The sequence below is a fragment of the Liolophura sinensis genome, chromosome 1, assembly GCF_032854445.1.
Source record: "Liolophura sinensis isolate JHLJ2023 chromosome 1, CUHK_Ljap_v2, whole genome shotgun sequence".
NCBI classification, from domain to species: domain Eukaryota; kingdom Metazoa; phylum Mollusca; class Polyplacophora; order Chitonida; family Chitonidae; genus Liolophura; species Liolophura sinensis.
Genome location: NC_088295.1, coordinates 735,773 through 807,861, shown reverse-complemented (window position 1 = coordinate 807,861; position 72,089 = coordinate 735,773). Strand labels below are relative to the sequence as shown.

General features: G+C 41.7%; 2 protein-coding genes across 4 annotated transcripts; one reads left to right on the top strand and one right to left on the bottom strand.

Moving 5' to 3' along the window:
- Positions 1-12,152: 12,152 nt before the first annotated feature.
- LOC135467631 (cytochrome P450 4V2-like) lies at positions 12,153-43,499 on the bottom strand. Of its 2 annotated transcripts, XM_064745415.1 has the most exons (12): positions 43,328-43,499; positions 41,731-41,843; positions 41,152-41,237; positions 37,398-37,588; positions 37,129-37,198; positions 36,521-36,647; positions 34,428-34,646; positions 22,184-22,286; positions 21,523-21,590; positions 21,120-21,186; positions 17,786-17,965; positions 12,153-16,368 (listed from the first exon to the last, which is right to left on the bottom strand). In XM_064745415.1, exons 1-12 carry the CDS (start codon positions 43,497-43,499, stop codon positions 16,205-16,207), a joined length of 1,560 nt encoding a protein of 519 aa, XP_064601485.1. In that variant the 3' UTR covers positions 12,153-16,204. The 2 variants fall into 2 exon arrangements, with proteins under 2 accessions (XP_064601485.1, XP_064601494.1); XM_064745424.1 differs by lacking the exons at positions 41,152-41,237; positions 41,731-41,843; positions 43,328-43,499 and adding an exon at positions 39,949-39,968.
- A 64-nt stretch (positions 43,500-43,563) lies between these two features.
- On the top strand, positions 43,564-60,579 carry LOC135470449 (inositol polyphosphate multikinase-like). 2 transcript variants are annotated; one of them, XM_064749406.1, is made up of 6 exons: positions 43,564-43,663; positions 52,867-53,129; positions 55,319-55,501; positions 56,322-56,494; positions 57,111-57,195; positions 57,414-60,579. In XM_064749406.1, exons 2-6 carry the CDS (start codon positions 52,910-52,912, stop codon positions 57,791-57,793), a joined length of 1,041 nt encoding a protein of 346 aa, XP_064605476.1. In that variant the 5' UTR covers positions 43,564-43,663; positions 52,867-52,909; the 3' UTR covers positions 57,794-60,579. The 2 variants fall into 2 exon arrangements, with proteins under 2 accessions (XP_064605476.1, XP_064605484.1); XM_064749414.1 differs by having other exon boundaries at positions 43,576-43,876.
- The last annotated feature ends 11,510 nt before the right edge of the window (positions 60,580-72,089 follow it).

Sequence of the window (72,089 nt, the reverse complement as noted above, 5' to 3'; positions counted from 1 at the left end):
TGTTAATTATCAACTATAGATACCTACAAGTTATAATATTATGAACTTAATAAGCATATGTACGTTATTATGGAAGAATTGGTATTCTTGTTTCTGTATCAAAGGTATAACAAACCCTTCGGGGTTTTATTCCCACCAGTTTATTTCTTTTTTTACAAACCATGTTGTAACGCAATGCATTATGAAATAATTGTTGGTTATATATACTAGTTTTAAATCGCATGTATGAGCTGTACAATTCGATAATAACAAGGAATGGTGGAGAAGAATATGAGCGATACAAAAGTAACAACATTAGAATAGTGGAGAAGAATATGAGCGATACAAATGTAACAAAATGGAATTGTGGAGCAGAATATGAGCGATACAAAGGTAACAATATGGAAATGTGGAGTATAATAAGAGCGATACAAATGTAACAAAATGGAATTGTGGAGCAGAATGTGTGTGACAAAAAAGTAACAACATGGAATTGTGGAGCAGAATGTGTGTGACAAAAAAGTAACAACATGGAATTGTGGAGCAGAATATGTGTGACACAAGGGTAATGACATTTAATTGTGGAGCAGAATATGAGCGACACAAAGGGGTATTGACATGGAATTATGGAGCAGAATATGTCTGACAAAAAAGTAATGATATGGAATTGTAGAGAAGAATATGAGCGACACAAAGGCTAATGACATGGAATTGTGGTGTAGAATATGTGTGACACAAAGGCTAATGACATGGAATTGTGGTGTAGAATATGTGTGACACAAAGGATAATGACATGGAATTGTTAAGCAGAATATGAGCGATATAAAGGTAACAGCATGGAATTGTGGAGCAGAATATGAGCGACACAAGGGTAACAACATGGAATTGTGGAGCAGAATATGTGTGACACAAAGGGTAATGACATTTAATTGTGGAGCAGAATATGAGCGACACAAAGGCTAATGACATAGAAAGGTGGAGCAAAATATGTGCGACACAAAGGCTAATGACATGGAATTGTGGAGCAGAATATGTGTGACACAAAGGCTAATGACATGGAATTGTTAAGCAGAATATGAGCGATATAAAGGTAACAGCATGGAATTGTGGAGCAGAATATGAGCGACACAAGGGTAACAACATGGAATTGTGGAGCAGAATATGTGTGACACAAAGGGTAATGACATTTAATTGTGGAGCAGAATATGAGCGATACAAAAGTAACAACATGGAATTGTGGAGCAGAATATGTGTGACACAAAGGGTAATAACATTTAATTGTGGAGTGGAATATTAGGGACACCAAGGGTAATGACATGGAAACATGAAACAGAATATGTGCGTCACAAGGGGTAATGACATAGAATTGTGGAGCAGAATATGTGCGACACCAAGTGGTAATGACATGGAATTGTGGAGCAGAATATGTGTGACACAAAGGCTAATGACATGGAATTGCGGAGCAAAATATGAGCGGCACAACGGGGTAATGACATAGAAATGTGGAACGGAATATATGTGACACAAGGGTGATGACATGGAATTGTGGAGCAGAAGATGAGCGACACAACGGGGTAATGACATAGAAATGTGGAACGGAATATATGTGACACAAGGGTGATGACATGGAATTGTGGAGCAGAAGATGAGCGACACAACGGGGTAATGACATAGAAATGTGGAACGGAATATATGTGACACAAGGGTGATGACATGGAATTGTGGAGCAGAAGATGAGCGACACAATGTATTTAGTGTCATAAATACATTACAAGTCTTAACAGTTATCCATATGGGCGAGAATTGGAAATTTTCACTAATCAATATGAAAGACACTGCGATATGCACAGTCACACAGCTAGAGAACAAACAACACTGTGCGAAATGCACAGGCACACTGCTATAGAACAAAATACAGTGTGCAACATGCACAAAATTCAAACAGCTAGAGGACAAACTACAGAGTGCGATATGCACAAAATTCAAAGAGCTAGAGGACGAACTACAGTGTGCAATATGCACAAAATCAAACAGACAGAAAGCAAACGACACTGTGTAATATGCACAAAGTCACTCAGCTAGAGGACAAACAACAGTGTGCGATATGCACAAAGTCACACAGCTAGAGGACAAACAACTATGTGCAATATGCACAAAGTCACTCAGCTAGAAGACAAACAAAACTGTGTGATATGCACAAAGTCACACAGATAGAGGACAAACAACACTGTGCAATATGCACAAAGTCACACAGCTAGAGGGCAAGCAACACTGTGCGAAATGGACAGTCAGACAACTAGAGGACAAACCACACTGTGTGGTATGCACAAACTTCAAACAGCTAGAGGAAAAACTACAGTGTGCAATATGCACAAAGCCAAACAGCTAAAAAAAAACAAACAACACTGGGTAATATGCACAACGTCAAACAGCTAGAGGACAAACAACAGTGTGCAATATGCACACTCACACAGCTAGAGGGCAAACTACACCGTGAGATATTCACAAAGTCACACAGCTAAAGGACAAACAACACTGTGCCACATGCACAAAGTCACACAGCTAGAGGACAAACAATACTGTGCTATGCACAGTCAGACAGCTAGAGGATAAACTACACTGTGAGGTATGCACAAAGTCACAGAGCTAGAGTAGAAACTACACTGAGCAATATGCACAAAGTTAGGCATCTAAAGGACAAAATACACTGCGCTATACGCACAAAGTCATACAGCTAAAGGACAAACTCCGTTGTGCTATATGCACAAAGTCAGACAATCAGAGGACAAACAACACTGTGCCATATGCACAAAGTCACACAGCTAGAGGATTTACTACAGTGTGCGATATGCACAAGGTCACACTGTTAGAGGACAAACAACAGTTTGCAATGTGCACAAAGTCAAACATCTGAAGGACAAACAACACTGTGCCATATGCACAAAGTCACACAGCTAGAGGATTTACTACAGTGTGCGATATGCACAAGGTCACACTGTTAGAGGACAAACAACAGTTTGCAATGTGCACAAAGTCAAACATCTGAAGGACAAACAACACTGTGCCATATGCACAAAGTCACACAGCTAGAGGACAAACAACACTGCGCGATACACAGTCACACAGCTAGAGGACAAACTATGCACAAAGTTACACAGCTAGAGGAGATACTACACTGTGCGATATGCACAGATTCTAATACCTAGAGGTGAACCTATACTGTGTAATATGCACAAAGTTAGGCAGCTAGAGAACAAATTACAGTGTGTGATACGCATAAAGTCAGGCAGCTAGGAGACAAACCACATTGTGCGATATGCACAAAGTCTCACAGCTAGGGGACAAACAACACTGTGCAGTATGCACAAAGTCTCACAGCCAGAGGACAAACTACTGTGTGCGATATGCACAAAGTTACACTGCTATAGGACAAACTTCCCTGTGCGATATGCAAAAATCTCGGTGCGATGTGCACAATTTAAAACAGCTGGAAAAGAAACAACACTGTGTTATATGCACAAAGTCACACAGATAGAGGACAAACTACACTGTGCCATATGCACAAAGTCACACAGCAAGAGGACAAACAACACTGTGCGATATGGACAAATTCAAACAACTAAAGGACAAACTACACTGTGCGATATGCACAAGGTCACACAGCTAGAGGACAAACTACACTGTGTGATATGCACAATGTCACACGGCTAGAGGACAAACAACACTGTGCACAAAGTCACACAGCTAGAGGACAAACAACACTGTGTGATATGGACAAATTCAAACAGATAGAGGACAAACAACACTGTGGGATATGCACATAGTCACACAGCTAGAGGACAAACTACACTCTGCGACATGCACAAAGTCGCACAGTCAAAGGACAAACTACACTCTGCGATATGCACAAAGTCAGACAGCTAGAGGACAAACTACAGTGTGCGATATGAACAAATTCAAAGAGTTAGAGGACAAACAACAATGTGTAATATGCACAAAGTCACACAGCTAGGGGACAAACAGTACTGTGCAATACACAGTCACACACCTAGAGGACAAACTACGCTGTGCAATATGCACAAAGTCAGTCAGGTAAACGACAAGCTACACTGTGCGATACCCACAAAGTCAGACAGCTACAGGCCAAACAACACTGTGGGATATGCACAGTGAGACAGCTAAAGGACAAACTACTGTGTACGATATGCACATAGTCACACAGCTAGAGGACAAATTACATTGTGTGATATGCACAGTCAGACAGCTAGAGGACAAACTACAGTGTGGGATATGCACATAGTCACACAGCTAGAGGACAAACTACACTATGCGATATGCACAATGTCACACAGCTAGAGGACAAACAACACTATGCGATATGCACAATGTCACACTGCTAGAAGACAAACAACACTATGCGATATGCACAAAGTCAGACAGCTAATGGACAAACTACACTGTGCGATATGCACAAAGTCACACAGCTAGAGGACAAACAACACTGTGTGATATGGACAAATTCAAACAGCTAGAGAACAAACAACACTGTGCGCCATGCACAAAGTCAGACAGGTAGAGGACAAACTACACTGTGTGTTATAGACGAATTCAAAGAGCTAGAAAACAAACAACACTGTGGGATATGCATAAAGTCACACAGCTAGAGGACAAACTACAGTGTGCGATATGCACAAAGTTACACAGCTAGAGGACAAACAACACTGTGCGATACACAGTCAGACAGCTAGAGGACAAACTACACCGTGAGATATTCACAAAGTCACACAGCTAGAATACAAACTACACCGTGAGATATTCACAAAGTCACACAGCTAGAATACAAACTACACCGTGAGATATTCACAAAGTCACACAGCTAGAGGACAAACTACACCGTGAGATATTCACAAAGTCACACAGCTAGAGGACAAACTACACTGTGAGGTATGCACAAAGTCAGACAGGTAGAGGACAAACTACACCGTGAGATATTTACAAAGTCAGACAGCTAGAGGACAAACTACACCGTGAGATATTCACAAAGTCACACAGCTAGAGGACAAACTACACTGTGAGGTATGCACAAAGTCAGACAGGTAGAGGACAAACTACACCGTGAGATATTTTCAAAGTCAGACAGGTAGAGGACAAACTACACCGTGAGATATTCACAAAGTCACACAGCTAGAATACAAACTACACCGTGAGATATTCACAAAGTCACACAGCTAGAGGACAAACTACACTGTGAGGTATGCACAAAGTCAGACAGGTAGAGGACACACTACACCGTGAGATATTTACAAAGTCAGACAGCTAGAGGACAAACTACACCGTGAGATATTCACAAAGTCACACAGCTAGAATACAAACTACACCGTGAGACATCAGAGTAGGGACAAGTGTGAGGGTTCCTTAAAGCATTAAGATCAGTTTTTGACTTGACTAACAGCAAACTTTAACTGTCTGTTCTGACTTGGCATGCGCAGAGAATACGGACAGCCCGGAGAGTGAAGAAGGGAGCCTGGGGCTGGTCGATTGACACACACTGCCCTGAACTGAGGCTGATGTTAGTTACCCATCAAACGTGTCACACTGCCGCCTTGTGAAGCCTGATTACTTTCATTTGCACCGGTCAGAATTCCAGCGGATCTAATTAGAAAATTGTCTTGTTGACTCTACCTGTGAAACAATATTAACTTGCCCGATGAGATTCTTCCTGGTTGATGGGGGACACAGGAACATGAATGGCAGGAGGGAGATTTGGGGAATGATGAGAATAAGGGACACAGGACCAGGCTGAGGACAGTTTATGGGGCTGGGAGTGATGGGTATATGATTCGTTGGATTAACTCAGCCATATCCTCCCGCCATGACGCCAGGTCTTGGGATAACATGCATAAGGGATGGATCATAAATTGAACAATCTGCTGTCTCAAAGGACAAAGTTATACAATACAGTAAAATCTCCATGTCCACAATACATATGACAGAAGACAATCCACTGTATCGGGATTTCGTTTTATCTCTATCACTAACATGTGAAACGTTTTAAAAAAACTTTTTAAAGGCGTTTGATAATTTTGAGTAAACGACAAGTGGATGTCCATCGAGGTAGTGTTGAAGCTGGCCAATCTTTGAACTAGCTAACAGACAGCAGGTCATTCTATGGGAATTCAGGGAGACGGAGGAAAAGTCGGATGATCGAGGAGAAAAAGAGAGCGGGAAGAGGGGGACAGGAAGTTCAGAGAGCTGGAGGGGGCTCATTGTCACGGATCTAACAAGAGGGTGATAAACCTGCTGTGCTAGCGGACCACAACGTAACCCATTCACTGTTACATCTTTAATGTGACTGGAGCGTTGCAGGAAAATAACGGTAGACATTCCATCACGTTTGCCGAGGCAAGTACTGGCAAAGAACGCCACTTTATACACACGATTATCTCACTGTATGAATGAGAACTGAGGCATTGGTACACTATCATGTGGTATAATGGTACACTATCCTGTGCTAGATTGGTACACTATCATATAGTATACTGGTACACAATCCAGTGGTAGAGTGGTACACTGTCATGTGGTAGATTTGTACAGTGTGATGTGGCAGATTGGTACACTATAGTGTGGTAGATTTGTAAAGTGTCATATAGTAGATTGGCACACTATAATGTAGTAGATTTGTACAGTGTCATGTGGTAGATTGGCACACTATAATGTGGTAGATTTGTACTGTGTCATGTGGTAGATTGGCACACTATAATGTAGTAGATTTGCACAGTGTCATATGGTAGATTGGCACTCTATGATGTGGTAGATTTGTTCAGTGTCATGTGGTAGATTGGCACACCATAATGTGGTAGATTTGTACAGTGTCATGTGGTAGATTGGCACACTATAATGTAGTAGATTTGTACACTGTCATGTGGTAGATTGGCACACTATAATGGGGTAAATTGGTGAAGTGTTATGTGGTAAATTGGTACATTTTAATGGGGTAGATTGGTGAAGTGTCATGTGGTAGATTGGTACACTACCACGTGGTAGATTGATATACTATCATGTGGCACATTGGTACACTATCATGTGGTATATTGGTTCACTATCATGTGGTATATTGGTACACTATCACGTGGTAGATTGGTACACTATAATGTGGTATATTGGTACACTATCAGGTGGTATATTGGTTCACTATCATGTGGTAGATTGTTACACTGTCGTGTGGTATATTGGTACAACATGTATAAAACAGCTATATATATACCAAATTTAAATTATGGGGATTTGTATAGGTATGTGGTACACAATCTGAATAAAATTTAAAGTGTGAGGGTTGGTATGACATCATGTGGTAGACAACCAAATGTAAAATGTGTTGATTTGTCAGGCATTATGTAGTGAACAGCCAAGTATAAATAGTGGGGATTGTCAAGGCATCATGTGGTAGACAACCGAATATAAATTGTGGAGATCGGTAAAGTATTTTGTGGTGGACAACCAAATATAAAGAGTGGTGATCGGTGAGGCATGATGCGGTAGACAGCCAAATGTAAGTTGTGGGGATTGGCAAGGGATCATGTGGTAGACAACCAAATGTAACTTGTGGGGATTGTCAAGGCATCATGTGGTAGAAAACCAAATGTAAATTGTGGGGATTGGCAAGGCATCATGTGGTAGACAACCAAATGTAAATTGTGGGGATTGTCAAGGGATCATGTGGTAAACAACCAAATATAAATTGTGGAGATTGTAAAGGCATCATGGGGTAGTCAACCAAATGTAAGTTGTGGGGATCGGTAAAGTATTTTGTGGTGGACAACCAAATATAAATTGTGGGGATCGGTGAGGCCTGCGGTAGACAACCAAATATAAACTGAGTTGATTGGTAAGGCATCATGTGGTAAACAACCAAATATAACTTGTGGAGATTGTCAAGGCAACATGTGATAGACAACCAAATGTAAATTGTGTGGGTCGGTAAAGTATTTTGTGGTGGACAACCAAATATAAATTGTGGGGATCGGCAAGGCATCATGTGGTAAACAACCAAATATAAATTGTGGAGATTGGTAAGGCATCATGTGGTAAACAACCAAATATAAATTGTGGGGATCGGTTAAGTATTTTGTGGTGGACAACCAAATATAAATTGTGGGGATCGGTGAGGCCTGCGGTAGACAACCAAATATAAACTGAGTTGATTGGTAAGGCATCATGTGGTAAACAACCAAATATAACTTGTGGAGATTGTCAAGGCAACATGTGATAGACAACCAAATATAAATTGTGTGGGTCGGTAAAGTATTTTGTGGTGGACAACCAAATATAAATTGTGGGGATCGGCAAGGCATCATGTGGTAAACAACCAAATATAAATTGTGGAGATTGGTAAGGCATCATGTGGTAAACAACCAAATATAAATTGTGGGGATCGGTAAAGTATTTTGTGGTGGACAACCAAATATAAATTGTGGGGAACGGCAAGGCATCATGTGGTAGACACCCAATATAAATTGTTTGATTGGTAAGGCATCATGTGGTTGACAGCCAAATATAACTTGTGGGGATTGTCAAGGCATCATGTGGTAGACAACCAAATATAAATTGTGGGGATTGTCAGGCATCATTTTGTAGACAACCAAATGTATATTGTGGGGATTGGCAGGGCATCATGTGGTAGACAACCAAATATAAATTGTGGGGATTGTCAGGCATCATGTTGTAGACAACCAAATGTATATTGTGGGGATTGGCAGGGCATCATGTGGTAGACAACCAAATATAAATTGTGGGGATTGTCAGGCATCATGTTGTAGACAACCAAATGTATATTGTGGGGATTGGCAGGGCATCATGTGGTAGACAACCAAATATAAATTGTGGGGATTGTCAGGCATCATTTTGTAGACAACCAAATGTATATTGTGGGGATTGGCAGGGCATCATGTGGTAGACAACCAAATATAAATTGTGGGGATTGTCAGGCATCATGTTGTAGACAACCAAATGTATATTGTGGGGATTGGCAGGGCATCATGTGGTAGACAACCAAATATAAATTGTGGGGATTGTCAAGGCATCATGTGGTAGACAAGCAAATGTAAATTGTGGAGATTGGTAAGGCATCATGTGGTAGACAACCAAATGTAAATTGTGGAGATTGGTAAGGGATCATGTGGTAGACAACCAAATGTAAATTGTGGAGATTGGTAAGGCATCATGTGGTAGACAACCAAATGTAAATTGTGGGGACTGGCAAGGCATCATGTGGTAGAAAACCAAATGTAAATTGTGGGGATTGGCAAGGGATCATGTGGTAAACAACCAAATATAAATTGTGGGGATTGTCAAGGCATCATGTTGTAGACAACCAAATGTAAATTGTGGGGATTGTCAAGGCATCATGTTGTAGACAACCAAATGTAAATTGTGGAGATTGGTAAGGCATCATGTGGTAGACACCCAATATAAATTGTTTGATTGGTAAGGCATCATGTTGTAGACAACCAAATGTATATTGTGGGGATTGGCAGGGCATCATGTGGTAAACAACCAAATATAAATTGTGGGGATTGGCAAGGCACCATGTGGTAGACAACCAAATGCAAATTGTGGGGATTGGCAAGGCACCATGTGGTAGACAACCAAATGTAAATTGTGGGGATTGCTAAAGCATCATGTGGTAGACAACCAAATGTAAATTGTGGGGATTGTCAAGGCATCATGTGATGGACAACCAAATAAAGATTGTGGTGACTGGTAAGGCACATCGTATGATAGAGAGCCAAATATAAATTGTGGGGATTGATAAGGCATCATGTGATAAACAATCGGTTATAAATTGTTTTGGATTTGTACGGTATCGTTTGACAGACAACCAAATATAAATCTGGAGGGCTTGCCTAGCATCATGTGGTATAGAAACAAATATGTAAACAGAGGAATGTGCAGCAAGCGGAGGCAACGAAATAGAAATCCTTGGGATTGGTACGGCACCGTGTGCTATTGGGCCACCAACTTTAAATTATTGGTATAATCATGGCATAGTCCTGAGTGGGAAATGAATGAATGAATGTTTAGCTTAACGCCAATCATGAGTGGTGAGTGGTGATGTTCTGTCATACACATCGATGTTCCGTCATACACATCTATGCGTGGTGTTCCATCATAAACATGCAAGCGTGGTGTTAAACTATGCGCATTTATGCGTGATGTTCTGTTATACACACCTATGCGTGGTGTTCAATCATACACATCTATGCGTGATGTTCTGTTATACACACCTATGCGTGGTGTTCAGTCATACACATCTATGCGTGATGTTCTGTTATACACACCTATGCGTGGTGTTCAATCATACACATCTATGCGTGATGTTCTGTTATACACACCTATGCGTGGTGTTCAATCATACACATCTATGCGTGATGTTCTGTTATACACACCTATGCGTGGTGTTCAATCATACACATCTATGCGTGATGTTCTGTTATACACACCTATGCGTGGTGTTCAGTCATACACATCTATGCGTGATGTTCTGTTATACACACCTATGCGTGGTGTTCAATCATACACATCTATGCGTGATGTTCTGTTATACACACCTATGCGTGGTGTTCAGTCATACACATCTATGCGTGATGTTCTGTTATACACACCTATGCGTGATGTTCAGTCATACACATCTATGCGTGATGTTCCGTTATACACACCTATGCGTGGTGTTCCATCATACACATCAGCCTATAGTAGATTGTGTTGCGTTACAAGGTTATGTTGTATATTGTTTATTCTTGGCATTGTGAACACGATTTGTGGATAAACTGGTAATGTTTGTGATACAGTGCTCAGTCCGACTCAGGTCTCAGTTGTCGTCACTGCGCAGGAATGCGTACACCTCATCGCTGTGTGTATGATTCAAACGCGTTCTGCACATCAGTAATGCTTCCTGGGTATGGAAACCTTAGACAGGTGGCCAGTCGTGGCATAATGGAAACACTGACAGGCACGTCTAGTACGTCTGCTAGTTTAATGGTTTACAAGTCGCAATTAATATTTATTTACTTATTTGATTGGTGTTTGCTAAGAATATTAAACTTACACGACGTCGGCCAGCATTATGGTGGGAGAAAACCGGGAAGAGAACGAGGGAACCCACGATCATCCGCAGGTTGTTGACAGACCTTCCCACTTACGGCCGGAGAGGAATTCAGTATGAAATGGACTTGAAACCCCAACGACCGCCCTGGATCATTACGCAGTGCTCGTGTGCTAACCCCTTCGTCCACCACAATTAATAAACTTGCCGTGAAAATGCCACGATTGATTGATTTATTGGTGTTAACGCCGAATTCAGGAATGTTTCACTCATATGACATTAAGCTTTATCGCTGGAGGAAACGGCGTACACGAGTAAACCACCCACCTCTGCCGGAGTAAACCACCCACCTATGCCAGGTGCTTCATGGCGCTTCATGATAATGCCGACTTAACTGCCAGTGAACTGGTTAGACATACTTTGATACGGGAGAAGAGTGATCGGTATTTTTGGAATCGTCATCAGGTCATTTTCATCTTAAACTAAGCGCCCTAGATGGTGAAGAGACACTAATGGCCCCTCAAAACTAAGCGCCCTGTTGGTGAAGGGCCAATAATGGCTCTTCAAACTACTAAAGCGCCCTAGCTGGTGAAGGGCCAATAATGGCTCTTCAAACTACTAAAGCGCCCTACCAGGTCAAAGGGCACTACTGGCTCCTCATACCAAGGTCTCTAGCCCATTACCACAGAGATCAGGCGTTCCAATCCAGCACGCGTAGATTTGTCTCTGACTTTACCTTTCAGGGATCCGATCAAGATTCCTGCTTGCTTTGTAAGTGGTAATGCTTAGAGGCATAGACACACATACCTGCTGATAATCTATGTAGATAATCCATGGAGATAATCCACACATGAGTATCCTCATTCTGCATGAAAATGGAGATAAGTGATGCCACTTGGTGATACCTGTGTAAAATGGACTGTACTGGTTTAGCACAAACAGTGTATATACAGTAGGGATTTTATCACGTCTAGGCATCCAAAGGCATCAGGTGTTTCTGTGTATATCAACAACTGGACAAAGATAACCAACGTAGACCTGGCAGTAAATGCAGACAGAAGAAGCTATTTATTCTAAACAACATCATATATGGACTATAACACACATCAATAGGACAGTTTTATGCCCCTGACTCTTTCTCCATAACCCAGTTGTGACAGGGTGACCTTCAGACAAAACAAAAACCTTTTCCATAACACCTTGTAAACAAAATATTAATAATAAGTAGGATGTTATAAAATAACTGTATCAATATCAAGCATAGACAAATAGTAAATCACAATCATATAAAAATACTCATACTGGCAAGTCACGTTGTCAAAATGCTGAGCTCATCAAATATTTATCAATCACATTTTGATTAGAAAGTGTTTTATACATTGTAAAAGTATAATATGTATAGGAACTGAGCTTACATGAACAAACGCTTGGATAAAATATAATACATCAAAGTGTGTTAGCTATTAAAGTATCTTCCCCAGGATGTGGACACACATAACAACGCTGTCTCCCAAGAACAAAACATTAACATACACATCATTACTGACATGTAAGCTTGCCCGTCACAGTAAACACAAGCACACAGAGAAGATTTAATACTGATTAGTTACAGCAGCTAATCACTGATTTCAGGCTGTAATCATAATAATGCCCTGAGACTTAATCACTACTTTGACCTGGTAACCTAATACTGATAAAGCCATCCAGCCACTAGACAGCTTAGGACAGGTAGCACAATGACTATCTCTAATAGACCCCTGTTCTCTACTACACAGATCTGAATCACAAGCCAAAGGAAATCAGCTATTTGATTGTTGTTCTATCTGAATCCTGAGATGTGATTGGATGACACAGATGTGATTCAAGACTTACTCCAGTATCAATGTGTAGTCCAATTACACATTAGTCAAACTCTTTACCTCTAAAGAAATCAATTAAAGCCTTGCTTTTGTTATAATTTTCTTGTGTAAATCCGATGTTTGACACCAAATATATTTAAATGTAAAATTTACTTTGGGCAGAAATTCCTGTACATATCAGTGGCATACCCATTACTCAGCCAGACTGTTCAACAGCTACTTTAATAATTTTCCTCAGGTAGAAATTTTGGTTACATAGTCAAATCTCTAGCTCTCATTAAAAAAAAACAACTCATGAACACTTCAACAAAACATAGACCTACATGTTTACACCAATAAACAGACACTCTATAATATCTACCAGTACATGCAGATATATGGGTGCCCTACAGTATCTACACGTAGATATGGATATATAGACACTCTATAATATCTACCAGTACATGCAGATATATGGGTGCCCTACAATATCTACATGTAGATATGGATATATAGACACTCAAAAATATCTACATGTAGATATGGATGTATACACACTCTATAATATCTACCAGTACATACAGATATATGGGTGCCCAACAATAACTGCATGTAGATATGGATATATAGACACTCTATAATATCTACCAGTACATGCAGATATATGGGTGCCCTACAATATCTACATGTACATATGGACATATAGACACTCTATAATATCTACCAGTACATGCAGATATATGGGTGCCCTACAGTATCTACATGTAGATATGGATATATAGACACTCTATAATATCTACCAGTACATGCAGATATATGGGTGCCCTACAGTATCTACATGTAGATATGGATATATATAGACACTCAAAAATATCTACATGTAGATATGGATATATAGACACTCTATAATATCTACCAGTACATACGGATATATGCGTGCCCTACAATATCTGCATGTAGATATGGATATATAGACACTCTATAATATCTACCAGTACATACAGATATATGGGTGCCCTACAATATCTGCATGTAGATATGGATATATACACACTCTATAATATCTACCAGTACATGCAGATATATGGGTGCCCTACAATACCTACATGCAGATATGGATATATACACACTCTATAATATCTACCAGTACATACAGATATATGGGTGCCCTACAATATCTGCATGTAGATATGGATATATACACACTCTATAATATCTACCAGTACATGCAGATATATGGGTGCCCTACAATATCTACATGTACATATGGACATATAATAGCTATAGTTCTCTATAAACACAGCAGACAACTTGGATAAAAAACTGACAATGCCATCACAGGTATTCTAACTGCACATTACATTTACTATGTTCCTATGTAGTGTCCTGTGGACTTTTAAATATAGGCACATCTATTTTCTGCACACACCATTTAAACTACTTTCTGCTTCTGAGATAGGCCTACATTATCATCTCCCTCATAGCTTGTAAATAGTTAGTTTTCACCATCAGTCACACTTTTAAACGCATATACATACATGTGTGGGGTTCAGTGGCCTTGACCTGAAGGGGGACAGCTTCATGTGCATGTACATACAAGTGTGGGGTTCAGTGGCCTTGACCTGAAGGGGGACAGCTTCATGTGCATGTACATACAAGTGTGGGGTTCAGTGGCCTTGACCTGTAGGGGGGCAGCTTCAAGTGCATGTACATACAAGTGTGAGGTTCAGTGGCCTTGACCTGAAGGGGGACAGCTTCATGTGCATGTACATACATGTGTGGGGTTCAGTGGCCTTGACCTGTAGGGGGGCAGCTTCATGTGCGTGAACATACATGTGTGGGGTTCAGTGGCCTTGACCTGAAGGGGGACAGCTTCATGTGCATGTACATACATGTGTGGGGTTCAGTGGCCTTGACCTGTAGAGGGACAGCTTCATGTGCATGTACATACATGTGTGGGGTTCAGTGGCCTTGACCTGTAGGGGGACAGCTTCATGTGCATGTACATACATGTGTGGGGTTCAGTGGCCTTGACCTGTAGGGGGGCAGCTTCATGTGTGTGTACATACATGTGTGGGGTTCAGTGGCCTTGACCTGTAGGGGGGCAGCTTCATGTGCGTGTACATACATGTGTGGGGTTCAGTGGCCTTGACCTGTAGGGGGGCAGCTTCAAGTGCATGTACATACAAGTGTGAGGTTCAGTGGCCTTGACCTGAAGGGGGACAGCTTCATGTGCATGTACATACATGCGTGGGGTTCAGTGGCCTTGACCTGTAGGAGGGCAGCTTCATGTGCGTGTACATACATGTGTGGGGTTCAGTGGCCTTGACCTGTAGGGGGGCAGCTTCATGTGCGTGAACATACATGTGTGGGGTTCAGTGGCCTTGACCTGAAGGGGGACAGCTTCATGTGCATGTACATACATGTGTGGGGTTCAGTGGCCTTGACCTGTAGAGGGACAGCTTCATGTGCATGTACATACATGTGTGGGGTTCAGTGGCCTTGACCTGTAGGGGGACAGCTTCATGTGCGTGTACATACATGTGTGGGGTTCAGTGGCCTTGACCTGTAGGGGGGCAGCTTCAAGTGCATGTACATACAAGTGTGAGGTTCAGTGGCCTTGACCTGAAGGGGGACAGCTTCATGTGCATGTACACACATGTGTGGGGTTCAGTGGCCTTGACTTGTAGGGGGGCAGCTTCATGTGCGTGTACATACATGTGTGGGGTTCAGTGGCCTTGACCTGTAGAGGGACAGCTTCATGTGCGTGTACATACATGTGTGGGGTTCAGTGGCCTTGACCTGTAGAGGGACAGCTTCATGTGCGTGTACATACATGTGTGGGGTTCAGTGGCCTTGACCTGTAGGGGGACGGCTTCATGTGTGTGTACACAAATATTTGGGGCCTTTATAGCCTGGGACTAACAGAACTGTTATATCAGTCTCAGCTATAGCTGAACAGCTGTATATGACTGCTGAATGTTAAACAAATATCCATGGATTTGCTTCTGGTGAAGGTTTTGAATACACTAAGTGACCTGTGCCATCAATCTTGCACAACAGGACAATAATATATACATATATAATTTATTTCTGTATACATGAACTAGTATTGACAGCCAGGTTAAATATATATAGTCTAACAAATTATTCAGCTGTCCTTCCACCATTTAACTCCACTATCTTTATACCCATCTTGACCTACCATAAGTGGAATGGTTAAGAGGTACGTGTTGACCTCTTTCTTGACCATTACCACTTGGTGCCACTGATTAGAGGTGTGCGTTCAGTGACCTCGGCTGGTCAGCTCCACAAAAACCCCGTTACCTGGTCGCAGAATCAGTTCTCCAACAGGCTTAAGATCTGCTTCTTTCTGTGTCGACTTGATCGAGAACTTCCTCAAAATGGTGGACAAGATAACCTTCTCTTCCATCAGAGCAAACTTCTGGCCTGAAACAGTACACTAAGTCTGTTATGATGTCTACAATATAATATGCTAGAACCTGTAACCATGGTAACTTCAATTACAGCACTTATGGCGGTCCACGTGCACTAATTTAGCAACAATCACAATGATGTTAATGTTTTATTAATATACTTATAGTAAACCACCTATAATTTCATAGAACAACTAATCGTCATCCTGTGCAAATTAGTCATGTATTACCTGAAATTACACATGTATGTGAATTACAGTAAATTACCTGTAGCTGACTAGGACTTATCACCAGTTAATCCCTCAATTACCTATAACTTTCTGACTTATCACCAATTACCCTCTCAATTACCTGTAACTTCCCAGCACATATCACTTCCCATCACATATCACCAGTTAATCTCTCAATTACCTGTAACTTCCTGACTTATCACCAATTACCCTCTCAATTACCTGTAACTTCCCATCACATATCACCAGTTAATCTCTCAATTACCTGTAACTTCCTATCACTTATCACCAGTTAATCTCTCAATTACCTGTAACTTCCTATCACTTATCACCAGTTAATCCCTCAATTACCTGTAACTTCCTATGACTTATCACAAGTTAATCTCTCAATTACCTGTAACTTCCCATCACATATCAACAATTACACTCTCAATTACCTGTAACTTCCCATCACATATCACCAGTTAATCTCTCAATTACCTGTAACTTCCTATGACTTATCACAAGTTAATCTCTCAATTACCTGCAACTTCCTATCACTTATCACCGGTTAATCTCACAATTACCTGTAACTTCCTATCACTTATCACCAGTTAATCACTCTTCTGTAATACAGTTCATGCTACCTGGGATTAAGATTCGTCTATCTTATTCAGTTCACCTTAATCCCAGATACGACAAAACAATTTATCATTTGGAGTAATTGTGGATTTACTGCCTTGATTTGTGATTTACATTGTATTCAAACACATATAACTGACATAAATATGTACTAAAGCTGATCAGATCTGATTAATGGGAGGAAGAATTACTTGCACTTCAATTTGTTCACACCTGGGCAATTCAGTAGCTAATTAACATGTATTTGATTGGATCCATGTTTTATCCTGTACTCCAGAATATTTTACTTACACCAAGGCGGTTGGCCTTATGGTGGAAGGAAACCGAGCGGAGCCCATGGGAAACCTGGTTGCTGACACATCTACCTATGTAAGGCCAGAGAGGAAGACAATATGAGCTGGACAATTACCATGTTCACCTTTATGGCACAATCACAGACAGCACAAGTGTACCTAAGCCAGAACAAGTGTACCTAAGCCAGAACAAATGACACCTTTAAACTGAAGATGCATTGAGAACTATAAAACCTTATATGAGTTCAATATGAAGCGCAATAACTAATGATATGTGAAAACTGACCAACACAGTTCCTCATGCCGGCAGAGAAGGGTATGTAAGCAAATGGGTGTCGTCCAATCACATTTTCTGCTGAGAAGCGATCTGGGTCAAACCTTTCTGGGTCAGGGAAATATTTCTCGTCACGGTGAAGGGCATATGTGATAATCACAGCTGTAGTACCTTTGGGCACCTCATACCCACCTGGACAAGACAGACAGGTGTCAATATCAGTGACAGGGATATCAAATCTGGACATCTGATATCTTACTTAACCTGGAATATTACTCTGAAGTTAATTCATCCAATGAATATTTTTAGACACAATTACCATCAATCACAACTGATACACTCTGCAAACACAACCATCACCAATCACAACTCATTCACTCTGCACACACAACCATCACCAATCACAACTCATTCACTCTGCACACACAACCATCACCAATCACAACTCATTCACTCTGCACACACAATTATCACCCATATCAACTCATTCACTCTGCACACGCGACCATCACCAATCACAACTCATTCACTCTGCACACACAACCATCACCAATCACAACTCATTCACTCTGCACACACAACCATCACCAATCACAACTCATTCACTCTGCACACACAACCATCACCAACCACAACTCATTCACTCTGCACACACAATTATCACCCATATCAACTCATTCACTCTGCACACACAACCATCACCAATCACAACTCATTCACTCTGCACACACAATTATCCCCCATATCAACTCATTCACTCTGCACACACAACCATCACCAATCACAACTCATTCAAACTACACACGCGACCATCAACAATCACAATTCATTCACTCTGTACACACAATGATCACAAATCACAATTCATTCACTCTGCACATGTAAACAGCCCCAATCACAACTCATTCACTCTGCACATGTAAACAGCCCCAATCACAACTCATTCACTCTGCACACACAACCATCACCAATCACAACTCATTCACTTTGCATACACACCCACCACCAATCATAACTCATTCAAATTACACACACAATTATCACCGATCACAACTTATTCACTTTGCATACACACCCACCACCAATCATAACTCATTCAAATTACACACACAATTATCACCGATCACAACTTATTCACTCTGCACACACAACCATCACCAATCACAACTCATTCAAATTACACACACAACCATCACCAATCACAACTCATTCACTTTGCATACACACCCACCACCAATCATAACTCATTCAAATTACACACACAATTATCACCGATCACAACTTATTCAATTTGCATACACACCCACCACCAACCATAACTCATTCAAATTACACACACAATTATCACCGATCACAACTTATTCACTCTGCACACACAACCATCACCAATCACAACTCATTCAAATTACACACACAACCATCACCAATCACAACTCATTCAAACTACACACACAATTATCACCCCTATCAACTCATTCACTCTGCACACACAACCATCAACAATCGCAACTCATTCAAACTACACACACAATTATCGGCAAATCACAACATTCACAATGCACACATAAGCAACCCCAATCACAACTCATTCACTCTGCACACACAATTACCATCAATCACAAATCATTCACTCTGCACACACACCCACCACCAATCATAACTCAATCAAACTACACACACAATTATCGCCGATCACATCTTATTCACGCTGCACACACAACCATCACCAATCACAACTCTTTCACTCTACACACACAACCATCACCAACCACAGCTCATTCACTCTGCACATACAATTATCACCAATCACAAGTCATTCACTCTAAACACACAATTATTACCCCTATCAACTCATTCACTCTGCACACACAACCATCAACAATCGCAACTCATTCAAACTACACACACAATTATCGGCAAATCACAACTCATTCACTCTGCACACACAACCATTACCAATCACAACCCATTCAAATTACACACACAATTATCAGCAATCAAAACTCATTACTCTGTAAACACAACCATCACCAATCACAACTCATTCAAATTACACACACAATTATCAGCAATCACAACTCATTCATTGCTCACACAACCATCACCACTCACAACTCATTCAAACTACACACACAATTATCAGCAATCACAACTCATTCACTCTGCACACACAACCATCACCAATCACAACTCATTCAAATTACACACACAATTATCAGCAATCACATCTCATTCACTGCACACACAACCATCACCAATCACAACCCATTCAAACTACACACACAATTATCAGCAATCACAACTCATTACTCTGCACACACAACCATCACCAATCACAACTCATTCACTCTGGACACAAAATTATCAGCAATCACAACTCATTCACTTTGCACACACAACCATCACCAATCACAACTAATTCAAACTACACACACAGTTATCAGCAATCACACCTCATTTACTCTGCACACACAACCATTACCAATCATAACTCATTCAAACTACACACACAATTATCAGCAATAACAACTCATTTACTCTGCACACACAACCATCACCTATCACAACTCATTCAAACTACACACACAATTATCACCAATCACAACTCATTCACTCTGCACACACAACCATCACCTATCACAACTCATTCACTCTGGACACAAAATTATCAGCAATCACAACTCATTCACTGCACACACAACCATCACCAATCATAACTCATTCAAACTACACACATAATTATTACCAATCACAACTCATTCACTCTGCACACACAACCATCACCAATCATAACTCATTCACTCTAAACACACAACCATCACCAATCACAACTCATTCAAACTACACACACAACCATCACCAATCACAACTCATTCACTCTGCACACACAACCATCACCAATCACAACTCATTCACTCTGCACACACAACCATCACCAATCATAACTCATTCACTCTGCACACACAACCATCACCAATCACAACTCATTCAAACTACACACACAACCATCACCAATCACAACTCATTCACTCTGCACACACAACCATCACCAATCACAACTCATTCACTCTGCACACACAACCATCACCAACCACAACTCATTCACTCTGCACACACAACCATCACCAATCACAACTCATTCACTCTGCACACACAATTATCACAAATCACAATTCATTCACTCTGCACACACAACCATCACCAACCACAACTCATTACTCTGCACACTGGGTTAACAGGGAATCGTCTACTCTACACATGGTTTTGTAATATCCAGCATTTAGGTGAAAGTTCTATTTAGATCACCTATTTTGATGTAGAAATCAATGACAGTAGGGTAGCTCACCTATGGTGACATCCTCAGTCAGTGTCCTGCCAAAAAATGGCACTGAGGGGTAAAGACGCAAAGCTTCCTAAAACCAACATTAAAGAAGGTGCAAATCAAATCAACAATAAAAGAGACACAGTTTATATCAGAAACTTGCTAAAACTTGAACATTAATAACGGAGGTAATGTTATTTATACATCAAGCTAACGACAAAGGAAATACAGTTGGCAGAAATCTGTGGTTGTGCACAGGAGGTTCTGGGAACCTGAGTAGGACGTGTTAATATGTACACATAACAAGTAGTTGGTCAGGCATTTGCAATTAACTGTACTAATACCCCCCCTTATACAAGGGCTAATGCCCTAACAGATCGCATGCTTTCAGTAGTTGTGTGACAGGAAAGATAACAAAATCAATTACCTTGATAACACACTCCAAGTATTTCATCTCCTTCAGATCTTCCATTGAGGCAGGCCGCTCACTGTCTCCTGTACATTCACATTCACATTTTTATTACAGTAAAAATTACAGCGTCAAATTTAATAATCTTTCTGTCACATGATAACACTGGGCAAAACATATAAGTAGTTAGATGTAAAAGAAATAGGAGATAAATCTGCATCACTCACACACAGGCAGTTGAAATTTTTTTATTTATTTGATTGGTGTTTTATGCCATACTCAAGAATATTTCACTTATATGACTGCGGGAAGCATTATGGTGGGAGGAAACCGGGCAGAGCCTGGAGAAAACCTACGACCATCCGCAGGTCGCTGACAGACCTTCCCAAATACAGCCACAGAGAAAGGCAGCATGGGCTGAAATTATCTCAAGGCAACTGCATTGGTGAGAGGCTTCTGAGTCATTGCACCGTGATGGCACACTAACATCCTGGCCATGGATACTCCAAGTTCAAATAAAAGTTCCTTTAAAATATAATAATGAATCCAAACAAATAGGCATTCCAGTCAGTTTGCTAAAGGATCTGAAGGAACTTAAAGCCAAAAGAGGAATAAAACAGTTACAATTCATCTACCTTTGACCTTGGTAACCTGAGAATGAGGTAATGAGAGTACTTACCAAAGATCTTGTCCACCTCTTCTTGTGCCTTCTGCTGGACCCCAGGATGGGATCCCAGCAAGTGGACAGCCCAGTTAGCAGCAGCTGCTGTCGTGTCATGACCCTGACAACAATAACAACAAACTAATAGTTTAGATATCACATCTGAAGTCATCATAAGAGGTGTAAACGTAAACAAGTATGTATAGGTTAGTGGCAGGCACAATTCTAAGTATAGTGATACATACATTTCAGACACACTATCATAATATCATAAATATAACATTAACATGAGGTAAAATATGACAGTTGGAGATGTGCATGTACATAGTACAAAAAATATGACAGTTGGAGATGTACATAGTACTACAAATAACATGCTCGGAGGTGAAATATGACAAGCCCAAGATGTACACAGTACATAGTACGGCAAATAACATGCCTGGAGGTGAAATATGACAGTTGGAGACATACACATACATAGTATTACAAATAACATATATAGAGGTGAAACATGACAGTTGGAAATCCACATACTATGACAAATAACATGCATGGAGGTGAAACATGACCGTTGGAGATCTACATGTACACAGTACTACAAATAACATGCATGGAGGTGAAACATGACGGAGATGTACATGTATATAGTACTACAAATAACATGCGTGGAGGTGAAACATGACAGCTGGAGATCTACATGTACATAGTACTACAAATAACACGCATGGAGGAGAAACATGACAGCTGGAGATCTACATGTACATAGTACTACAAATAACATGCATGGAGGTGAAACATGACAGTTGGAGATCTACATGTACATAGTACTACAAATAACACGCATGGAGCTGAAACATGACAACTGGAGACGTACATGTACATAGTACTACAAATAACATGCATGGAGGTGAAATATGACAGTTGGGGACATACATGTACATAGTACTACAAATAACACGCATGGAGGTGAAACATGACAGTTGGAGATGTACACATACATAGTACTACAAATAACACGCATGGAGGTGAAACATGACAGTTGGGGACGTACATGTACATAGTACTACAAATAACACGCTAGGAGGTGAAACATGACAGTTGGAGATCTACATGTACATAGTACTACAAATAACATGCATGGAGGTGAAACATGACAGTTGGAGACGTACACATACATAGTACTACAAATAACACGCATGGAGGTGAAACATGACAGTGGAGATCTACATGTACATAGTACTACAAACAACACGCATGGAGGTGAAACATGACAGTTGGAGATCTACATGTACATAGTACTACAAATAACACGCATGGAGGTGAAACATGACAGCTGAGACGTACACATACATAGTACTACAAATAACACGCATGGAGGTGAAACATGACAGTGGAGATCGACATGTACATAGTACTACAAATAACCATGCATGGAGGTGAAACATGACACTTGGAGATCTATATGTACATAGCACTACAAATAACATGCATGGAGGTGAAATATGACAGTTGGAGACGTACACATACATAGTATTACAAATAACATGCATGGAGGTGAAATATGATAGCCCAAGATGTACATGTACGTAGTACTACAAATAACATGCATGGAGGTGAACATGACAGCTGGAGATCTACATGTACATAGTACGACAAATAACATGCATGGAGGTGAAATATGATAGCCCAAGATGTACATGTACATAGCACCTACAAATAACATGCGTGGAGGTGAAACATGACAGTTGGAGATCTACATGTACATAGTACTACAAATAACATGCGTGGAGGTGAAACATGACAGTCGGAGATCGACATGTACATAGTACTACAAATAACACGCATGGAGGTGAAACATGACACTTGGAGATCTATATGTACATAGTACGACAAATAACATGCATGGAGGTGAAATATGATAGCCCAAGATGTACATGTACATAGTACGACAAATAACATGCATGGAGGTGAAACATGACACTTGGAGATCTACATGTACATAGTACGACAAATAACACGCATGGAGGTGAAATGACACTTGGAGATCTACATGCACATAGTACGACAAATAACATGCACGGAGGTGAAACATGACAGTTGGAGATCTACATGTACATAATATGACAAATAACAAGCATGGAGGTGAAATATGACAGTTGGTGTAATATGACAGATGGAGGAGTAATATGATAGATGGAGGTGTAATGTGGCAGAGGGAGGTTTAATATGACAGACGTGTAATGTGACAGGCAGTGCTGTAATGTGACAGATGGGGTGTAATGTGACTGACTGAATAATACATGTATGACTGATAGAGTTGTGACATGTCAGAGGTAGGTGTAATGTAACAAATGGAGAATGTAACATGGACAGACTGATGTGTAATATTACAAGTGTATTGCAACAGCTGGAGGTGTAACACATTGCAAACTTTTGCAACTTTTTCGTGCTCAATGTTAGGGCTTGTCACTTGAGCAGGTTGGGGGCGCCCATTGCATATAACTCCAGGCTCGTCCCAGTATTGGACTGGGTACTGACTTTAAAGACCAGTTGACAGAAGAACAACACAGAAACGAGATAAGTCGGAGACAAGATATTAAGTCTGCAAACTGGAGGCTTCCCATTGCTTTTATTCATTTCTCCTTAAGATGCACTTGACATAAGTGCATGTGCCATGCATGCACTAGAACCAAGGTAACCTTGACCACACCAGTGGTCAATACTTGTTAACCTGTGTCAAGGCAAGGGGCGTATCTGCCCGCTAGACATATAGTTGCACTACATATATACAACATATATACGATATATAATGAACTGGTCAAAACGCTCCGTATGCTTTGTGACCACAGGAAACATACTCTGATACACACTACTATCTACAGGAAGTGGGCGTACATACTCTGATACACACTACTGCCTACAAAAAGTGGGTGTACATACTCTGTTACACACCACTACCTACAGGAAGTGGGCGTACATACTCTGATACACACCACTACCTACAGGAAGTGGGCGTACATACTCTGATACACACCACTGCCTACAGGAAGTGGGCGTACGTACTCTGATACACACCACTACATACAGGAAGTGGACGTACATACTCTGTTACACACTACTACCTACAGGAAGTGGGCGTACATACTCTGATACACACCACTACCTACAGGAAGTGGGCGTACGTACTCTGATACACACCACTACCTACAGGAAGTGGGCGTACATACTCTGATACACACCACTGCCTACAGGAAGTGGGCGTACGTACTCTGATACACACCACTACATACAGGAAGTGGACGTACATACTCTGTTACACACTACTACCTACAGGAAGTGGGCGTACATACTCTGATACACACCACTACCTACAGGAAGTGGGCGTACGTACTCTGATACACACCACTACCTACAGGAAGTGGGCGTACATACTCTGATACACACTACTACCTACAGGAAGTGGGTGTACATACTCTGATACACACCACTACCTACAGGAAGTGGGAGTGAGTGAGTGAGTGAAAGTTTTAACGTCGCTTTCAACAATATTTCAGTTTTATCGCGACAATAAAACGTCAAATAGTCGATCTACTACGGATAATTCATTTACTATTCAGTCAAAAAGGACACCAAAAGTCACATAACAAACACAGACGGTAGTTTAAAATTACAGCTTTCCTGCCATACCAATGGCAGAGAGAAAGTCAAAAATAGTATCACTTTCTACAGAATTGAAAAGTTCTGAAAGAGAGCTCACGTGATAAAAGGAATCTCGTACAGGAGCAAAGTCGCCACAGTCAAGCAATATGTGCTTGACTGTGAACCGTTGATCACAAGCAAAGCAATGAGGAGCATCTTCTCCTTTTAACAAATACCCATGCGTAGCACGTGTGTGACCGATACGACACCTCCTCAAAATGCAAGAGCGGAGACGATGCCATGAAAGGGAAGGCACTGGACCAACAAACTGATGAATATCATGCAGTTTGTTGGTTGTCTGGCCATCCCATTGAGCCTGAAACAAGCGCTTGATATAGGAGCAAATAAGTGAACGCAAGTCCGAATATGGAACGTCAGTTTGGGCAGTAACGGAATGCAAAGCCGCCCTCGCGGCTTCATCTGCAGCAGTATTCCCAGGGGATACCCATATGCCCGGGCACCCAACAAAAGACAATGATAAAATCTTCATTAAGTCCGTTTAAACATCTCCCTGATAGACAGAATGTCTGGATGTACAGGCGAACTAGCCCGAATTGCCTGGAGCAGGAAAGGGAGTCAAAGCAGATGAGAAAATCTGCTACCTCCTAGCTCTGGAATGGACCGAAGTGCGCACAAATTGCCCTTGGCTTCCGCAGTAAATACAGAACAGGAATCTTGGAAACCGAGTTGAAACGGTTCTGGGTCCAAGGACAGCGGCAGAAGCCACGCCATCATCATTCTTGAACCGTCAGTGAATATGTGGTGATAAAATGAATACTTTGAACACATATTACTAAACTCCTGCTGGTATACTAAAGGGTTACAGGAAGTGGGCGTACATACTCTGAAACACACCACTACCTACAGGAAGTGGGCGTACATACTCTGATACACACTATTACCTACAGGAAGTGGGCGTACATACTCTGATACACACTACTACCTACAGGAAGTGGGCGTACATACTCTGTTACACGCCACTGCCCACAGGAAGTGGGCGTACGTTCTCTGATACACACTACTACCTACAGGAAGTGGGCGTACATACTCTGTTACACACTACTACATACAGGAAGTGGGCGTACATACTCTGATACACACCACTGCCTACAGGAAGTGGGCGTACGTACTCTGATACACCACCACTACCTACAGGAAGTGCGTGTACATACTCTGATACACACCACTACCTACAGGAAGTGGGTGTACATACTCTGATACACACTACTGCCTACAGGAAGTGGGGCGTACATACTCTGATACACACTACTATCTACAGGAAGTGGGCGTACATACTCTGATACACACTACTGCCTACAGGAAGTGGGTGTACATACTCTGATACACACCACTGCCTACAGGAAGTGGGTGTACATACTCTGATACACACCACTGCCTACAGGAAGTGGGCGTTCATACTCTGTTACACACCACTACCTACAGGAAGTGGGCGTACATACTCTGATACACACCACTGCCTACAGGAAGTGGGCGTACGTACTCTGATACACACCACTACCTATAGGAAGTGGGTGTACATATTCTGATACATACCACTGCCTACAGGAAGTGAGCATACATACTCTGTTACACACTACTACCTACAGGAAGTGGGCGTACATACTCTGATACACACCACTACCTACAGGAAGTGGGCGTACATACTCTGTTACACACTACTACCTACAGGAAGTGGGCGTACATACTCTGATACACACTACTACCTACAGGAAGTGGGCGTACATACTCTGATACACACAACTACCTACAGGAAGTGGGCGTACGTACTCTGATACACACTACTACCTACAGGAAGTGGGCGTACATACTCTGATACACACCACTGCCTACAGGAAGTGGGCGTACGTACTCTGATACACACAACTACCTACAGAAGTGGGCGTACGTACTCTGATACACACCACTACCTACAGGAAGTGGGCGTACATACTCTGATACACACACTACCTACAGGAAATGGCCGTACATACTCTGATACACACCACTACATACAGGAAGTGGGCGTACATACTCTGATACACACCACTACATACAGGAAGTGGGCGTACACACTCTGATACACACTACTACCTACAGGAAGTGGGCGTACATACTCTGATACACACCACTACTACAGAAAGTGGGCGTACATACTCTGATACACACTACTACCTAAAGGAAGTGGGCGTACATACTCTGATACACACAACTACCTACAGGAAGTGGGGCGTACATACTCTGATACACACCACTGCCTACAGGAAGTGGGCGTACATACTCTGATACACACAACTACCTAAAGGAAGTGGGCTTACATACTCTGATACACACTACTACCGACAGGAAGTGGGCGTACATACTCTGTTACACACCACTGCCTACAGGAAGTGGGCGTACATACTCTGATACACACCACTACCTACAAGAAGTGGGCATACATACTCTGTTACACACCACTGCCCACAGGAAGTGGGCGTACGTACTCTGATACACAATACTAAATACAGGAAGTGGGCGTACATACTCTGATACACACTACTACATACAGGAAGTGGGCGTACATACTCTGATACACACCACTGCCTACAGGAAGTGGGCGTACATACTCTGATACACACCACTGCCTACAGGAAGTGGGTGTACATACTCTGATACACACTACTGCCTACAGGAAGTGGGCGTACATACTCTGATACACACCACTACCTACAGGAAGTGGGCGTACGTACTCTGATACACACCACTACCGACAGGAAGTGGGCGTACGTACTCTGATACACACCACTGCCTACAGGAAGTGAGTGTACATACTCTGTTACACACAACTACCTACAGGAAGTTGGCGTACATACTCTGATATACACAACTACCTACAGGAAGTGGGCGTACGTACTCTGATACACACAACTACCTAAAGGAAGTGGGCTTACATACTCTGATACACACTACTACCGACAGGAAGTGGGCGTACATACTCTGTTACACACCACTGCCTACAGGAAGTGGGCGTACATACTCTGATACACACCACTACCTACAAGAAGTGGGCGTACATACTCTGTTACACACCACTGCCCACAGGAAGTGGGTGTACGTACTCTGATACACAATACTAAATACAGGAAGTGGGCGTACATACTCTGATACACACTACTACATACAGGAAGTGGGCGTACATACTCTGATACACACCACTGCCTACAGGAAGTGGGCGTACATACTCTGATACACACCACTGCCTACAGGAAGTGGGTGTACATACTCTGATACACACTACTGCCTACAGGAAGTGGGCGTACATACTCTGATACACACCACTACCTACAGGAAGTGGGCGTACGTACTCTGATACACACCACTACCGACAGGAAGTGGGCGTACGTACTCTGATACACACCACTGCCTACAGGAAGTGAGTGTACATACTCTGTTACACACAACTACCTACAGGAAGTTGGCGTACATACTCTGATATACACAACTACCTACAGGAAGTGGGCGTACATACTCTGATACACACCAATACCTACAGGAAGTGGGCGTACATACTCTGATACACACCACTACCTACAGGAAGTGGGCGTACGTACTCTGATACACACCACTGCCTACAGGAAGTGAGTGTACATACTCTGTTACACATTACTACCTATAGGAAGTGGGCGTACATACCCTGATACACATTACTACCTATAGGAAGTGGGCGTACATACCCTGATACACATTACTACCTATAGGAAGTGGGCGTACATACCCTGATACACATTACTACCTACAGGAAGTGGGCGTACATACCCTGATACACACTACTACCTACAGGAAGTGGGCGTACATACCCTGATACACATTACTACCTATAGGAAGTGGGCACACATACCCTGATACACATTACTACCTATAGGAAGTGGGCGTACATACCCTGATACACATTACTACCTACAGGAAGTGGGTGCACATACACTGTTACACACTACTACCTACAGGAAGTGGGCGTACATACCCTGATACACATTACTACCTATAGGAAGTGGGCGTACATACCCTGATACACATTACTACCTATAGGAAGTGGGCGTACATACCCTGATACACATTACTACCTACAGGAAGTGGGTGCACATACACTGTTACACACTACTACCTACAGGAAGTGGGTGCACATACTCTGTTACATACTACTACCTATAGGAAGTGGGCGTACATACTCTGTTACATACTACTACCTACAGGAAGTGGGCGTACATACCCTGTTACATACTACTACCTACAGGAAGTGGGCGTACATACCCTGATACACACAACTACCTACAGGAAGTGGGCGTACATACTCTAATACACACTACTACCTACAGGAAGTGGGTGCACATACACTGTTACACACTACTACCTACAGGAAGTGGGTGCACATACACTGTTACATACTACTACCTACAGGAAGTGGGCGTACATACTCTGTTACACACCACTACCTATAGGAAGTGGGCGTACATACTCTGTTACATACTACTACCTACAGGAAGTCGGCGTACATACTCTGTTACATACTACTACCTACAGGAAGTGGGCGTACATACTCTGTTACATACTACTACCTACAGGAAGTGGGCGTACATACCCTGATACACATTACTACCTACAGGAAGTGGGCGTACATACACTGTTACACACTACTACCTACAGGAAGTGGGCGTACATACTCTGATACACACTACTACCTATAGGAAGTGGGCGTACATACACTGTTACACACTACTACCTACAGGAAGTGGGCGTACATACTCTGATACACACTACTACCTACAGGAAGTGGGCGTACATACTCTGATACACACCACTACCTATAGGAAGTGGGCGTACATACTCTGATACACACTACTACCTAAAGGAAGTGGGCGTACATACTCTGATACACACAACTACCTACAGGAAGTGGGCGTACATACTCTGATACACACCACTGCCTACAGGAAGTGGGCGTACATACTCTGATACACACAACTACCTAAAGGAAGTGGGCTTACATACTCTGATACACACTACTACCGACAGGAAGTGGGCGTACATACTCTGTTACACACCACTGCCTACAGGAAGTGGGCGTACATACTCTGATACACACCACTACCTACAAGAAGTGGGCGTACATACTCTGTTACACACCACTGCCCACAGGAAGTGGGCGTACGTACTCTGATACACAATACTAAATACAGGAAGTGGGCATACATACTCTGATACACACTACTACATAGAGGAAGTGGGCGTACATACTCTGATACACACCACTGCCTACAGGAAGTGGGTGTACATACTCTGATACACACCACTGCCTACAGGAAGTGGGTGTACATACTCTGATACACACTACTGCCTACAGGAAGTGGGCGTACATACTCTGATACACACCACTACCTACAGGAAGTGGGCGTACGTACTCTGATACACACCACTACCGACAGGAAGTGGGCGTACGTACTCTGATACACACCACTGCCTACAGGAAGTGAGTGTACATACTCTGTTACACACAACTACCTACAGGAAGTTGGCGTACATACTCTGATATACACAACTACCTACAGGAAGTGGGCGTACATACTCTGATACACACAACTACCTAAAGGAAGTGGGCTTACATACTCTGATACACACTACTACCGACAGGAAGTGGGCGTACATACTCTGTTACACACCACTGCCTACAGGAAGTGGGCGTACATACTCTGATACACACCACTACCTACAAGAAGTGGGCGTACATACTCTGTTACACACCACTGCCCACAGGAAGTGGGTGTACGTACTCTGATACACAATACTAAATACAGGAAGTGGGCGTACATACTCTGATACACACTACTACATACAGGAAGTGGGCGTACATACTCTGATACACACCACTGCCTACAGGAAGTGGGTGTACATACTCTGATACACACTACTGCCTACAGGAAGTGGGCGTACATACTCTGATACACACCACTACCTACAGGAAGTGGGCGTACGTACTCTGATACACACCACTACCGACAGGAAGTGGGCGTACGTACTCTGATACACACCACTGCCTACAGGAAGTGAGTGTACATACTCTGTTACACACAACTACCTACAGGAAGTTGGCGTACATACTCTGATATACACAACTACCTACAGGAAGTGGGCGTACATACTCTGATACACACCAATACCTACAGGAAGTGGGCGTACATACTCTGATACACACCACTACCTACAGGAAGTGGGCATACGTACTCTGATACACACCACTGCCTACAGGAAGTGAGTGTACATACTCTGTTACACATTACTACCTATAGGAAGTGGGCGTACATACCCTGATACACATTACTACCTATAGGAAGTGGGCGTACATACCCTGATACACATTACTACCTATAGGAAGTGGGCGTACATACCCTGATACACATTACTACCTACAGGAAGTGGGCGTACATACCCTGATACACACTACTACCTACAGGAAGTGGGCGTACATACCCTGATACACATTACTACCTATAGGAAGTGGGCGCACATACCCTGATACACATTACTACCTATAGGAAGTGGGCGTACATACCCTGATACACATTACTACCTACAGGAAGTGGGTGCAAATACACTGTTACACACTACTACCTACAGGAAGTGGGCGTACATACCCTGATACACATTACTACCTATAGGAAGTGGGCGTACATACCCTGATACACATTACTACCTATAGGAAGTGGGCGTACATACCCTGATACACATTACTACCTACAGGAAGTGGGTGCACATACACTGTTACACACTACTACCTACAGGAAGTGGGTGCACATACTCTGTTACATACTACTACCTATAGGAAGTGGGCGTACATACTCTGTTACATACTACTACCTACAGGAAGTGGGCGTACATACCCTGTTACATACTACTACCTATAGGAAGTGGGCGTACATACCCTGATACACACAACTACCTACAGGAAGTGGGCGTACATACTCTAATACACACTACTACCTACAGGAAGTGGGTGCACATACACTGTTACACACTACTACCTACAGGAAGTGGGTGCACATACACTGTTACATACTACTACCTACAGGAAGTGGGCGTACATACTCTGTTACACACCACTACCTATAGGAAGTGGGCGTACATACTCTGTTACATACTACTACCTACAGGAAGTCGGCGTACATACTCTGTTACATACTACTACCTACAGGAAGTGGGCGTACATACTCTGTTACATACTACTACCTACAGGAAGTGGGCGTACATACCCTGATACACATTACTACCTACAGGAAGTGGGCGTACATACACTGTTACACACTACTACCTACAGGAAGTGGGCGTACATACTCTGATACACACTACTACCTACAGGAAGTGGGCGTACATACACTGTTACACACTACTACCTACAGGAAGTGGGCGTACATACTCTGATACACACTACTACCTATAGGAAGTGGGCGTACATACACTGTTACACACTACTACCTACAGGAAGTGGGCGTACATACTCTGATACACACTACTACCTATAGGAAGTGGGCGTACATACTCTGTTACACACTACTACCTACAGGAAGTGGGCGTACATACTCTGTTACATATTACTACCTACATGTATACAGATACCCATAGCGGTTCAAACCACACTGAAACTAAAATAATTTCTACAACATGAATGATTAAGACAGATGGAGGTGTGTTATGACAGACGTAATTTGTGTATTACTGACTGAGTTGTGATATGACAGATACAGGTGTGATGTGACTGATGAAAGTAAAATAAGGCAGGTGCAGGTGTAATGACAGAGGGAAGTATAACACGATAGATGGGGGTGTAATGTGACATATTGAGGTGTGATGTGACTAACAAAGGTGTTATGACTGATGAAAGTAAAATAAGGCAGGTGCAGGTGTAATGACAGAGGGAAGTGTAACACGATAGATGGGGGTGTAATGTGACATATTGAGGTGTGATGTGACTAACAAAGGTGTTATGATTGATGAAAGTAAAATAAGGCAGGTGCAGGTGTAATGACAGAGGGAAGTGTAACACGATAGATGGGGGGGTGTAATGTGACAGATTGAGGTGTGATGTGACTAACAAAGGTGTTATGATTGATGAAAGTAAAATAAGGCAGGTGCAGGTTTAATGACAGAGGGAAGTGTAACATGATAGATGGGGATGTAATGTGACAGATTGAGGTGTGATGTGACTAACAAAGGTGTTATGATTGATGAAAGTAAAATAAGGCACGTGCAGGTGTAATGACAGAGGGAAGTGTAACATGATAGACGGGGGGGAGTAATGTGACAGATTGAGGTGTGATGTGACTAACAAAGGTGTTATGATTGATGAAAGTAAAATAAGGCAGGTGCAGGTGTAATGACAGAGGGAAGTGTAACATGATAGATGGGGGTGGTAATGTGACAGATTGAGGTGTAATATGACAGAAAGAGGTGTAATATGACAAGGAGAGGTGTGCTAAGACAGGCAGGGGTGTAATGTCTCAAAAGAGAAGGAGGTGAAAATGACAGACACACCCACCTCAAACATGAATGTGTCCACTTCTTCACGAACATCTTCCTTGCTCAGATGTGTGCCATCCTCGCCTTCGCACAGCAGCATGTCCAAAAAAGCCAACCGTTTCTTCTTCGTTCCCACTGAGACATTATCCGAATCTGTGGTTAAGTTGTCTGTAAGATCCTTCAAAGTTTTGTGCTCATTGTGTTTGTCCTTCAGTTCAGCCATCTTCTCCTGGATAACCTGTACAGCACACACAGAACAAAGACAAATACTGAAACAAGGTTTTGTGCTCATTGTGTTTCTCCTTCAGTTCAGCCATCTTCTCCTGGATAACCTGTACAGCACACACAGAACAAAGACAAACACTGTAACCAGGTTTTGTGATCAATGTGTTTCTTCTTCAGTTCAGTCATCTTCTCATGGATAACATGTACAGCACACACAGAACAAAGAGAAATACTGTAACAAGGTTTTGTCAGCATTGTGTTTCTCCTTCAGTTCAGCCATCTTCTCCTGGATAACCTGTACAACACACACAGAACAAAGACAAATACTGAAACACAGTTTTGTGCTCATTGTGTTTCTCCTTCAGTTCAGCCATCTTCTCCTGGATAACATGTACAGCACACACAGAACAAAGACAAATACTGTAACAAGGTTTTGTGCTCATTGTGTTTCTCCTTCAGTTCAGCCATCTTCTCCTGGATAACCTGTACAACACACACAGAACAAAGACAAATACTGTTACAAGGTTTTGTGCTCATTGTGCTTCTCCTTCAGTTCAGCCATCTTTTCCTGGATAACATGTACAGCACACACAGAACAAAGACAAATACTGTAACAAGGTTTTGTGCTCATTGTGTTTCTCCTTCAGTTCAGCCATCTTCCCCTGGATAACCTGTACAGCACACACAGAACAAAGACAAATACTGTTACAAGGTTTTATGCTCATTGTGCTTCTCCTTCAGTTCAGTCATCTTTTCCTGGATAACATGTACAGCACACACAGAACAAAGACAAATACTGTAACAAGTTTTTTCAGCATTGTGTTTTTCCTTCAGTTCAGCCATCTTCTCCTTGATAACCTGTACAACACATACAGAACAAAGACAAATACTGTAACAAGGTTTTGTCAGCATTGTGTTTTTCCTTCAGTTCAGCCATCTTCTCCTGGATAACATGTACAGCACACACAGAACAAAGATAAATACTGAAACTCAGTTTTGTGATCACTGTGTTTCTCCTTCATTTCAGCCATCTTCTCCTGGATAACATGTACAGCACACACAGAACAAAGAGAAATACTGAAACACAGTTTTGTCAGCATTGTGTTTCTTCTTCAGTTCAGTCATCTTCTCCTTGATAACCTGTACAACACATACAGAACAAAGACAAATACTGTTACAAGGTCATCATTGTGTTTCTCCTTCAGTTCAGCCATCTTCTCCTGGATAACATGTGCAGCACACACAGAACAAGGACGAATACTGAAACACAGTTTTGTGCTCATTGTGTTTGTCCTTAAGTTCAGCCATCTTCTCCTGATAAAATGTACAACACACACAGAACAAAGACAAATACTGTAACAAGGTTTTGTGAGCATTGTGTTTCTCCTTCAGTTCAGCCATCTTCTCCTGGATAACATGTACAGCACACACAGAACAAAGAGAAATACTGTAACAAGGTTTTGTCAGCATTGTGTTTCTCCTTCAGTTCAGCCATCTGGACAACAGGATCATGTCCAGGTGGATGCCAGTGTCTGTAGGGCTGTTTCCGCTTTTTACAAGCCGTTCCTTTACAAATGTAACTTTCAATCATCCAAATGATCATGACTCACTGAAGTGGCTCACTGAAACTTTATAGGATCCTCTCTCAGCTCAAGGGATATGCTCTTGAAGCATTACACTTTAATACATGACTGAGATTCTTAAATTAATTTCTGGGGTCTCCGTGGGAGAGGGGGATACGACGCCAGTGCAGCACAATGAAGGGAAGCTCTTCAGCAACCTGTGTGCTCGTCGCTGTTGAAGTATTCTTGAGTATGGCATAAAACACCAATCAAATAAATAAATGAATCAAATTAATTGATTACTGACATTTATTTTGGTACTAACCTTGTTGGTGAAGCCATGTAGAATGGAGAGACATCTGGCATGCTCCTTTCCAGCTCCAATCACACTGAAAACAGCGTCTGGCCACTGCAGTGGGTTTTTCTGGCGGTTCTGGATTATCTCCCCTATACTGCACAAAAGCATCAGACAATGGGGAATAATCAGAGTGAAAACCCCATGTGCCATGTCCCATTTGAATTTAAACCATTTTAACTCAGAGATAAAGACATTTCAAAAACATTTTTTTCAAACATCTAATGATGTATTTTCTTTAAAGATCTATGCCCATGTATTTTGTGTATTTATATTTGTTTTTGGTCTGACTCAGGAGTCGCCCACTTTACACCCTGGTGGGCAGGTCAACAGTTTGTTGGGCTGAGCCTTCAAAGCAAAAACTTGTCACTTACTTGACAGAGTGAGTGACTGCTTACAGTTTAATGTCATACTTTACATGACAGACCTCAGACATCCAGATTACCATTCCATAATGTCATCCTTGAGAAACCAGGGCTCGTTATACAAACACTCTTTTAAAACATGTCTATCTTTCGATAAAATAACTTTTAAAGAAAGAGACAACAGTTTGTATTGAAACATGTGAAATGCTTTACCTGTAAACGGCCTGCACGTACTCGGAATCACTGTTTGCTTGAGCATTGATGTTACGGCCCATGGCAGTTTCTGCGATACAAGCAAAGAAATCTTGTATTATCTGAACTGGGCATTAATATTTATCACAACTGTATCACTTAAAAACAAAAGAAGAGAGAAAAAAAAAACCCACCAGCAAAAAAAAATCAACAACATTCTGGTGAGCTACAAACTAAAATATTAATACACATGAGTGCATAAATTCTGATATGTTTGAGAGTGAACTCACCACAAATGATGTCTAAGGCACACAAGGTAATGGTAGAGAAAATATTGAAGGATCCCCTGTTGACATGTCCGTTAAGTTTTCTACTCATGATTTCTGCTTGCTCATTGAAGACGTTCAGGAAGTCATGGAGAATCTTGAAGTGGAATGTTGGAGTGATCATTCTTCTTCTCACTTTCCATTTCTCTCCAGTGCTGTACAAAGATGTAATGTATACAAATCACACAGCGAAACAACGTCTATACATAGGCCTGCACAGACATAGCGAAACAACGTCTAAACACAGGTCTGCACAGACATAGCGAAACAACGTCTATACACAGGTCTGCACAGACATAGCGAAACAACGTCTAAACACAGGTCTGCACAGACATAGCGAAACAACGTCTATACACAGGTCTGCACAGACATAGCGAAACAACGTCTATACACAGGTCTGCACAGACATAGCGAAACAACGTCTATACACAGGTCTGCACAGACATAGCGAAACAACGTCTATACACAGGTCTGCACAGACATAGCGAAACAACGTCTAAACACAGGTCTGCACAGACATAGCGAAACAACGTCTATACACAGGTCTGCACAGACATAGCGAAACAACGTCTATACACAGGTCTGCACAGACATAGCGAAACAACGTCTAAACACAGGTCTGCACAGACATAGCGAAACAACGTCTAAACACAGGTCTGCACAGACATAGCAAAACAACGTCTATACACAGGTCTGCACAGACATAACAAAACGTCTATACACAGGTCTGCACAGACATAGTGAAACAACGTCTAAACACAGGTCTGCACAGACATAGTGAAACAACGTCTATACACAGGTCTGCACAGACATAGCGAAACAACGTCTAAACACAGGTCTGCACAGACATAACAAAACGTCTATACACAGGTCTGCACAGACATAGTGAAACAATGTCTAAACACAGGTCTGTACAGACATAGCGAAACAACGTCTATACACAGGTCTGCACAGACATAGCGAAACAACGTCTATACACAGGTCTGCACAGACATAACAAAACGTCTATACACAGGTCTGCACAGACATAGTGAAACAATGTCTAAACACAGGTCTGTACAGACATAGCGAAACAACGTCTATACACAGGTCTGCACAGACATAGCGAAACAATGTCTATACACAGGTCTGCACAGACATAGTGAAACAACGTCTATACACAGGTCTGCACAGACATAACAAAACAACGTCTATACACAGGTCTGCACAGACATAACAAAACAGCATCTATACGCAGGTCTGCTGCCATTAAAGTGAACATAAAGCCTGCCACTATATGTACATAGAAAAAATGATATAGGACACAGTTTTCACAGAAAAATGTGTAAAAAATTCTATGAAGTTTTGAAAACCGAGAAGATAAAGTTCAGCACTGGAGATACAGCACTGAAGGACAGTTTAGCCCGAGTAGCCATGTTGTAGAAGCGCTTATGAACATCCAATCACTGGCGCTGAAACCGTCACAAGACAATTGGCTGTCACATCCTATATCTGTTAGGTCTCGACTGTCAGTGTGGTTTCCTATAGTGGATAGACAGATATCAGCGCAATAAACAGAATTTTGCAGTAAGTTTAAGTGTTTAACTGATGCATTTTGAACCACACATTTATGAGCAGGGAGCTGAGAACCGCTGCCCGTGTCACAATGTGTAAATGTTGGGCAGCATACTGCAGTAACTTTTCAGGGAGAGCTGAGAAGAAAACCACCTCTGGAGAGCTGTTGCTGTGATTTTGCATTATTTTTCCTTAGCAAAATCAGATTTATTACGAAAATATCTTCCCAAAATCTGAATGAATGGGTCTGTTATGCATCAAATGGTTCTGCTATGTTCAGTAAATTCGCTGAAGTCAGCTCAGCCAGCTGGGCCAAATGCTTACACTAATGTAGGATGTGGGACCACCAAAACACAAAGCTTGTGTCTGCGAACATTGCCCTGATGGAGCGCCAAAAGAAAAGAAACATCGATCCTTTGAACACCCAACTGAGCTGACACTCTTTGGTTGGATATCAGGCGTTTTTGTTGGTTTTATCTCATTGTCATATTGTTTAATATCAATGCTACAGAAGAATTCCTAGGTTCTGTGACGTCACTCTATAACGCTCTAAAATGGCAAAATGGAGTCACCAAATGAGTGGCTAGGTACTGACAATTGTTTGCCATTTAATGGTGTGGAAATTTAAAAATATTTTTAAAACATTTCTGGAATACAACTTTATTAATTAATTCACCTTTAGTGGCTGACTTTATGTTCACTTTTAAGCAAAGTTGACTTCTGTATGGTTTCATCTTGTGTGTTAAGATTTAAAGTGAAGAAAGTTTTCTTTTTTGCTCAACAGAAAACATAAGTGCTGTGTACACTGTACATCATAACCATGCACGGCCAAATTTTGGCAGAATTTTGTCATCAGTTCACCTGAAGTATCCTCTCAAACAAAATGTAACTATAACCACACATAGATACTCCATATAAAGTGAAAATACCCCCCCAGGGTAAGAATGTAAGTGAAAATAACCTTGTCAGCAATCCTGTACCAAGCCAAAGGTGTAGAATGTGAAGTGAAAATAACCTTGTCAGTAATCCTGTACCAAGCCAGGGGTGTAGAATGTGAAGTGAAAATAACCTTGTCAGCAATCCTGTACCAAGCCAAAGGTGTAAGAATGTAAAGTGAAAATAACCTTGTCAGCAATCCTGTACCAAGCCAAGGGTGTAGAATGTGAAGTGAAAATAACCTTGTCAGTAATCCTGTACCAAGCCAAAGGTGTAAGAATGTAAAGTGAAAATAACCTTGTCAGCAATCCTGTACCAAGCCAAGGGTGTAGAATGTAAATTGAAAATAACCTTGTCAGCAATCCTGTACCAAGCCAGGGGTGTAGAATGTGAAGTGAAAATAACCTTGTCAGTAATCCTGTACCAAGCCAGGGGTGTAGAATGTAAATTGAAAATAACCTTGTCAGCAATCCTGTACCAAGGCAGGGGTGTGAGAATATCAAGTGAAAATAACCTTGTCAGCAATTCTGTACCAAGCCAGGAGTGTAAGAATGTAAATTGAAAATAACCTTGTCAGCAATCCTGTACCAAGCCAGGGGTGTAAGAATGTAAAGCGAAAATAACCTTGTCAGCAATCCTGTACCAAGCCAGGGGTGTAAGAATGTAAAGTGAAAATAACCTTGTCAGCAATCCTGTACCAAGCCAGGGGTGTAAGAATGTAAAGCGAAAATAACCTTGTCAGCAATCCTGTACCAAGCCAGGGGTGTAAGAATGTAAAGTGAAAATAACCTTGTCAGCAATTCTGTACCAAGCCAGGGGTGTAGAATGTAAAGTGAAAATAACCTTGTCAGTAATCCTGTACCAAGCCAGGGGTGTAAGAATGTAAAGTGAAAATAACCTTGTCAGCAATTCTGTACCAAGCCAGGAGTGTAAGAATGTAAAGTGAAAATAACCTTGTCAGCAATTCTGTACCAAGCCAGGGGTGTAAGAATGTAAAGTGAAAATAACCTTGTCAACAATCCTGTACCAAGCCAGGGGTGTAAGAATGTAAAGTGAAAATAACCTTGTCAGCAATCCTGTACCAAGCCAGGGGTGTAAGAATGTAAAGTGAAAATAACCTTGTCAGCAATCCTGTACCAAGCCAGGGGTGTAAGAATGTAAAGTGAAAATAACCTTGTCAGCAATCCTGTACCAAGCCAGGGGTGTAAGAATGTAAAGTGAAAATAACCTTGTCAGCAATCCTGTACCAAGCCAGGGGTGTAAGAAGGTATAAGAGTAGGCCTTATCCATATGCTTGGTGCTGTTCAAGAGACACTGAAAGTCAAAAAACATCCAAGAGATAAATAGGGAGTTGACAATGAGTGCCTCAAACTTAGCTTTAAACTACTTTATTCAATGGTGGGCCAATTTATAGCATAAATACGAATATGGTTCAACAAATCAAAGAGGACATGTTACATCAATATGAAGTTAGAAATACATGTACATGAATTTGAAAATAGTGAAACAATCTTCAGATACAGGTCACAATAAATACCAGAAATATTAAGCCCCTACAAGCAGGTGTACATTGCAAAATAAGATATGTTATATACATATAGCTAAGTCTACATGCTCTATTGACCTGTTAGGTTTATGCATCAATTTTACATTTTACTGCCTGGCCAAATGAAAATGTAAAATTTGGCTGAATTTAACACTAATATAATAGCTGATGATTAATGCATGGCTGTCGTCTCTCTCTCTATCCAGTCCTACTGTACTGACATTGCTAATTCTTCACTATACAAAACCAGTCAATACGTACATCTACTGTGTCAGCTCCATACAGGAGAACATAGGGATCTGTCCCAAGCCACATGCGGTACATCCTACCATCCTGAAACTCCTTTGCAAAATTACATACCGTTGCAAAAAAATCTGTAAGAGAAATAACACAAAAAGCCCTGTTTATGGTAAGTTTCTCCTTTTAATCACTATTATACTGCAGTTTTACAAAACTACTGGTAGATTTTTCTGGTAGGAGACATTACGAATGCAGTTTCTGTAATGTGAAACTTAAACTTTAAAGCAAAAAACTGAAAAAACAAAAAAACAAACAACAGCAACAAAGAGGAAAAAATCAAATCATACAAACTGATAAGACGCATGTACCTACATGTATATAATCAAACTCTGCCCTACCATGCATTAGCCTTCCACGCAGTAATTAAGTGGGTGAGCGAGTAAGTCTTCTCTGTATATTAACTCTCGTGGTATATGTACTATACTCTCACTTCAGGGGATTGGCCTATGATCTATAAATTAACACACCGATGTTAATGCTTACAGCTATATAATATTACCACACACACCATACTGACGCTGACATGGCATGGAGCATGTTCCACATTAAGTATGCCTTCCGATTTATATGGATTTAAATGTAGGAGCCTACCAGGGCTCTGTCAGCTCATGATTTTAAAGAATGTAACTCACTGAAAAGGATTACCTGCTTTGGATACACTCATCTGCTGAATGTTTATTAGCTGCCTGCTAATGTTTGTCTATTCAACCTGTGAACCACTGCTTACGGAGACATTTGCAATACTGCACCATCGTGGCAAGGGTTAATAAACTTTGGTGCACTGAAATGGAATGTGGGCAAATCCAACTCTCATCGCAGGAAAAAAAAATACTTACTCCAAATTATCGTCAGGGATACAGAAAAAATGGGACAAAAACCGCCATAATTTTGTCGAAAATGAGAATGAAACAGACTGAAATTTGTCTGTGCTTTATGTCATGATGATAGGCTTGTATGTAAGTGTACATGTAGTATCTTCATTTGGTTGGCAAGGATGTTAAAATGTAACAAATCAGAAATTGTTGTCTTAATAAGGCATACAAACCATACATGGGCAGTCATTACTACTCAACTGCCGGTAGCATGATTTTCTTTATACTTTATGGCTGTTTAATTTTAAACATGATACTAGTATTTCCAAGGAAATTGGCGAAGTGGTTTCACATCCATTATGTTGTTCTGTATTCGTACTTTCGTGTCAAAAGCTGTTGCAGTCTCAAGAGCACATGACCGGGCACAATCCAGGTTTATCCCCTTTTAAAACAAAGCCCGGGTCATGCTGTGACGGTATCGTACACTGAACACTTTCAAGAGCCCGAGTTGTTCCTCTTTCTACAGATACCTCCATGATTTTAACTTATAATGTCCCGACATTTTTATCTTATTTTATTATGTTTTCCCCCCTATATATTACACTGTTATTTTGTGCATTAATGACTTGTGCGTTTAAAGCGATGTCTGTACATCTCCCTGGCCGTAGCATTCTCTTGTTGTCAATCTGTGACGCCGTGTCACAATACGAGCGCACCCGTCCCACACTGACACGTTATCGTCTTACCTGCGCCATTGCCTCGCAGTTGATGAGAATTCCCCAACAATGGCAGAGCACTTGGCCCTGGGATCTTATCAATGACTTTCTTCAACTTCATCGACTTGACAGCCACATTTAGCAGCCACATCGTGGCTAAAACCACGCAGGCCACGGCCGCAACTAACGAAACCGTCACCATCTTGTTCAGTCACGTGATGAGAAAACCTGTCATGTGACCAGCTGTGTTGTACCTTCATCCAAGGCTTTCAAATGGAGGAAGGTGATTTAGAAAGGGATATCTTGACACTGTGTCTGTTAGACTGTATCACAGTACAGTCAAGGGCATTCAGGGACAAGTTATAGGTAAAAAAGTTTCAGTGAATACATTTAGTGTGTGATGACTTCAAGTTTTAATGGTTCTATAAAAAATCAGAGTGGTGCTTGAGTCATGACTAGCACAGTCTGCCATATACCCGAACGGGGCTCAGCCGTAACAGCTGATCTGGAGTGGTTCTGAGTCGATACTCATCGCCGTTTTTCAACAATAGATGATTTGCAATATCAGCCATCTTTGAGGTAAGTTTGTGTATTGCCCACTGGGTGTCTATTGTTAGAAGTGTCATAAGCTGGGCAGAGGCCCTTGGCTGGTAAGGTCATACAAGGGGCAATATAACTCAACTTACCTCAAAGATGGCTGCCATTGCAAACCATCTGTGCCCAGAGAGGATCTCAGACCGGACTTCAGATCGGATCTCTGACCGGCTTTTAGGCCGACCTATGACATGGGACTCCCAGTCTCACTTTCTCAGCCCATGTACATGTATATCATACTCCTTGTTTTTGTCTATCTTGGTCATCCATGTTAAAGTCATACGTATATGTACGAGATACGAGATATTAAATTTGGGCAACCCTTGGAAATGAAACTAGCATATGGCGATATGAGAGTGTCATTGCAAACATAACTAGAGCCCATTGGTTTGCTTAATATGCATTGCAATTACAGGATTATAAGGCAGTTATCCCAAAGCTAATCTGGACCTTCCTACGGTAATGCCCAGCTTTGCGCACATAGACTTCCATGCGGACAATTTCACTAAAAACAAACCCGGCTCAAACCTTACCTTATTTTTGCTGTCCTCTGATTTCCTAAATCTCTGGAAATGTAATATGTCAAAGCCAGCATTGGTAAACCATCTTTCAGCAGTAATTGGGGTATAAGGCAATAGCTATATGAATGTGGGTCAACTGGTCTAATGATCGGTGATTTTTTTTTTTTTTTTTTGATTGGTGTTTTACGCCGTACTCAAGAATATTTCACTTATACGACGGCGGCCAGCATTATGGTGGGTGGAAACCGGGCACAGCCCGGGGGAAACCCACGACCATCCGCAGGTTGCTGGAAGACCTTCCCACTTACGGCCGGAGAGAAAGCCAGCATGAGCTGGACTTGAACTCACAGCGACCGCATTGGTGAGAGGCTCCTGGGTCATTACGCTGCGCTAGCGCGCTAACCGACTGAGCCATGGAGGCCCCTAATGATCGGTGATGTAGCGAACAGTACTGAGCCACACTGCAAAACATTAGGTTTGAAAGGAAGCAATTGTTACATTTTTAGGATCTACATGTACATTTCATGGTGTGAAGATGAATGTTCTGTAATTAACTTTGTGAATAAAATGAATATTCTTCTGACTCTGGTGAGAGCAAACCCTAATTCTTTACATAATCTTGGTAAATCAGAGCAGTGCTGTGTTTGGCAATGTTTTTCTCTTGAAAAAAAGAAGTTCACAAAATTGATTCGGCCTGAATTTACTGACTCGGTCATGTTACGTGCAACAAATATTTTTTTTAATCATGACCTGGTTGAATCACTGGAAATGTGGCCATTTTATATCTTGCAGTTAAAGAGTACAAATAGAAAACACCAAAAATTTATTTTAAAAAAACATAATTTGACTGGTATTGTTCTTCACAATAACAATTGTTTCAGCAGGTTTACATGCCCGAATAGAAGAAAACCATACAGAGATGCTAAAACATACGGCCCGCAGTACACTCTAAAACTGGAACGATTTCAGTTAATCAGTGGCAGTTTTCACCTTCTCAGAAATGTCTTCATAAGACTCTGTCTTCTTCGTTTCTGGACCCCCAAATAGTTAACATATATAGCCATTAAGAGCTAGAATGAACATAGCTGAGCTATCTGGACACTATGTATGATGATGTAGTTTCCAGCGGCTGGCAAACCTTCTTCCACAGTATTTCATTAAAAACAACAACTTGAGCTCTGTTTTACATTTGGTATGCACTGCTTTCCCAAGTCGTATGAAGTGTAGTAATCCAGCTGATAACACTTTTGAATTGAACAAGTCGAACTAACGCCAGCCCCATTTTAAATTTGAACTTTCTCCAAGTCCCGGCAAGATAACTGGACAGTCATACATTCATGTGTGGAACTGAGAAATGGCTACCCATGTCACAGTGCCTGTATGTTGGGCAAAAGACTGCACTAACGTACATGTAATTGTCCCAGCAAACTGGCAACAGAGCAGTCTCAGGACCACCATTGCTGTTAGATTTATTTATGACATATTCTCAACATCAGCAGGAAAGAGTCTAGTCCAAATGAGAAGGTCTTGTTATGTTTGGTAAATTCCTTGATGGCAGTACAGCAAGTCAATATTGACACAGGTGGAGACAAAGACGAACAAGATCGCTGAAAGACAATGCTTGTGCCCGTGAAGTTTGCTGGACACTTTCATGCTCGATCACGTACACTGGAACTGCGTTATGCTGTTTAGTATCTTTGGTAGAGGATAGCTAAGTTTTGTGATGTAACACTAGACAGGTAATTTGGTGAAATGACATCGGCAAAAGTGTAGCTAGGTAGTTGTGTTCATCTGATATTTATTCTGTTGATAAGTGTAGTAAAATTTTTGAAATGTTTTTAGAACCCATCGGGGAAACTACTTTGAGAATTAGTTCAGATTTAGTGGCTGACATACATTATTTAGCGCAAGGAAATTTCGGCCTACCATTCATTATCAATGCTTGTTTCTTAATAAAGCTGCCTTTCACTGCTTTTCAAAATATGGTTATTCACCACAGTTTCCATGTACTGCTAACAAGGTTAATACTACCCTACACCACTCAACCTGATACTGCTCCAGGTGAGGGACATGTAAGCACCTTTCCAACTGATACTACTCCATGTGAGGTGCACATATGCACCTCTTCAACTGATACTACTCCATGTGAGGTGCACTTATGCACCTCTTCAACTGATACTACTCCCGTACGTGGGAAGGACTTCCACCAACCTGTGGCTGGTCGTGGGTTTCCCTCGGGCTCTGCCCGGTTTCCTGCCACCATAGTGCTGGTCACCGTCATATAAGTAAAATATTCTTGAGTAAGGCGTAAAACACCAATCAAATACATGTAAATCAAATGAAGCAAGATACTACTTGACTTGAGGTACAGATACATGTAAGCACCTTTCCAGCTGATACTGCACATGAGGTACATGTAAGCACCTTTCCAACTGATACTACATCACGTGAGGTACATGTAAGCACCTTTCCAACTGATACTGCTCCACATGAGGTACATGTACAGTATGGACCTTTCTATCTCATACTACTCCACGTGAGGCACAGGTACATGCAAGCACCTTTCCAACTTACTTTTCCACATGAGGTACATGTCAGCACCTCTCCAACTGATACTTTTACACATGAGATACTTGTATGCACCTCTCCAGCTGATACTACTCCACTTGTCATACAAGTAAACACCTCTCCAACTGATACTCTTCCACACATGGTACACACCTTTCCAAGTGAAGCCCGCTATATTGCCATAGATTGGAGTTTCCCAGTCTCATGGAGTTGCTTAAAATTGTTTAATACACAAAAGAATTTCAATAAATTTTGAGAAATTTTTGTGTTGTTCAGTTGAATTGCAGCCAATACTGTAACAGATATAATTTGGTAATCATGTATAATAGGATTGTGTAAATGCCAGGGACTGTCTTACTGAGCATTTGGAGATATAATTATGTAGCCGTGCCGCTAGTCTACTTAATGTCTACTCAGAACTTCGCTGATTATCCAATTGTCTAGTTCCACTGTACTTTTTCTCCCATTTCAAATTGTTGATTTCTGCAAGCTCTGCATGAGGTGCATTCCGTATGCATTAAATTTATTTTACGAGGAGTCATTAGGTCGCTTGAATTATATCTCACAAAGGTTTTACTCATGAATTTGTGAAAAGTATTTTTACACGTTTGCCCGGGGGCGGTATTGGGTCACTATTTATATGACAGATTTCACAAGCCATAATTAGGTCACATTCAGCCATAGGTCAGTGTGTCATTGGGACACAGTTCGTAGAATCATAATTACTGGTTCTCAGTGTTAGGCTTTGAGAGCTTTCTCCGTGCACTTTATGAACTCAGCACATTCCGTCAGTGTCAGGTAAGTGTGATGCATGCGTCAGGCGGGGGTTATGGCCGGAAGGCTGAGTCAGGCCTCCGGAAGCCACAGCCTGCCTTCAGACTGGAAGGGTTTAAAATGCCACAGACAGTAAGTGTCCACATCAGTGCTTATGGCGTGTGCCTGTTAATGAACTGCTGTATGTATTTGTGTATCCAGGTGTGTATTGGAATTGTCACAGCAGTGGTCACCGTGTGTTCAGCCTGTTACCTCCTTTATGGCATATGCCTGTTAATGAGCTGCTGTATGTATTTGTGTATCCAGGTGTGTATTGGAATTGTCACAGCAGTGGTCACCGAGTGTTCAGCCTGTTACCTGCTTTATGGCGTGTGCCTGTTAATGAGCTGCTGTATGTATTTGTGTATCCAGGTGTGTATTGGGATTGTCACAGCAGTGGTCACCGTGTGTTCAGCCTGTTACCTGCTTTATGGTGTGTGCCTGTTAATGAGCTGATGTATGTATATGTGTATCCAGGTGTGCATTGGAATTGTCACAGCAGTGGTCACCGTGTGTTCAGCCTGTTATCTGCTTTATGGCATATGCCTGTTAATGAGCTGCTGTATGTATATGTGTATCCAGGTGTGTATTGGAATTGTCACAGCAGTGGTCACCGAGTGTTCAGCCTGTTACCTGCTTTATGGCGTGTGCCTGTCAATGAGCTGCTGTATGTATATGTGTATCCAGGTGTGTATTGGGATTGTCACAGCAGTGGTCACCGTGTGTTCAGCCTGTTACCTGCTTTATGGTGTGTGCCTGTTAATGAGCTGCTGTATGTATTTGTGTATCCAGGTGTGTATTGGAATTGTCACAGCAGTGGTCACCGTGTGTTCAGCCTGTTACCTGCTTTATGGCATATGCCTGTTAATGAGCTGCTGTATGTATATGTGTATCCAGGTGTGTATTGGAATTGTCACAGCAGTGGTCACCGAGTGTTCAGCCTGTTACCTGCTTTATGGTGTGTGCCTGTTAATGAGCTGCTGTATGTATTTGTGTATCCAGGTGTGTATTGGAATTGTCACAGCAGTGGTCACGGTGTGTTCAGCCTGTTACCTGCTTTATGGCATATGCCTGTTAATGAGCTGCTGTATGTATATGTGTATCCAGGTGTGTATTGGAATTGTCACAGCAGTGGTCACGGTGTGTTCAGCCTGTTACCTGCTTTATGGCATATGCCTGTTAATGAGCTGCTGTATGTATTTGTGTATCCAGGTGTGTATTGGAATTGTCACAGCAGTGGTCACGGTGTGTTCAGCCTGTTACCTGCTTTATGGTGTGTGCCTGTTAATGAGCTGCTGTATGTATATGTGTATCCAGGTGTGCATTGGGATTGTCACAGCAGTGGTCACGGTGTGTTCAGCTTGTTACCTGCTTTATGGCGTGTGCCTGTCAATGAACTGCTGTATGTATTTGTGTATCCAGGTGTGTATTGGGATTGTCACAGCAGTGGTCACCGTGTGTTCAGCTTGTTACCTGCTTTATGGCGTGTGCCTGTCAATGAGCTGCTGTATGTATTTGTGTATCCAGGTGTGTATTGGGATTGTCACAGCAGTGGTCACGGTGTGTTCAGCCTGTTACCTCCTTTATGGCGTGTGCCTGTTAATGAGCTGATGTATGTATATGTGTATCCAGGTGTGCATTGGAATTGTCACAGCAGTGGTCACGGTGTGTTCAGCCTGTTACCTGCTTTATGGTGTGTGCCTGTTAATGAGCTGCTGTATGTATTTGTGTATCCAGGTGTGTATTGGGATTGTCACAGCAGTGGTCACGGTGTGTTCAGCTTGTTACCTGCTTTATGGCGTGTGCCTGTCAATGAGCTGCTGTATGTATTTGTGTATCCAGGTGTGCATTGGAATTGTCACAGCAGTGGTCACGGTGTGTTCAGCCTGTTATCTGCTTTATGGCATATGCCTGTTAATGAGCTGCTGTATGTATATGTGTATCCAGGTGTGTATTGGAATTGTCACAGCAGTGGTCACCGTGTGTTCAGCCTGTTACCTGCTTTATGGTGTGTGCCTGTCAATGAGCTGCTGTATGTATTTGTGTATCCAGGTGTGTATTGGAATTGTCACAGCAGTGGTCACCGTGTGTTCAGCCTGTTACCTGCTTTATGGCGTGTGCCTGTCAATGAGCTGCTGTATGTATATGTGTATCCAGGTGTGTATTGGGATTGTCACAGCAGTGGTCACCGTGTGTTCAGCCTGTTATCTGCTTTATGGCGTGTGCCTGTTAATGAGCTGATGTATGTATATGTGTATCCAGGTGTGTATTGGAATTGTCACAGCAGTGGTCACCGTGTGTTCAGCTTGTTACCTGCTTTATGGCGTGTGCCTGTCAATGAGCTGCTGTATGTATTTGTGTATCCAGGTGTGCATTGGGATTGTCACAGCAGTGGTCACCGTGTGTTCAGCTTGTTACCTGCTTTATGGTGTGTGCCTGTTAATGAGCTGCTGTATGTATTTGTGTATCCAGGTGTGTATTGGAATTGTCACAGCAGTGGTCACCGTGTGTTCAGCCTGTTACCTGCTTTATGGTGTGTGCCTGTTAATGAGCTGATGTATGTATATGTGTATCCAGGTGTGTATTGGAATTGTCACAGCAGTGGTCAACGAGTGTTCAGCCTGTTACCTGCTTTATGGTGTGTGCCTGTTAATGAGCTGATGTATGTATATGTGTATCCAGGTGTGTATTGGAATTGTCACAGCAGTGGTCACCGAGTGTTCAGCCTGTTACCTGCTTTATGGTGTGTGCCTGTTAATGAGCTGATGTATGTATATGTGTATCCAGGTGTGTATTGGAATTGTCACAGCAGTGGTCACCGAGTGTTCAGCCTGTTACCTGCTTTATGGTGTGTGCCTGTTAATGAGCTGATGTATGTATATGTGTATCCAGGTGTGTATTGGAATTGTCACAGCAGTGGTCACCGTGTGTTCAGCCTGTTACCTGCTTTATGGTGTGTGCCTGTTAATGAGCTGATGTATGTATATGTGTATCCAGGTGTGTATTGGAATTGTCACAGCAGTGGTCACCGTGTGTTCAGCCTGTTACCTGCTTTATGGTGTGTGCCTGTTAATGAGCTGATGTATGTATATGTGTATCCAGGTGTGTATTGGGATTGTCACAGCAGTGGTCACGGTGTGTTCAGCCTGTTACCTGCTTTATGGTGTGTGCCTGTTAATGAGCTGATGTATGTATATGTGTATCCAGGTGTGTATTGGAATTGTCACAGCAGTGGTCACCGTGTGTTCAGCCTGTTATCTGCTTTATGGCGTGTGCCTGTTAATGAGCTGCTGTATGTATATGTGTATCCAGGTGTGTATTGGAATTGTCACAGCAGTGGTCACGGTGTGTTCAGCTTGTTACCTCCTTTATGGCGTGTGCCTGTTAATGAACTGCTGTATGTATTTGTGTATCCAGGTGTGTATTGGGATTGTCACAGCAGTGGTCACCGTGTGTTCAGCTTGTTACCTCCTTTATGTACACGTCTAGGAAGGAACTTGCTCATCTGATCACTGCAATAATATAGATGTACACTCTACCCTAATATAGATGTACACTCTACCCTAATATAGATGTACAGTCTGCCCTAATATAGATGTTCAGTCTGCCCTAATATAGATGTACACTTTACCCTAATATAGATGTACACTCTACCCTAATATAGATGTACACTCTACCCTAATATAGATGTACACTCTACCCTAATATAGATGTTCAGTCTGCCCTAATATAGATGTACACTCTACCCTAATATAGATGTACACTCTACCCTAATATAGATGTTCAGTCTGCCCTAATATAGATGTACACTCTACCCTAATATAGATGTACACTCTACCCTAATATAGATGTACACTCTACCCTAATATAGATGTACACTCTACCCTAATATAGATGTTCAGTCTGCCCTAATATAGATGTACACTTTACCCTAATATAGATGTACACTCTACCCTAATATAGATGTTCAGTCTGCCCTAATATAGATGTACACTCTACCCTAATATAGATGTACACTCTACCCTAATATAGATGTACACTCTACCCTAATATAGATGTACAGTCTGCCCTAATATAGATGTACACTTTACCCTAATATAGATGTACACTCTACCCTAATATAGATGTTCAGTCTGCCCTAATATAGATGTACACTCTACCCTAATATAGATGTACACTCTACCCTAATATAGATGTACACTCTACCCTAATATAGATGTACACTCTACCCTAATATAGATGTTCAGTCTGCCCTAATATAGATGTACACTTTACCCTAATATAGATGTACACTCTACCCTAATATAGATGTACACTCTACCCTAATATAGATGTACACTCTACCCTAATATAGATGTACACTTTACCCTAATATAGATGTACACTCTACCCTAATATAGATGTTCAGCCTGCCCTAATATAGATGTTCAGTCTGCCCTAATATAGATGTTCACTTCACCCTAATATAGATGTTCAGCCTGCCCTAATATAGATGTACACTTTACCCTAATATAGATGTTCAGTCTGCCCTAATATAGATGTACACTCTACCCTAATATACACAATGTAGATGTTCAGTCTGCCCTAATATAGATGTACACTCTACCCTAATATAGATGTACACTCTACCCTAATATAGATGTACACTCTACCCTAATATAGATGTTCAGTCTGCCCTAATATAGATGTACACTTTACCCTAATATAGATGTACACTCTACCCTAATATAGATGTTCAGTCTGCCCTAATATAGATGTACACTCTACCCTAATATACACAATGTAGATGTTCAGTCTGCCCTAATATAGATGTACACTCTACCCTAATATAGATGTACAATGTGCCCCAATATAGATGTACAATCTGCCATATTTTGCATGTTAACTGTGGAAGGCTGATAAGCAAAGTGAACATTTTGTGTGAACACTGTGATAAATGTGCTTGTGATTGTTATTAAAGTCATGTTGCTGTGATGTGTGTACATGTGCACACGCTCATTACAATGTGGTGTTTTTAAATTGTTATGCAAATTATTTTGAAAATCATTTATATGTAAGCCTTTTCTGTTTCAGATTGAGGGTTCCTGATTGGAGTGGTAGTCTGCTATAACCTGTCATGACCTCTGCTGATACAGCCTTACTGCCAACTATGGAGAAAGCTTGGCCAGATGTAGGGAAATCCTTCCCAGTTAACGTGGGTGAGGAAAACTCAGGTAAATTCCTCAGCCAGCAGAGGAGGCCTAAAGAAGAGGGCGAGTGTGACATAGAGTTACCCCCCGGGACGGTTCCTCTCACAAACCAAGTGGCTGGGCATCGTAGAGGACCAGGAAGTATGGGTGAGCTACATTTATTCACATGAAAAATTCCTCGTATTTTGCATGTTCCGGCTACTTGTAGTTGGTAGCCCATTTTCCTTTTGGTCATTCAAATTTCTGATTCCGTACCTTACATGTATCTTTCTCAAACTTGACGGCTACTTCTCAGAATTGGTGTTGGTGTCATTATGACTTATGATTTGGGATTGCTTTTGTGTATTTTTTTAAGTATTATTTTCATTCAGACAGAAGGATTGATCTCAGATTTGGTCTGGGGATCCCTTCTCAGGTCCATGTACCCATCCATTTGTGCATTTGTTCACATTTTCATGCGACACCTATCAAGGTAATTTTGTCTTCAAAATCAAATGAAAATAATGCAATTAATCTTTAATATGCAGAAAGATGTAAATGTGATACTGTAATTCTTCAACACTTTCCCATGTTTGCAAGGTGTTCCAGGGCCTAATCCAGCTTTTCTCAGCGCCTGATTACCGGCCGTTGCCATTCCCCCGAAGTGCCGTAAGGGCAAAAGAAAAAAAAAAAAATTATCCAAAAAAACCCCCAAAAAACAGTGCAAATTCATTATAAGACTCAGATTGTCTACTTAGTCGCAAGGCTTCGGTGAGCTATTTGCCACATTAGTTTTGGGGAATATAATTTCCGTTTGGCGAAATCAAATTGGCGTCATTTCACCACAGTGGTGAAAGCAATGGATGCTTTTCAACTGCTGTTGTTTATGTTTAAAGATCATAAATTTACTCAAATTTAATGTTGGATCAGAATCAAGAAGGAATATTTGACATCAGTGTGAAAGAACTTTTAAAGAGCATTTAAAATCAGAAATGTATGCCCTGAAGCAGGTGACAAAAATTGGACCCGCGATAGTTCAATTAGCATTCAGATTATGCAGGCCGGGAATTACTTTCAAAAAAAAAAAAAAATGCCGACCGACCCGACCCGACTTCAAAAATCAGGGTTTGTTACCTGCAACAAATAACTTTTTAGTAATGGCCTGGGGTAGCTATGATACCATGTCATCAGATGCACGTCATCCAGGATGGCAGAGTTTTCCACATATCAGTAAATACAAACCATCCTTAGACTGAGTTTTCGGGCTAGGTACGTGTTGTGGTGTGCACGTGGCATGGAGGTCAACCGTAGGAACCGGTGCCCTTCTCCGGTCTTTCCACCTCCTGCCGTTTTGAGGCCAGATTAGGCCCTGTGTTCAATCAAGCAAATTGTGAGGGCATTATGCAGTGTGGACTGATAAAATTATACTTTTTGTTAAGCTAATTTATACTTTTTGTGAAGCCTGAAATTAGCCAATCAAACCAGGGTAGTTTTGTCTGCAAAAATATAGAAACATGCATAAATTGCACTGAAAGTCACGCTTTCATATGCAAAAAGGTTAAGGAATTAGGTAATTGGTGGTGTTTTGTTCTTAGAGTCTACCTCATTTGGCATAGCACCACATATTTGTGAACACGGAAGTGTCTTAACAAGTTTCTTTGTCAAGTCCTGCTCTGCAACCTTGGGCATGAGATTATGTATAAGTACACAAAGCCAAGCATGCTCCACAATCATCTCATCTGAATGTTATGTTCTATCAAAACATACCCAAAGCTTATCTGACATGAATATGCATGTGAATAAATGAATTTGGTGAAGGTGTTAAGAGTGAAGGGGGAAGGGGTGAGGTATTAAAGGTAGTGCTTGAATAAAAGCCGTGCCAAAATCAAATGAAAAAGGTGCATAAATTGCACTTCAAGTTGCTCTTTCATAAGGCTGAGAACGTAGGGTACTTGTATTTAAATTTTACTTAACCCAATGCTGGTAGCTGTATGGTTAACGTGAAAGAGCGACCCAATTGCCCGTAGGAACAAATGGCCTTATGAGACCCATTAGCTCAGCCAGCGATGGTCCAATACCTTCACAGAAGAGCTAGTCTTTAGAACGCCTTTTGATGTCTGGAGTTATCTCCCTTGATTACCAGGCTCATTTTTGGCGTAGATTTTTTAGCTTTCATGCAATTCTTGAATAATGTTTATATGTTATATGGCTTTAGAAAGTTTATGAAAGTTTGCTTGTAACATATTAATACCCATTCTGTCTGTGTTTTTGTTACTCAGGGATGTTGAAATGTAATGTGTAATGGAAGCTAGCCTGTAACAGTATTAATACCATTACTCTGCATGCTTTTGTCACAGTCATGTTAAAATGTGAAGGAGGTCATGTGATGAAGCATGTGCAGCCGCCACCAAAAGGTTACAGAGAGGTGGATTTTTATCGTAAGATGTTCCACGTGGACATGAGAGATCCTGTACTGCTGAGGTTACGACAACACATCCCAGCCTTTTATGGAACTGTCCCTGAAGGCTCCGTTAAAACAGGTGAGTTACAATAATGAACTCCCTGAATGTTTTAATCCTAGGTTCACCAGTGGCGAAGTTTATACTGTTAGCACATAGATTCAAAAATATTGTGAAATTTAAGTAATTTTAACATTGTTATGTTGTCCATTCAGCTCTTTTTGTCCTAAGGCAATATTCAGATGCTTCATTCTTTAATTCTTACTTTTTCTAAGGAATTGAGTTCGGTCATGTCTAATTCTAGTTCCCTCAGTCACAGAATACAAATTGAAGGGCTTTTAAAATTACACTGTGGGTACTCTACATCTGTTGAACATTTTATGGCTATTTCTTGTTACATGTAATATCAGTTTGTTTCCTTTTAAGTGTATTACTTTACCTGAATTAATGAGGAGCAATTAATATTGCTGTAGCAGGGTTAATTAGCAGAGGGGGCCTCCGTAGGCACGCTAGCGCAGCATACTGATCCAGGAGTCTCTCACCAATGCGATCGCTGTGAGTTCAAGTTCAGCTCATTCTGGCTTCCTCTCTGGCCGTACATGGGAAGGTCAGCCAGCAACCTGCGGAAGGTCATGGTTTCCCCCAGGCTTTGCCTGTAGGAACCATTAATATCCCTGTGCCAGGACCTAAATTAGGGACCAAAAGTCCTGAGTACCACGTTAAACATTAGTCAAGTAAATAGATAAATTATGGACCATTGATGTTCATAAACCTTGATATGTTAGAAACGTTTAATATTGCTGTACCGGCATGAATTAGTTGCCATAAGTATCCCTGAACGTGGATCCAGAGGAAACGTTTGTGTTGTGTAAGCACTTGTGACATATTCTTTTTCTCACAGTGAAATTTTTCAAGATGGCGGATGTTACCCAGAAGTTTATCAATCCATGTGTCAGTGATATCAAGATGGGCAGGGTAACCTATGACCCATTTGCCACACAAGAGAAACGTCACTACGAGATTGCCAAGTACCCACCTGGCTTAAACCTGGGCTTCCAGATGCTAGGAATGCGGGTAGGCGGATGTACTTGTATAGGTACAGTTTGGTCATTCGGTCTTCAGAATGACATTAACTCTGGTGCTTGTAGCATCTTCTGGGGCATCTGGCCAAGGTAGTTAGCATGTCAGCACAGCGCAGTGACACAGGAGCCTCCCACCAATGATGTCGCTGTGAGTTCAAGTCCATCTCATGCTTCCTCCAGTCACACGTGGGAAGGTCTGACAGCAACATGTGGACTGTCATGGGTTTTCCCCGGACTCTGCCCAGTTTCCTCCCACCATGATGCTGGCCATAGTTGTTTAAGTGAAGTGTTATTGAGTACAGTGTAAAAGACCAATCTAGTGAATGAAAAAGGGTAGCATTTTCTTACCCGTGACATTGTACATGTATCTTTTGACCGGCCGCATCATTTATTTTAACCTAGACCTCCTATAGTTTAATTTATGCCATTCACTTACTGAAAGGCCTAAGTCACAGCTATTGCCAACTGCACTTGTTTTGAAAAATACAGTATTTTGCCGGTAGGTGTCCAGACTCCATACCCATTAGCTTTCTTGATTGTACGTCTGCTTTCACTCGTTGTAGCATGCTTATATCAGACCACTCAGTTGTATGTTTGTGAAAATCCAGGTCTACCGAGAAATTGAAGGAAAGTATGATGTGTATGACAGGAAATATGGGCGAAGTTTAGCTGAAAATGAAGTGGTGGAGAAAGGTGAGTGTATATGTAACATTGTTCATGTTTACTCTCTATATACTACTCCTCAGGGTTTTTTTTGATATTTTAGACATATTATATCAACTGTGGAATGGTAAATTGTTAAACGTTGTAGAACACATCTGTTGATTTCTGCTATTTTTAATTCCAAATTGAAAGTTATGTAATAGGAAGGAAGGAGTGTGTAGATTATAGACTCAGTGTTTGTTTCCCAGGGTTGGCCGTGTTTTTCTCTGGTCAGAATGGAATCAGGAGAGATGCTGTATGGTGTGTCCTGGCTAAACTTCATCAGATAGAGGCCTGGTTTGAGTCCCAGACCCAGCTGGCATTCTATGCCAGCTCACTCCTGCTGATGTATGAAGGCAACTCTCAATTACGCCAGTGTAACTGCTCCAGTCCTATGAGCACGGACACTGGTGTGTCAAATCACGAGTCATCCCAAAACTCCCTGACTGCCATGGTAAATGGAGAATCAACATGTGTCGCCGATGTTAAAATGATTGACTTTGCCCATGTGTTTGAAACAACAGAAAGGGACGAAAATTATCTCTTTGGACTTAGACGTTTAATAGCCCATATAGAAAGGTTATTGTGAAATTTTACAGACACAGTTTCAGTATTTCATAGGGAGACAAACTGAGATGTATTTGAACAGAGTGACTTCCCCTTAATTCATCCAATCCCATCTTCATGACTGACGTCTTTCAGTTTTTATAATAACTTTATTCCTTTGCATTTTTAATTGATTATTTGACTTTACATTAGTTATTTATTCTTAGCACTCATTGAAATTTAAAAATTGTTATCTATTAAACCGACAAAACGGTATTGAATATATGCATTATATTCACGTTTTTCAAAACCACTTGATGTATTGTAGATGTATTATGTGTCATTTTGTTTTACAGTGCATGTAATCACTTCACTCACACTGGATAATTTGTTCTGTTTGAATCTGTTTCTTTCCTGAGGCAGCCGGTTAGTGTTTGCATTTAGCATAATTGTAAACAAGTTAAGTTTATTAGTTACCATTCATTAACTCACTGCTCTCTGATTCAACGATTTTCTTCACTAATTCTGGACAGAACAGACCTGTAATATTACTCTATGCTGTATTACGGGTACTCCAGACTACATTTTCCAGGTTCTATGGGTGCTTTGTTCTGTATCGTGGGTACTTTGTTCTGTATCACTGGTACTCAGTAATGTGTTACGGGTACTCTGTTCTGTGTTATGGTTGCCTTGTACTGTTTTCCGTGCACTCGGTACTGTAGTACGGGTGCTCTGTACTGTATTATGGGTACTTTTTACTGTATTACTGGTACTCTGTACTGTGTTATGGGTAGTCAGTACTGTATCACGGGTACTTGAAGTATTACAAGCGAGGTATTTTAATGCATGCTCCAGTATTTATAGAGAAGACCTTTTTATGTATACTGGTAAGTTATATTTGTGTTATTAGTGCAAATTATAGCTCTGAATATAAAGGGACAGAAGTACAAATTTCCTTAGCTGGCATCTACCTGCCTTGAACCATTTGATACTCTTATACCTTATGTACATGAAATTATGTACATTATTTTTACAAATAAAGTCCTTACATGTTTAATTATGTATGCTGCAAAAGGTTGAATTGCCTATCTTAATACACATGTTGAATTACCTAACTTAATACACGTTGAATGTACTATCTTAATACACATGTTGAATGGACTATCTTAATACACATGCTGAATTGCCTATCTTAATACACATGTTGAATTTCCTATCTTTATACACATGTAGAATTGCCTATCACAATACACATGTTGAATTGCCTCTCTTAACACACATGTTGAATTGCACATCTTAATACACATGTTGAATTGCCTATCATTATACACATGTAGAATTACCTAGCTTAATACACATGTTAAATTGCCTATCCTAATACACATGTTGAATTTACTAACTTAATACACATGTAGAATTACCTAGCTTAATACACATGTTAAATTGCCTATCTTAATACACATGTTGAATTGCCTATCTTAATACACATGTTGAATAGACTATCTTAATACACATGTTGAATTGCATCTCTTAATACACATGTTGAATTGCACATCTTAATATACATGTTGAATTGCCTATCATTATACACATGTAGAATTACCTGGCTTAATACACATGTTAAATTGCCTACCCTAATACACATGTTGAATTACCTAACTTAATACACATGTTGAATTGCCTATCTTAATACACATGTTGAATTACCTAACTTAATACACATGTTGAATGGACTATATTAACACACATGTTGAATTGCCAGTCTTAATACACATGTTCAATAGACCATCTTAATACACGGTGGATTGCCTAACGCAATACACATGTTGAATTGACCATCTCAATACATGTGATGAATTGACATCTTTATACACATCAGGTATGTCTTAATAAAAGTGATGAATTGCCTGTTTTAATACACACGAGGAAATGACTTAATACACATCAGAACTATCTTAATACACATGAGGATTTGACTATATTATTACATACGAGGAATTGACTATGTTAATGAGGTATTGTTTATTATACACGTGTTCAATTATGTGTTAGGCCTACATATTTTGAAAGAAAGAAACTTCATATTTGCAGAAGTGAATTATACTGAAAATAGGTAGTACAGGGTAGTTAATACTGGCAAATACCTAGTTAATATAGACCAGGTCTAACGTGACTCATCAGAGCATTGCAATTGTGGTGAACGCCGCACGCGAGGTGCACGCCGCACGCGACCCTGCACTTGAGCAAATGTTGAACGTGAACAATGACAATGCGACACCATACACAACTGTTTCTGACTAGAAATTTCCTGCAAAATGCGGGTATTGACCTCATGGAGTGGTCATCTAGATCACCTGATCTCAATTCCATCGAACGGGATACTCTTGGAAGAAGTTTTCATGACTTGAGACGTCAACCTGAGCTGGGCGCCATGTTGGTAAAGAGAAATAGAAATAATAGGCTTAACTTTTCTTAAAGAAAACATTTTGGATTCTGAAATCAACTGATATCTGTGTGAACGTAAAGATAGGGATAATGAAGGGGGAGTGGACAGTTGCAGACTTACGAACGGCGGTATGATCTTGAAAACAGTAACATAGAAGCAGTATGACCCCCAAACTCTCTTTAAAGGAGAAGAAAACTTAAAACATGACACTATAGGCAGAGAAGAGCACATTTTATACTATCTGGTGGTGCCTGCTGCATAATTTTGTGATTCTTCCTCCGCCATACACGTAAAGCCTGAAAACGGAAAAGCTGGTATAAATCGCTGGGTCCATCGCGTCCTCCATCTTTAACACGCTGTAATTTATACTGGGGTGTGTTGCCTCTCAGCCAATGAGAGTCGTTAAAACTGCCGGCTTGTTCGTGTAACACTGAACCTACGTCCAACATTCCGTTTTCCCGATCGTCAAGCGAAAAACGAACTGTACTGTTCGCTACCTCCTGGGAAGAAGAGTTCTACCGGAAATGTACAAACTGCGCTTCGGTGGTTTCCGGCAGTTCTCCTCCTAAAGCTGAGATTCCATATACGCGGTATGCGGTTTGCGGTATACGGCACGCGGTATGCGGATACGGCATGCGGTATGCGCTTTCTCTGATTCCATTTATGCGGTAACCTTTGCGTTTTCTTTCATTCATGGTGCGTTTTTATCAGAGCAAACATGTCGCATTCCTCCATTTCATGACGTGTGGCTTTAGAGCAAGATTCAGACCTTGCCATAATAGCAATGTCATATAAGTTGTTGCAACTAAAGAAGCGTAAAAAGAGAAAACACCGATGGTGGGTCCACAGTATTTTGCGACAAAGAGCTCAGCAGGGAGCTTTCCGAAAACTTGGTCTCGGAATTGCAGCTGGATGGAGAAAAATTCCAACAGTACTTTCGTCTAACCAGAGAACAATTCAAACAAGTTTCGACCACGTGTCGGGGAAACACCCCACCAGTGACGTCATTTCTTGGGATACCCTGTCCGGTTTTGAAAACGCACACCGCACCGATCGCTACATGGTGCGATTGATTTTGCCGTATACATTTCCGCATGAAAAAAAGGATCCGCGACCGTACCTATGGAATCATTGCAACTTATTTTAACTATTTCGATTTTTTGCCGCGTACCGCATACCGCGTACCGTATACCGCTACCGCATGTAAGGAATCTCAGCTTAACACAGAGCTTCAGGACTAGTTCTCAGGCAAAATGAAGTTGCCCACAGCGGATTTTGGTGCTGACTTTATCAATAATTTATCAACTTGAGGTACATATTAAAATTGTTTAAAGGCATGCACCTGCGAGGAAAAGCATACTCTTTTCAATGGTATTTAATTAATATTTAAATTTTCTTCCTTAAAATTGGATGCAAGCGTTTGAAACAAACTTATAAAACGTATATTATGAAGAAAAGGAACTAGTTTCCCTGGGTGATTTTAATGTTGAGTAAAACCGCTCCTGATGAAAGGTGGACTAGTCATCATTTCATCCACATTAACTCTCATCGATCATATATACGTGACCTCAACCGAGAAAACAGTGTCTGTTCATGTAACTGTCCTTGCCATACTTGATCATTTTCCAGTCTGTGTCACTCTGAAAACAAAGATTAACAAAGATTTACAGTATGAGGCAATAAAAATGTCACAATCCATTATAGACCCTGTAAAGATTTCAACGAAAATCTTTTCTACAAAGGCGTAATGAATGTGCCCACGGAAACTACAGATTACATAATAAATGTTGAAGCGGTGGCGTATTCCAAGATGCTCTAAATAATCATGCTCCCTGGAAAAAGAGGCGAATGAAAACCATTGTGGATTACAGAAGATATTCTAAAGTCGGCATCAACGAGAGGGACAGGAGGCAAACCATAAACATTGGGAACATCAAGTGAACAATACAATTGCTTGTGCAAAGAAGCGGCAATTCTCAAATGACTTGAAAAAAATGCATCTTCTCTCAATAGAATCTGGGAGATCTTGAGAATATCAAATCCTAAACAAAAGTGTCCAGAGTCTGGTGCTATCACTGATGAAGATAGCAATGTAATAATCCTCTAATGTAGCCCAACATTTGATGAACATTAATGATCTAAGCAAGGACTATTTTGAGCAAAGTATTGAAAAACTCGAGGAACAAGTTCAGGGAAAAGTTCCTCTTGATACCTTTTACTCCATACCAACTATTTCGTATGTTTCTGTTTTACAATACCTTTTAAACCTTGAGAAAAAAGGCACGTTATCTGGACACTGGTGTAACACCGACGTAGGGCGAAGGATAATAGGCAAGTTATTGGAGCCGTATTTTTAGACTTCATTCATGGCTTAGAAGGCATTCTATACTTTTAATCACGTTACTTAGAGAAACTTGGTGTACCGGTAGCGGTATATCAATTCCACTCAACTGCATTTACGTTTTTCCAGTCCTACCTGTGTAACAGACAAATAGGGTTATTGCTAGAGGGGAAATGTCTGATACTATGGATATTGAGGCCTGTGTCCCGCAAGGCTCCATATTGGGACCTTTACTTTTTATACTATATATAAATAATCAACCATTATTTATAAACAAAAATGAAATAAATAAATAATAAAAAAAATCAGTGGCAGTTCTGTTGACAACGTTGCTGATGACAAATATTTACTGCTCCTCAGGCAATGTCTAACACGGAGTTCAATATTAACAGTGATATGGGAGCGGGACACGTCGTATAAGTAAAATAACTTAAGTACGACGTAAAACACCAATCAAATAAATAAATAAATCAAACTAGTGTAGATTGCATTGAAGATTGGTGTGACAAAATCCTCATGTTCAGTAATCCCCCAAATCTACGTGATGCTGGGCTCCAGGCACCGGCTGCAGTAAATCAAGCACGTACCTTTCTCTGTTCTGCTGGGTGGAAGTAAACTGGAAAGAGTCAGTAATGCTAAACTGCTTGGTATGTATATTGGTGAACATCTTTCCTTGAACCCAAATAGAAAATGTGTGTATAAAGGTTTCTATATTGGATAGGGATTCTGCAAAGAGAGCTCTTACAACACGTCACTGTAGGGATATTTTCTGTAAGTGTTATATTCCTCCTGACTTTGCTTGTTCACTATGGAGAAACTGGTTAATTAAAAGTTGAGAAATGGTAGTCAAGTTACAGGAAAGGACTGCTTGTTCAGTTCAACAAGAAAACGTTAAACACTTGGAAAAGACTTCCAAGACTAAAACGGATACATTGTTAAAAAAGGGGTAGACTACAAACTTCTTTGTATCATTTCTAAAGCATTACCTACTATGTGTCCAAACTTCATTAAACAGCTTTTTCCTCTAAACAAACCGTTGCTTCATTAATATTGTTCTTAGTTTAGCAAAGTAACTCACAAGAAATTCATTTTGACGATCTCAATATTTCGACTTAAGTCATTCACAGGAGAAGTGTGCCAAGTGAAGCATGTTTTAGCTATACAGTGGGCTCCCAGAAAATAATACTTAGTAATCAACAAATATGTCTAATAAGAAAAGCCTGGTAATAAACATTTATGATGTGGTTTTAGTGTCAGCGGGACGGATTTGGCAGAAAATACAATAATGAATGGATTACTGCGTGGAGTATGATGTGACGTAACAGGCGGCATCACTTTACAGTTAATTGTCAATAAAGTGGACAATAAACATCGAAAAGGTCAATAATATATTATAGTTTTGTTATAGTAACATAATGTCCATGATGACATTTACATGCAATTGGTTATACAAGGTTCTTTATAAGTGTATGTCTCCTCGGTGGAATCTCTCCGTTTGTCTCTAGATGATATATATTCCTCCTCTATTCGGTGGAATCTATCCCTTTGTCTCTAGATGCTATATACTCCTCCTCTCTTCGGTGGAATCTCTCCGTTTGTCTCTAGATGCTCTATACTCCTCCTCTCTTCGGTGGAATCTCTCCCAGTTTGTCTCTAGATGCTATATACTCCTCCTCTCTTCGGTGGAATCTCTCCCAGTTTGTCTCTAGATGCTATATACTCCTCCTCTCTTCGGTGGAATCTCTCCGTTTGTCTCTAGATGCTATATACTCCTCCTCTCTTCGGTGGAATCTCTCCCAGTTTGTCTCTAGATGCTATATACTCCTCCTCTCTTCGGTGGAATCTCTCCGTTTGTCTCTAGATGCTATATACTCCTCCTCTCTTCGGTGGAATCTCTCCCAGTTTGTCTCTAGATGCTATATACTCCTCCTCTCTTCGGTGGAATCTCTCCCTTTGTCTCTAGATGCTATATACTCCTCCTCTCTTCGGTGGAATCTCTCCCTTTGTCTCTAGATGCTATATACTCCTCCACTCTTCGGTGGAATCTCTACCTTTGTCTCTAGATGCTATGTACTCCTCCACTCTTCGGTGGAATCTCTCCGTTTGTCTCTGGATGCTCTATACTCCTCCTCTCTTCGGTGGAATCTCTCCCAGTTTGTCTCCAGATGCTATATACTCCTCCACTCTTCGGTGGAATATCTCCGTTTGTCTCTAGATGTTATCTACTCATCCACTCTTCGGTGGAATCTCTCCCTTTGTCTCTGGATGCTATATACTCCTCCTCTCTTCCGTGGAATCTCTCCCTTTGTCTCTAGATGCTATATACTCCTCCTCTCTTCCGTGGAATCTCTCCGTTTGTCTCTAGATGCTATATACTCCGCTACTCTTGGGTGGAATCTCTCCGTTTGTCTCTAGATGCTATATACTCCTCCACTCTTCGGTGGAATCTCTCCCAGTTTGTCTCTAGATGCTATCTACTCCTCCACTCTTCAGTGGAATCTCTCCCAGTTTGTCTCTAGATGCTGTATACTCCTCCTCTCTTCGGTGGAATCTCTCCGTTTGTCTCTAGATGCTATATACTCCTCCTCTCTTCGGTGGAATCTCTCCCAGTTTGTCTCTAGATGCTACATACTCCTCCTCTCTTCGGTGGAATCTCCCCGTTTGTCTCTAGATGCTATATACTCCTCCTCTCTTCGGTGGAATCTCTCCGTTTGTCTCTAGATGCTATATACTCCTCCTCTCTTCGGTGGAATCTCTCCCAGTTTGTCTCTAGATGCTATATACTCCTCCTCTCTTCGGTGGAATCTCTCCGTTTGTCTCTAGATGCTATATACTCCTCCTCTCTTCGGTGGAATCTCTCCCTTTGTCTCTAGATGCTATATGCTCCTCCACTCTTCGGTGGAATCTCTCCGTTTGTCTCTAGATGCTATATACTCCTCCTCTCTTCGGTGGAATCTCTCCGTTTGTCTCTAGATGCTATATACTCCTCCACTCTTCGGTGGAATCTCTCCGTTTGTCTCTAGATGCTATATACTCCTCCACTCTTTGGTGGAATCTCTCCCAGTTTGTCTCTAGATGCTGTATACTCCTCCTCTCTTCGGTGGAATCTCTCCGTTTGTCTCTAGATGCTATATACTCCTCCACTCTTCGGTGGAATCTCTCCCAGTTTGTCTCTAGATGCTATATGCTCCTCCTCTCTTCGGTGGAATCTCTCCGTTTGTCTCTAGATGCTATATACTCCTCCTCTCTTCGGTGGAATCTCTCCGTTTGTCTCTAGATGCTATATACTCCTCCTCTCTTCGGTGGAATCTCTCCGTTTGTCTCTAGATGCTATATACTCCTCCTCTCTTCGGTGGAATCTCTCCGTTTGTCTCTAGATGCTATATACTCCTCCTCTCTTCGGTGGAATCTCTCCGTTTGTCTCTAGATGCTATATACTCCTTCTCTCTTCGGTGGAATCTCTCCGTTTGTCTCTAGATGCTATATACTCCTCCTCTCTTCGGCGGAATCTCTCCCAGTTTGTCTCTAGATGCTATATACTCCTCCTCTCTTCGGTGGAATCTCTCCGTTTGTCTCTAGATGCTATATACTCCTCCTCTCTTCGGTGGAATCTCTCCGTTTGTCTCTAGATGCTATATACTCCTCCTCTCTTCCGTGGAATCTCTCCCAGTTTGTCTCTAGATGCTATATACTACTCGTCTCTTCGGCGGAATCTCTCCCAGTTTGTCTCTAGATGCTATATACTCCTCCACTCTTCGGTGGAATCTCTCCGTTTGTCTCTAGATGCTATATACTCCTCCTCTCTTCGGTGGAATCTCTCCATTTGTCTCTAGATGCTATATACTTCTCCTCTCTTCGGTGGAATCTCTCCCTTTGTCTCTAGATGCTATATACTCCTCCTCTCTTCGGTGGAATCTCTCCCTTTGTCTCTAGATGCTATATACTCCTCCTCTCTTGGGTGGAAACTCTCCGTTTGTCTCTAGATGCTATATACTCCTCCACTCTTCGGTGGAATCTCTCCGTTTGTCTCTAGATGCTATATACTCCTCCATTCCTCGGTGGAATCTCTCCGTTTGTCTCTAGATGCTATATACTCCTCCATTCCTCGGTGGAATCTCTCCGTTTGTCTCTAGATGCTATATACTCGTCCTCTCTTCCGTGGAATCTCTCCGTTTGTCTCTAGATGCTCTATACTCCTCCTCTCTTCGGTGGAATCTCTCCCTTTATCTCTAGAAGCTATATACTCCTCCACTCTTCGGTGGAATCTCTCCGTTTGTCTCTAGATGTTATCTACTCCTCCACTCTTCGGTGGAATCTCCCCCTTTGTCTCTAGATGCTATATACTCCTCCTCTCTTCGGTGGAACCTCTCCGTTTGTCTCTAGATGCTATATACTCCTCCTCTCTTCCGTGGAATCTCTCCGTTTGTCTCTAGATGCTATATACTCCTCCTCTCTTCGGTGGAATCTCTCCGTTTGTCTCTACATGCTATATACTCCTCCTCTCTTCGGTGGAATCTCTCCCAGTTTGTCTCTAGATGCTATATACTCCTCCACTCTTCGGTGGAATCTCTCCCTTTGTCTCTAGATGCTATATACTCCTCCTCTCTTCGGTGGAATCTCTCCCAGTTTGTCTCTAGATGCTATATACTCCTCCTCTCTTCGGTGGAATCTCTCCGTTTGTCTCTAGATGCTATATACTCCTCCTCTCTTCGGTGGAATCTCTCCGTTTGTCTCTAGATGCTATATACTCCTCCTCTCTTCGGTGGAATCTCTCCGTTTGTCTCTAGATCCTATATACTCCTCCTCTCTTCGGTGGAATCTCTCCGTTTGTCTCTGGATGCTATATACTCCTCCTCTCTTCGATGGAATCTCTCCGTTTGTCTCTAGATGCTATATACTCCTCCTCTCTTCGGTGGAATCTCTCCCTTTGTCTCTAGATGCTATATACTCCTCCTCTCTTCGGTGGAATCTCTCCCTTTGTCTCTAGATGCTATATACTCCTCCTCTCTTCGGTGGAATCTCTCCCAGTTTGTCTCTAGATGCTCCATACTCCTCCTCTCTTCGCTGGAATCTCTCCGTTTGTCTCTAGATGCTATATACTCCTCCACTCTTCGGTGGAATCTCTCCCAGTTTGTCTCTAGATGCTCTATACTCCTCCTCTCTTCGGTGGAATCTCTCCGTTTGTCTCTAGATGCTATATACTCCTCCTCTCTTCGGTGGAATCTCTCCCAGTTTGTCTCTAGATACTATATACTCCTCCTCTCTTCGGTGGAATCTCTCCGTTTGTCTCTAGATGCTATATACTCCTCCTCTCTTCGGTGGAATCTCTCCCATTGTCTCTAGATGCTATATACTCCTCCTCTCTTCGGTGGAATCTCTCCCAGTTTGTCTCTAGATGCTATATACTCCTCCTCTCTTCGGTGGAATCTCTCCGTTTGTCTCTAGATGCTATATACTCCTCCACTCTTCGGTGGAATCTCTCCCAGTTTGTCTCTAGATGCTATATACTCCTCCTCTCTTCGGTGGAATCTCTCCGTTTGTCTCTAGATGCTATATACTCCTCCTCTCTTCGGTGGAATCTCTCCGTTTGTCTCTAGATGCTATATACTCCTCCTCTCTTCGGTGGAATCTCTCCCAGTTTGTCTCTAGATGCTATATACTCCTCCTCTCTTCGGTGGAATCTCTCCCAGTTTGTCTCTAGATGCTATATACTCCTCCTCTCTTCGGTGGAATCTCTCCGTTTGTCTCTAGATGCTATATACTCCTCCTCTCTTCGGTGGAATCTCTCCCAGTTTGTCTCTAGATGGTATATACTCCTCCTCTCTTCGGTGGAATCTCTCCGTTTGTCTCTAGATGCTATATACTCCTCCTCTCTTCGGTGGAATCTCTCCCAGTTTGTCTCTAGATGCTATATACTCCTCCTCTCTTCGGTGGAATCTCTCCCTTTGTCTCTAGATGCTATATACTCCTCCTCTCTTCGGTGGAATCTCTCCGTTTGTCTCTAGATGCTATATACTCCTCCACTCTTCGGTGGAATCTCTCCCTTTGTCTCTAGATGCTATGTACTCCTCCACTCTCCGGTGGAATCTCTCCGTTTGTCTCTGGATGCTCTATACTCCTCCTCTCTTCGGTGGAATCTCTCCCAGTTCGTCTCCAGATGCTATATACTCCTCCACTCTTCGGTGGAATATCTCCGTTTGTCTCTAGATGTTATCTACTCATCCACTCTTCGGTGGAATCTCTCCGTTTGTCTCTGGATGCTATATACTCCTCCTCTCTTCCGTGGAATCTCTCCCTTTGTCTCTAGATGCTATATACTCCTCCTCTCTTCCGTGGAATCTCTCCGTTTGTCTCTAGATGCTATATACTCCGCTACTCTTTGGTGGAATCTCTCCGTTTGTCTCTAGATGCTATATACTCCTCCACTCTTCGGTGGAATCTCTCCCAGTTTGTCTCTAGATGCTATCTACTCCTCCACTCTTCGGTGGAATCTCTCCCAGTTTGTCTCTAGATGCTGTTATACTCCTCCTCTCTTCGGTGGAATCTCTCCCTTTGTCTCTAGATGCTATATACTCCTCCTCTCTTCGGTGGAATCTCTCCCAGTTTGTCTCTAGATGCTATATACTCCTCCTCTCTTCGGTGGAATCTCCCCGTTTGTCTCTAGATGCTATATACTCCTCCTCTCTTCGGTGGAATCTCTCCCAGTTTGTCTCTAGATGCTATATACTCCTCCTCTCTTCGGTGGAATCTCTCCCAGTTTGTCTCTAGATGCTATTACTCCCTCCTCTCTTCGGTGGAATCTCTCCGTTTGTCTCTAGATGCTATATACTCCTCCTCTCTTCGGTGGAATCTCTCCGTTTGTCTCTAGATGCTATATACTCCTCCACTCTTCGGTGGAATCTCTCCGTTTGTCTCTAGATGCTATATACTCCTCCTCTCTTCGGTGGAATCTCTCCGTTTGTCTCTAGATGCTCTATACTCCTCCCACTCTTGGGTGGAATCTCTCCGTTTGTCTCTAGATGCTATATACTACTCCACTCTTTGGTGGAATCTCTCCCAGTTTGTCTCTAGATGCTATATACTCCTCCTCTCTCTTCGGTGGAATCTCTCCGTTTGTCTCTAGATGCTATATACTCCTCCACTCTTCGGTGGAATCTCTCCCAGTTTGTCTCTAGATGCTATATGCTCCTCCTCTCTTCGGTGGAATCTCTCCGTTTGTCTCTAGATGCTATATACTCCTCCTCTCTTCGGTGGAATCTCTCCGTTTGTCTCTAGATGCTATATACTCCTCCTCTCTTCGGTGGAATCTCTCCGTTTGTCTCTAGATGCTATATACTCCTCCTCTCTTCGGTGGAATCTCTCCGTTTGTCTCTAGATGCTATATACTCCTCCTCTCTTCGGTGGAATCTCTCCGTTTGCCTCTAGATGCTATATACTCCTTCTCTCTTCGGTGGAATCTCTCCGTTTGTCTCTAGATGCTATATACTCCTCCTCTCTTCGGCGGAATCTCTCCCAGTTTGTCTCTAGATGCTATATACTCCTCCTCTCTTCGGTGGAATCTCTCCGTTTGTCTCTAGATGCTATATACTCCTCCTCTCTTCCGTGGAATCTCTCCCAGTTTGTCTCTAGATGCTATATACTACTCGTCTCTTCGGCGGAATCTCTCCCAGTTTGTCTCTAGATGCTATATACTCCTCCACTCTTCGGTGGAATCTCTCCGTTTGTCTCTAGATGCTATATACTCCTCCTCTCTTCGGTGGAATCTCTCCGTTTGTCTCTAGATGCTATATACTTCTCCTCTCTTCCGTGGAATCTCTCCCTTTGTCTCTAGATGCTATATACTCCTCCTCTCTTCGGTGGAATCTCTCCCTTTGTCTCTAGATGCTATATACTCCTCCTCTCTTGGGTGGAATCTCTCCGTTTGTCTCTACATGCTATATACTCCTCCTCTCTTCGGTGGAATCTCTCCCAGTTTGTCTCTAGATGCTATATACTCCTCCTCTCTTCGGTGGAATCTCTCCGTTTGTCTCTAGATGCTATATACTCCTCCTCTCTTCGGTGGAATCTCTCCGTTTGTCTCTAGATGCTCTATACTCCTCCTCTCTTCGGTGGAATCTCTCCCTTTGTCTCTAGATGCTATATACTCCTCCTCTCTTCGGTGGAATCTCTCCCTTTGTCTCTAGATGCTATATACTCCTCCTCTCTTCGGTGGAATCTCTCCGTTTGTCTCTAGATGCTATATACTCCTCCTCTCTTCGGTGGAATCTCTCCCAGTTTGTCTCTAGATGCTATATACTCCTCCTCTCTTCGGTGGAATCTCTCCCAGTTTGTCTCTAGATGCTCTATACTCCTCCTCTCTTCGGTGGAATCTCTCCCAGTTTGTCTCTAGATGCTCTATACTACTCGTCTCTAGATGCAGTATGTTTACCGGGTGAATATAACCGGGTTGTCCTAATCCGTGGTGAAACATATCCTTGTCGTTCCTAATGTGCATGTTGCTATATATGCTGCCTCACTGAATGACCATGCTGAAGCCAGCAGATACCTCAGCTCTAACATGATACGTTGTAGACCAGCACTGGGTTTATATCCTACTGCTTCGCGCGTCTAGTGGGGAAAGTATCAAGTCTCAAACATGACCTGGCAGGGTTTGCACTGTTCCCACGTGCATGTTTCTGTGGGGATGTATAATGCTGCGTTCGGATCTATGTCCGCAGACCTGGGCCTACATATTCCCACCTCTTCTTCGTGAATATGAACTATTGAAGAACGGTTGAGCCCAATATAATATGACACTTTTTAATGACAAAGACGGCTCATATAGGAGATTGCCAACCTGTATCAAGAACTGAATGTTAAAATAATCATCGGTTGTTATGGTAACTGGACCAGCCCATGTTTATGGACAGGGTGTGGTCTGTTTTCAAAGTTAACACTTTGAAAGTTGGGAATTTGTGAAGTTTCCAGGGTGAGCATTTAGTAGGTTACTGCTCAGGGAATAAACAGCAGTCGCTGTGTTTAGCATAGTCCGTCTGTATAGATCGATCTGAGCATGCCATTGACTTGCACAATTCTTAGCAGCGATTGCGTGAGAATCAACCGCGACAAGACGCATACCGATGTAACTTTACCCTCCTCATTGTACGGCTCCTTGCTGATTCCGTTTTTGACTCATTATCAGCCCTTATACAGGGCCTCGGCCTTACGCAAGGCCTTTTAAAAAGCGACAGAACCGGTTTTGGTTGAAGTCGCTGTTGAAAGTCCGCGCAGTAACCCGTTATTATGCACTACGTGCTAAACTGCATGGTACGGTAACTGCAGTTATATATACAAACATTTTCTGAATGCCTTATACGTAATGAGTTATTGAATGACGGTATTGAATGGCCGTCCTTAATGATCCAAGCACTTTGAACCAAGGAAAAGGAAGATTCTAACCTTTGAGACCATATATACATACGTGCATGCGTGCTAAGGAACCTGTCAACAAACAGAATTGAGTCCAGTCAATATATTTCATCATTTCTAATAGCCAATAATCTATACGAATTT

Excerpts from the sequence above, each read along its gene's own strand:
- LOC135467631 (XM_064745415.1), bottom strand. The coding sequence starts at position 43,499 with ATGGTGACGGTTTCGTTAGTTGCGGCCGTGGCCTGCGTGGTTTTAGCC. Across the intron at positions 37,199-37,397 it reads TGCCTTAGACATCATTTGTG|AAACTGCCATGGGCCGTAAC; the intron begins GTGAGTTCACTC and ends CTTGTATCGCAG. Across the intron at positions 16,369-17,785 it reads CGGCATGAGGAACTGTGTTG|GCCAGAAGTTTGCTCTGATG; the intron begins GTCAGTTTTCAC and ends GTACTGTTTCAG.
- LOC135470449 (XM_064749406.1), top strand. The coding sequence starts at position 52,910 with ATGACCTCTGCTGATACAGCCTTACTGCCAACTATGGAGAAAGCTTGG. Across the intron at positions 55,502-56,321 it reads TGAAGGCTCCGTTAAAACAG|TGAAATTTTTCAAGATGGCG; the intron begins GTGAGTTACAAT and ends TTTTTCTCACAG. Across the intron at positions 56,495-57,110 it reads TCCAGATGCTAGGAATGCGG|GTCTACCGAGAAATTGAAGG; the intron begins GTAGGCGGATGT and ends GTGAAAATCCAG.